Raw genomic sequence first — 72,089 nt, 5'->3', positions numbered from 1 at the left:
CTCGAAGCAGGAAACAGATATGAAAATTTCTCATCTTGGCGTATTGGGTATTGCTATTTCTAGGACGAAACAAAATTGTTTTCCTTCGTCATTATTTATTTTTACGTTAAAATCTAAAATCGCTATGTTCCAGTGTAAATTAGTGAATATTGATTCCGAAACCGCAAGATGCGACCTACCTGTTGTAATTGTACTATCATTAATATATCTCTGCCTTCTGACAAATCATTGACAAATACTATTTGGCATTGTGTCAAAAAATGAATGCAAATGCGGACGTGTTTATACAATGCAATACAAATGAAAATTAATTTTCTCATACTGTCAAAAACTATTGTTTTCTTTCTGATGAAGATATAATAGATAAGACCTTAAACTGGTTTTATGTCATTTTTACTTTTTTACTCTCTGGATATTGAGTGTAGTAATGTCGAAACTCCTTTGAAAATTCTGATTGTTTTTGATTGCAGTCAAGATTAGAAAAATCCTAGCCTTTACACTATCATATTACACTGTGTATAAAAAGACTGACATTTTATTAACTGAAGATCAAATATTTAGTGTAGCCATTTATATCTTAACGACATCCTTTTCATCTTCCTCTTCATACCCTACAAAGCAACATTGTTATCTTTATGGCAGGTTCAGGATATCTTCTTCGTCCAAGGGCCAAATTGGATATTCGGAATTTTCATCGATTTTCACTTTCTTTTATTTCGGTTAACACAACAAAATCAGACATAAACTTCTGATTCCAAATGACTGTGACATTTGTATCAAATTATTTATGGGAAATCGGATTTTTTTTCTCTTTCATTCTTTCTTTTTTCCTTTCCTTTTTTGACTTAATCTGGCTGGCCTCAAGCTTGCAATATTTTCCATAACTCAGAATTGCCATGCACTTGTTTTGGTTTACGGATACGAGTTTGATACTATCTTTTATATAACTGATCACAATTTATAGTCGTGTTTGATTTAATATAGATGTCTTTTTACTTCGCAATATCTAGTATAAGTACTCTGAAATATATTGCAAATCAATATGTCCTTTGAAATAAATCGTAAACCAATTTGTATTCCCTATAATCCCGTAAAACAATCCAAATTTCTTATATAACGTTCTCTTATCATTGTTGTAAATAGAATTTGAAATGATGTTTTGAGCCAAACCTATACGCAGTTATCTTTAAATAGGGGACTCTGCTAGCTGTATCTGTAATTAGCATTTTTTGCAATCGAGGTGATTACGAGTATGCATTTACTTCATAAATGTTTTATCACATTCGGTTATCTAATACTTTCAATAACAATAGCAGAAACATCCTTTACATTCTCAGTATCCTTTACAAGTTCTATATATACATAAATTGCTTACATAATCTGTCTATTATCTAAAGAATTATTACATTTATTGTAAACGTCATCTGCATCAGTCTTAAACATCACAACATATGTTTTACGGCAATTGTTTATTTGAAACATGACAAACAAGAAAAGGATAGTTCCAACGGATGGTATTTGATAATTATAATGTCTAGTGCGTTTGGAAACCTTTTTACTTCATTGAGCTGGTTGAAGCATTTTGACTTCCCGAAAAGGCACGAGGCTACAAAATGTTATATAAGAAATGTATGTTTTTACAACTAACTTTCAGGAATTCTATTATTGGAGAGGGAGATCACAAGATTCTTCAGAGGTCTCTTGCCATCAGTGCCGATAACTGTAGCCATCATTGCTGTTGTTCACTATAAAAGGTGAATATAGACCAAAAACCGATACGTTTTGTGTCAACAAATAAAAATAAGTATTTACATTTAAATTCTTATATCATTAGGAAATGACAACAATTCCATGCTATGTTTGTTTGTTTGATTTTTTTTTTATTTATTTATTTTTACTAGAATTACTGAAGGACATCAGCAAACAAGCTGCAGGCTCTGACCAGGGTCAGGCTGACATCAAATACATTATAATCATATGATACAGAGAACGTTTTATCAGTAAAATATATAACAGAAACAGATATCAAATGCGCTGTTTATTAGCAATACAAATGATATAGGTTGAGAGGGACCGAAGAAAGCAAGCTAAAGTTATTTGAAATTCTAACGAAAAATAAACAGAAAAACAGACAGCTCGTCTTTAAAATTATACCGGAAACATAGATTATCATCTTATTTTCTTCTCTGCTACTGATCAAAACCAAAAACATATATACACATTTTATCTTTTTAGTGTTTAAATGGAACCATTAGTACTAATTTATAAGTATAATTGCTAACCAAACAACTTGTTTCTATCGATGGTTCAAATTTTAACGTGTTCAGCAAATATTAGACCATAAAGAGGTGTGTTAATCATGGTTACTGGGAGACGGGCTACGTGTGTCTCTTTTAATTCTAGATAAGTTATCGAAAATTAAACTCGTCAAAAATAGACGTTATTACAGTAACACAACTGAAACTGGTCTCTCATTATGAAATGGACTTGTTTTATCATTGAATCTAAAAAAAAAGATGCTTAATCATTCGTAAGTATGCAACAGAAGACGCCATCTGATCTTGTCTGAGTTTATATCAGTCATGGACTAAGTTCAATGGTACTATTTTTGTCCTTTGTGATAATGTTTTCGATCTACTGGAAAAAGTTCAAAGAAATACCTCTGCTGTTTGCTAGTACATCCCCAACTGGTTTTCATGGATGGTTTTGGAAACTAATCAATCTCTTTGCGTGCTTTGTTCCTACTTTTGTCGTCATCCCATTGGAGCTATCGGGCGCTTGGTTCGTCACGAACATGGGTAAACAGGTATTATCATCGAAGTCTTCGCCAACCATTCCTAATACAATATATATACGCAATGGCAACACGTATTCAGGATTTGAAATGATAATGCATTACATGGTAAACTTTCAGGTGGATTTGCGTTTACCAACGTCACTTACAATGTGACTAAGGACAGGGTATTGAGCATAGAATATCGTTGTAGCACTTTTAAATATATATAGGATCGCGTTATCTATTTTTACTGAAATTTCCTAACGGATAACATCTCAGGAAATAAGTTGAATATTAGGAATTTCGTATAATCTGGGTTTCCATGATTTCAGAGGTATATACTACAGTGTTTTATGGGAATATGCTGTGGACGATTGATAGGAAATGATGCATTTTTTTTCTGTCCTTATTTTTAAGTGTGCAATATCTTACCTTTCCTAAAGTAGAATGATAAAACAAATACCATTGAAAAATCGGGTAACATGTATCAGGCTAGGTATTGTTAGAACCAGTGTGTTTGGCCTTACGGTACTCCAAAACACTATTTGTTTTTTTCGAATAACATTTATTTATAGGGCTCATACTTAACACAGGAAATAGTTCTCGAGATTTTTATGGCTATTGTTATGTACGTTGTGTGTACATAATAGATATGAAAACCAGGTTAACACCACCGTCTCACAGGACAGCGGACGTGGAAACGCATACAGATGAGCACAAAGACTAGTCGGATTTCGGGTTCCTTTCAGCCTGGCCGAAAACTGGCATGTAACGGCGGAGGTCTTAGTCCAAGATGTGAAGAATATTACAGAACACCGAATTTGCATTTCATGAAATGACAAGAGAGTATAGCAGAGTCAGGCATTGACATAGTAAATTGGTAAACAAACGGCACTACCGACTGGAATCGTATTCTCGACAGCTGTCGTTAGAGTCAGTGATCGTCTGCTCTCTGGCACGCAAGGGTAGCCCCAGAGATGCTGCGCATGAATACATTTTGTTCACTTTGCACGCAAACCCTAATATGCGTATAATAACTTGTAACAAAGTATCATGACAAGCTACGTCGAGGGAATGAGCGAGAAATGGAGGTGAAAATCGTGGTAAATGAGAAGTGAATAGACTTATTAAAGAAGAACATTACTGAAGATCGCGGACGAAGAAGAGATTCTCTCCCAACAATACTTATAACATTTATTTTACAAAATTAACAATAACCCGGGCTATCCAGGGTGCACTTTGCGACTGCTTTGTGCATTCAAGAAATTGCGGAATACAAAAATTGGAACAGTAATGTAATTATCTGTTTTTTATGGAACATTCTGGGTTCGTCACAAGGTCCCCATTGATGATGGATGTTTGAAATGACGTTATGTCAAAATCGGTTTGTCAGACAGACTTTCCCGCCATTTCCATTGCTACATTATTACTAATGAGTTTGACCGGGGCCAGCGTCTCGGCACTGAAACACAAGGGACACAATCTTAATCCACCATTTCTCAACATCTTTGTCTGAGTTATTACAGATAAAACAATTGTCGTCGCCATTGCAAAATGAATGTGTACCTTCAGGTGTCATACTGAGAAATAACGGCATACCATCCCTTTGAAGTTTAACATTACAGTCATGTATTTGTTTTATTTCTTCTCCTCTTTTCCAAAATATTTTATACTAAAAAGTCAATGTCTTAATTTTGTTTAAATCTATGGCTCTTTTCATACCTCTTTTGTTTCCTTCTATTGCTTCAGAAATATGCACTTGTTAAAATTGGGAGTACAAATATATCTTGTTCTTTTATTCGTTTGTTTTGTATGAAGTAGTTTGTGCTTCTAATAACATTTGAACACATTTTATATATGAATTTAATTTACAAACATTAAGAAAAAACATACTTTTTGAAATACATCCAACCACAATTGATATGTCTCTAACATCATGTTCCTGTTCATAACACTTGATCATGAATTTCACCTGGTGTTGACATTTTGAGACAAAAGTATCCATTTCAAATGTACACGTTTAAATTTTCAGGATATAAAAATATTCGAATTAAATTGTAAAAGCAAATAACATCATGAAAATTAAGCTGTTTATGATATTTTTAATATTTTCATAAAATATTTAGTTACAGTTTCAATTAGATCGGATACTTTTATCGTCAGCGCATGTGCTGTTGTGGTTCAGACAAACGTTGACAGTAAGTAACAGTGGTGTCAGATTAGGAGCATTACTAGTAGGGTAAGGCCCCGCGTCACCTTCAGTTTGATATGCTTTCTTGTTAAAATAAAACGCGTCGGATGTGCGTGGATAGAGAAATAAAAAGTTGATACCTGTCAAAATACTCATATATCATGTTCGCGTAAAATCACGAATTTGTAAACTTAATACCTAGCGTGCCCTAGCGTTATGGTGAGATCTCGTAAGTTTGTCAGACGTGAGGAGGTGTTCATGTAGTCATCTAACCTACAACCAGCAGCAAAACACTTTTTAAGATATTGAATTTTTATATAAAAGTACAAGTGAGTCAAATATCAATTTTATTCCCAATAGAGTATGCCCCCAAACAGCGACAAGGTCAGCTAGCTACACTCTGCTAAGACATAATACCTAGTTGAATGTTCTCAGAATTCAAAGTATTTGTCACATATCAGATAGGATGAAGAAATAGACACCAGGGTTGGTATTTTTTATGCATTTTTGGTGAACTTATGGTCTGGTACGCACTCTTTAGTTTCTCAGAACTGATGCTTTCTTACATATGGAACTGATATCGAAATGAATGGAGCTTGCTGTGTGACTTTGGCATGGTGGTATATATCGATAAATTGAGATACAATCATTTAAAACCTTTTCAAATTTAGAAATTTGAGGATATTCTTGATAAATCTAAATATATAAATTGTACAAATAAATTTCTGAAATTGCTTGGTAGATATAAATAAATGTTTCTTCTTAGTAAACGGAGACAAAGCACAAGCAGAATTCATTATGCAAAGGTATGATTCCAGTGTAAGTAAACAAATATCAAAACACGGAAGTTCAATATTGGTTAACCAATGTTTAAAATGACTGAAAAACGAAAACATGAAAAGACATTAAACATTATTGTGTAAAACACTTAACCTATCAACATCATTTTCAGAGTTCTCTATAACCGGATGCGAAACAAGATATTCAAGTATATTGCTTACCATAAATTATAACAATTGCAATTCTAGTCAAATTGAAACCGTACTAAAATTATAATGATTGTCATTAAACGTGATTTATGTATACTACTCTTTAAATTCATAGAATATAAAACATGATTTAATCAGTGTCTCTTAACTACATTTTTATTCCAGGTAAAGAAGGACAAAAGATTACTGCTTTGTAAGTAAATAAGACAAATGCCGAAATATTTGACAGTCTTGCATAGCAAGATATATATATTGCGAGGAACAGAATATAGGTCACACAACAAACTCCGACAGGTAGGAATTATAATGCAGATCCTGAATGTATTGAGCGCTAATTAATTACAAAGAACGACAACTCCATAACATACTAGCAGGAATAATGATAACCAAGGGATATGTACATCTCTAGGAATCAGACTTACATTTGTAAATTATAAATACAATAATGTTTGAAGCAAATAAAACAGGTAAAGTGATAGTTATACATTGGCTTAATCTAATGGCATTTTGGCAACTATTTACTGCACACATAATCAGCAATATTATGTAACAAATGTGCAAGATTTAGAATTGTAAAGAATAATATAATTTTTTTTAAAAAGCTTACTGCAATATACAATGCGTTCATTCTTTTTTTTTTAATTTTTATTATTATTTGTTCCTTCCAGAATGTTTACTTATAACAAGGATGTTATATCACGTTGATATCAGGCCCCTGTTTCCATTTCACAGCGTTTTCATTGAATGACTTGTAAAATTAGATTATTTTAATCGCACCAAACTGCACTGACAAATTAACAGCAAACTAGTTGTAAATCAATCATGCCAAAATTTTTACTATTTTATCTTTAAATGATACTATTGTGTACAATAAATGCAGAACACAGGAAATGCAGTTTTAATCACCAAGGACTATTGATAAACATTAATGCCAAGAAAAATAAATAAGCGGCACATTTATTTTGATCATTATCAGTTTTCAAATAAAATTTAAATTACATGCAGCACGTGATATTCTAAATTTAATTGACAGAAATATAATGATATCCAATTTTAATACATGTTCGTTTTTATACACCGTGACACAACTAATTATAAATTAGATCAAAAGATACGCAAAATGTGTTTTGCAGAATCTTTGGAACTGGCGTCAATTATCTATATAAGTGAAATGATTAAACACACATTGTAAACATGAATAACGTATATATATATCAAAATGGTGTTACAAATAGAAACTCAGAATCATTTCTATTGAAAAAAAAGACATTTGTCTTTCCTTGTTTCTTATCGAGAATGCAAACATGCATTTGTGGTCGGTGATGTGTATAAAAGGTTAAATAATGGGTAGGTATAGATCCGCAACCTATTCACGATGTTTCCACACTTTTTTTATTTATTTCTCATTTATGAAGCCTCTAAGTGTTACAATCGTCCAGATTGATCCGAACATTCTTTGTCTCGGTACAGATTTACCAATTATTTAGAAATGAATGCTGTGACAATTATCCGATAGATATCTAATATATCAAAAACTAACAGAATAGTTGACCGATCATTGTGTCTAAAACACTGGCGTTCATTGTAAGGTATTGACTTTTTGCTCACCAAACAATGTAACACGATTCTATATCGCGCGACATTCAGGAAATGGATTGTGTCATGAACATTGCCGTTACATATGGCTGCCAATCCGTAATTATTCTATAGTTCATACAAGTGCGTTGTTCAAGCGAATGACAGAATTTATACATTATGTTATCCAAGGATTTCTTGGCTCTGTTGGCGATGCTGTAATTTTCATTTCGTTGGCGACCCATTGTCTTTACAAACCCTCCCGGTATTTGCAGGATGCTCATTCCAGGACGAGATAACCTTAACGACCTGCTGTTGAGCTTGCTAATAATATGCCAAGCATGAATTCAAGTAGATTCGGCACGATTTTTTTTTTTTTTTTTTCATTTCTGTTTTGAATTGAAATTACGTGTCACTTGGCAGATACTAGGATAAATTTACTTCTAATTAAACATTGTTTAGCATAAAGAAACTATCGTGGCATTTGATTGTTTACTCCTACCAGGGCTTCTCTCACTAAATACAAACGTTCGGTGGGTAAAATGGTCTGTTATCATGCACGCAATATCACGCATATTACCGACACGCACTTGTGTCGTCGCGCCCGAGTCTTGTCACTTCCAGTGTCCGGGCTCTCATGTCGTGAATGCAGAACAGTATCATGATTAAAATTATGCACTGACGATTCAGAACGTAGCACGCAAATATTGAATGCGTGTACCTCTTTTCTTACTGATATGGCCAATTAATCTATATTTCATCAAATGTATAAACACACGAATGTGGAAAATTTGCATGTGACATGCAAAAATAGTGAATAAAACTCCGGGCATTCTACACGATGTGCCGAGTAGTTGGTTGGAGAAATAGCGCAGCTGACGGCTGGTAAAGTCTTCAGTACTAGAGACTTCTACAATCAAACCACCCACTGTTTCTTAAATGTATCTTAACCAGCAAACAACTGTACCTTGCTGAATGTATGTTCGGAAGTAGTGTTCTGTTTCTAGTTTTTATCTTTTGACCAAAATGTGTTTTGGCGTTGGAAATAACACTGCAAATATGATAAAGGAAATATATCGTTTTATTGTTGTTTCGAACAATGTCTCGGAGTTTTGGAAAATATCATTTGTTATAAACATGATGAATCTATGTGCTTAACCAAGAAGAAGTGAAACTGTTGATTCTGAATGGATTTTGTTTTATGTCAAGAGAAATAATTTCCAGGAAAGTAATGTGTCTGAATTTGAAAGTGTCTTATTGGCCATTGAAAAATGGAATTAATGTATCTTAGTTAATGTATTCTGGAAGAAATTACAGCAGTTCATAAAGTTGTATAAAGGGGTAGGGAAATTGTATTTCAACAATTCTGTATGACATTCACGTCATACTGGAGGTATGTTTATAGTAATGTGCCAAGACCGGTCTATATATACTGTATATATATCGAATATGACGTACATTTTTACACCTGCCAAAAGTGTTATCGACTTAACTGTGCAAGAAGCAGGCAAATCGAAAGGTCAACGCTCTTTCCTTATTGCAAGACTAAAGTCAAAACGAATACTTATAATTCCATTGGACGTAAGGACACATAACTGTCCTGCCATGTTTAACTTTCATTGGGTAACAAACCAACCCGTAGAAATTGATAAAGGGATTTTATATTTAAAAAGAATAGGTTCATGCCTGATTTCTTACCATTTATAATACTTGTTTTTACTAAATAGACAGAGATCAAATATACATCCTTCACAACATTAAAAGAAAATAAATTTCCAAAAGAGTTTGCTTAGAATACAGTCAGACATCATGATTAAGTTAAATATGATAATTAATTATGTTTTATTTAAATGCTTCTTGCCACATAAACATTGTTTTAACTGATAATGATAATGTTCGGTATTTTCACCAAATTATGCTGCGACTCGGAATTAATTTTTTTTTCTTGGTCTTTGTCGGTTTCAAATGATACGAGAAATTATTATATTTATTTCCAATTTGACGTTGACACGCAATCAAAAAATTATCATCTTCTATAATATGGAATCTACTTATGTGTAAATTGTTAAATCTTTAATATATACATTTTAAGATTGATTTTTAGTGATTTGTAAAAGGTTTTCGTCTGATAATATCAGAAAATAAAAAAATCAAATTAGTTTCATATAGTTTTAGAAAATTTCATATTATTCTTTAAATATTAATGGTATATCATGTTATAAAGGAAGATATGCATTTAGGATTAACCATTTCATATAATATTGACATACATTTTATAAACTGACGTGTGTTACACGGTGCTGTTGTTAGGACCGTTTCATCGACATCTACAGATAACAAGTCTATAGAAAGATTACGCGGGTGAATTGATGCCGAATTCCTTCGAATACAATAGGGTTTTTCTTTCACACTCGATGATACGGGCAATGCCGGTATGGTAAACATGTACTGTCAAACAGCTCGTGTAAAATCCTTACAAATACCACTTGGTCTCCGATACCTTATCGTAACTAGTAATTACTTTCTTTGTGAGTTATGTGATGTCATATTTTCATATATAACGAGCCGTTGAGAATACAATTTTGCAGATATGTTCTTTCTTTACATTTTCAAAACATGATTATCATTATCATAATTTTTTCGCAAATCTGACAATGTATTTAAAGTACTCTATGAATTGTACATGATTTGACCATGGTAAATAAAATATTAAATAAAATTAAAAAAAAAAAAAAAAGAAATCTTGATCAGTCCTAATTACTCGATACCTGTTGTTAAAAGCCTCGCCATTTTGTGAAATACTTGGTGCTTCACCTGCAGATAAATCAGAAAAAAAGACGGACAACTTTATTCATTGTAAATTATTTGTTTATTAATAAAAGTTGTCATGCACAAGACAATTAAGGCAAGTTTATTTATTTATTCATTCATAGTGATATAAAGATTGTACACAAACTTTCAGCAGTGCTGTCGGTACTACAGGGTTTGTAATTACAATACTATAACGAAACCTAATTCTCCGTTAAATGAAAAAAAAAATGTCATTAGCTTTAAATCATAACAGTAATTGCATTCATGTGATTATAAATGCATAAACTCCATATCAGTATTTGTTGCATAAGACGGACTCCTGTGTGTTCATGTTACAATAACACTTTGTAAAAGACAATATCATGAACGTTTAAAAACACATGAGGAATGGCATTCATGGAAATATGAATACTGATGGCAGATATTTAGAATTATAACAATTATGTAGTGTATATATCATTGTTTGATTAATCAAAATATAAATCGACTGATACAAAGTATTTATTTCTGTGTGTTGTTGTTGGATTCATATGGCTAAATGAGAAGACGAACTATCTTAATTTCTGATTTGTACTGGTCGATATAAAAATGTTGTAAAAATTGATAACTACTAGTATAATTTATGAGTAAAATATAAAATTCTAGTTTTAAACGCGGATCGTTGTGTAGCATCAATGCATTACTACATTCATACGAACAGAAGAATTTGTCGGTATTATTTAGAAATAATTCTGCTGTCAGACTTCATACACAATGCTGTACTGACATCGATCCACACGTCTTATACTACAAGTATCTGTCACGCCCGGTGGATGAGAGACTTCTACTTCTGTGATGTCCGTGTACAGCAACGTCTCTCTCTCTGTCTCTCTCTTTCTCTCTATGAATACAGCATTCCATTGATAACTGATAATAGTATCCTCTATATTATTTTTGTCTTACAGTTTTGTAAAGAAATATATTCTATGCTGTAATGATGAGAATTTCATTTGAAATATTTTCCTGTTCAGCAGGACCGTTAACAAATCTCTATATAAAAGCCAACGTAGAGAAATTTACAATTGAGTATCTATATATATATGTCTCCTACATATCAAGATAATGACATATCGCTTACAGAAAAAATAAGAACTTGGGGCAAAAGGATATTTGTTTTTAGAGACACAAAGGAATTTAAAGGCCGGTATTTCCACGCTGTGTGAAATAGAAAAACATAGTAAGGTTTGTTGAAACTGGAAAACATTGTTCAAAAGACAAAATTTGATGCAAATAGACCCTGTCAAAAAGAAATAATTTCAGCTGATGTGATGGAAAGCCAAATTAGACATTTTTATTAATAGGCTGTATTGATAGAATAAAATCGAGATATCATGATGGCGCGTTAATTGAACATTTAGTCATTCATTTTCTTCTCTTTTCCAGGTTTTTTTTTTGTAACCTTGCCATCTTGATCAAAAGTTTTGTACCTTCCTCTGTTTTTTCCCAACATTTTGTGGTATAAATAGAGAGTGCAGTAGACACACATATATGTAGTGTTCCTACATAGGTCATATCTACCATCTATAATATTTCAAATTAAAAAAACCAAGTTTGAGATTTTGATGTTATAAAACAGGAAATATTCCTTATGTGTGTGAAAACAAAATCGTGATTCTGATAGATTGTCTGGACTAACAGATATCAATTCCTCGAATTTTATTATCATTTCGCTCCCTCAGAGCTGGTGTACATCTATATGAAAATGTTTCCACATACAAATTTAAATAGTTTCGCATGACTAAAGCCCGCGAATATTTTATGATAAGCATCATGATGACTAACAGTGGAATCAAATTTTGGTATATTTTAGCTGAAGGGCGTTTGAAATATATTTATTATTGAAAATAAACTGTGCAACTATATGTTATGGCATATAAATTTGAATGACAAATCAAGATAAATTACATTTGATAAAGAGTCACATTCTAAAAATATTGTGTTCGTCTCAGAAATATCGTCATGCAGATATCATGATAACGGTTGTATTAGGTAACATATTGTTTTCCATAAACACACAAAAAGAGAACAAATTTTGAGAAGCTCAAATCTTTAACTCGTTTTCTAGTTTAAACACATTTTGGAACAATTTAACTTTGATACAACAATGTAAATATGATCACAAAATTCATTTATTTATTTATTCTATTAATTTTTTTATTTAACTGATAGTTACAAAGGTCAGATGTAATGTTTAATGAACAGTTAATAATAGTCAAGGATGGAGTGTGGGGTGGGGGGTGATGGCGGGGATTTCCGAGAAATATTATTTGCCTCTAAAGTCAACTCAAGTCAGGAAAAACGTTCCAAATTGCGGTTGAAACATCTTTGAAAATCTCTTTAAGATGACCAGACACACAAAAAACAAAAATATTTTTTTCAAAATCCCTTGTATATTTGTAATGATGTAATATTCAATTTATATACGAGATGGAAAGGATGAATTTTAAAGCGCTGCCATGGTCACCTTACAAACTAATTTAACGCTAAACTATCAGTTTTCGTCTCTTGATTATTTTAAAACCCATTACAAGGTGTAATGTTCGCATCAGCCCATACTGAAACCTTTAAGAAAAGGCTGCATGTTCCAGTGTGAATGAAATGCATCACTAACGCCGTGTACGAAAGTCTGAGTATCGTTTGCAGACATTGCATGCGACTCAGTAATTAGCAAAGATATTCGCACATTTTAAAGTTTCATCCCTAAAAACCATCATCCCACCTTTCTCTAGCACACACCTGATGTGAAAAAGCTGTTTATGGCTGTTTTTCGTGCATCTGAAATTAGAAAGAAGAAAGGAGCTTCGATGATCTACTACTTTTTCGTCCTCCAACTAATCTACTCTTGTTTAAAAAATTCATATCACCACGCCAGATAAATGGGTGAGTGTTTGGCCTGAGTGTTAGAGGAGCGGGATTTGACCGTATGTAGGCCAGTGGCAGGTATATTTAGTACGAACTAATCAGTATACCTCCTGCATCATTAGATATTCAACAGACAATCAATCTTTCATCGATCTTGCACCTTGTCTTTCAAAACACCTTTTGATTTAATAATTGACTTAGTACGTTTATTGTGATTTTTTATTTATTTATTTATTTATTTATTTAATGTGTTTGTTTATTTTGTTAATTACATGCATATATTTTTTATTGATTTTTCCTGATATTAATGTTGATTGGAATATTTGAAAATAAAAAAAAAATATTTTCACTGAAGTTTTAATCGATTTATTTGCATGTAATGTATCGTGTTTTGTCATATTGGAATTACCAAGTGACGTTATGAAATTTCACTATAATATGTAGAACATTGATAGTTGTACTTTCATATAATTTACCTTTTGCATAATTAAAATACTAACATAAATATACATAAATTACAGAACATATCAATGATTAATTTATAATGTCTATCTAATACCTATTACTACCATACATTAAAAAAAAAACAATTTACAAAGATCCTATACAGCCGCTGATATGTAAAGTACATGTATATATTTAATGGTATTTAATGGTATACATCGTGATCCTAATCATCTCTGGGTAATAGATCTACAGACGTTTATCTCATCAGTCTAGCAGTTCGAATTGTTTTTTTCCATTTGAGTGATAAATAATAAATTTTACTTCTCTGCACAGTTTACGCACCAATGAACGAATCTATTATTTAAAAAAAAACTTAAAAACAATGCATACTTTTCACAATAACACATTGGAACATGTTTTGATTTAAACATATTTTATTTGTACAAAGTATACAAGCAGATTGGGCACAAGTTTTCTAACTTATATAAAGCCCTTTCCTATAAAATTTAACATGTTTGTTTCAAAGAAACATATTTTGTTTATTCAATAAACACAAATATACTAATTCTGGTGTTAAAGCACAACAATAAAGTTTATTTAATTAAATGCTTCTGCGTGTCTTTTTATCACCTTTGGTCAGTTGTTTGCAGCCCACGAAATAATGAATGGGACATTTCAACCATGGGTGAAGGACGAGGTGCGTGGTTCGATTCCTACCCGTCTAGTGATGTTGAGGGTGTCTCTTAGGACAGTACTCTTACACTAATTGATTTAAGAAGCATGCGTTGGACCTTCCGCATGTTATTCAGTGTGGTACCCACCAAGTAATGAAAGGAGAACCCGCCTCAAATTTATCTTGGTTGTTGACAGGTAATAAACCCGACATCAACAAACTAACGAATATAAACATAGTTTGGGGGCGGGGCTGACTTCATTCTCTCATCATCTGATGAAATCGGGCTTATAAAGAGAAATTACAAACAAGAGAAAAACAAGATGGAAGAGGTTGAGTAAACGGGATATCACTCTCTGTTCTTAAAGTGCAGAATTCATTTCGCTCATTAAGTACTTCACAATTAATCCAAGCGGTATGTGTAACAAACATGATACGATTTAACAGAATCTGTTTGTTAAAACAGAATATGTTGATAGAGATAATAGATAACACTAATTGATGTTTTTTATCTTATTTATTCTTAGTTTTGTTTGTTTAACCTTTTGATAATTCTATTTATTTTGTATTGACACTGCACTCAAAATTGCCCTTGTTTCATTGTAATGGTAACAAAAACAAATATTTCGTTCCGTATGATAAATATTGTATCTACATATTGATCTATTCTATTTTTAGTTCTTAACGCTAATATGAATATTGGTCCTTTCATTTTTATGCTGTTTGGCGTCGCTACTAATGACCTCCATTTTTTCTAATTTGACGTACGTACGGTACAGATGAGACGATAGAGTAGAAGTGATCTGATGGATACAATCTGTTGATCAACGTCCCCTTCGCGCGAAAAGCATTCTTCCAACATACATGATTTGATAAAGCAATCAATTTATAAAAAAGATCTCTAAATATACATCACCGTGTTTACTCGAGGGTAGGACAGAGAGTATGACTGCACGTGCTGACAAGGTTATATGAAGGTGTAGTTTAAATTATATTTCGGAAGCTAATTAAGAACGTAAAATATTCGGTATTTTTATTGAACATTTTGTTATATTGACATGATAAAATCATGATTATATTCATTGATACGTCTTTTAACTATCATATCAATGTTTGAAAAGGAAATTAATGTTTTATATGACAAAAGAAATCCTTAATCTTATTTAGGTTATTCCAAAACAGGAACTGATATCGACAGGAAAGCTAATTTATTTCCGGAATTTCACTTTCAAGCAGACAATCTTCCTATTGCACAACGTTTATTTGATATAGTCCTGTGGCTTAAATCCAAACTACGATAGAGTTGAAATATAGGGCGGAGCAATATTAGTTAGAGTCGTATTTCATTTTTTTAATTGAATAACCCATATACATAACCATTACAAGCACAGTATAGGGAGATGTGTTTGGAGAAGTTGTTGATTAACTATTTCCCTCAAGCAACGTGTTCAATGTCGTGGGCGAATATTTATGAAAAGTATCAATTCATTCCCTAAAAACCACAGAAGATAAACACGGTATTCCCTAAAACCACAGAAGATAAACACGGTATTCCCTAAAACCACAGAAGATAAACACGGTATTCCCTAAAACCACAGAAGATAAACACGGTATTCCCTAAAACCACAGAAGATAAACACGGTATTCCCTAAAACCACAGAAGATAAACAAGGCATTCCCTAAAACCAAAGAAGGTGAATAATCACAGAAAAAAAATAATAAAAATCGTTTAAGTTATTGATATTTCTCTGTGTGTTTCTAAAGTGAGGATATTCCTAAAATTGACACCGTGGTTCTGTCTATACTAAATCAGAATGTGTTGTTCTTGTCGCATACCCGCGTTAAACTGACGAAAGTATTTAATGTTTTCTGATATTGTGTTAACACTTGTAAAGCGGAAGACCTCAAGCGCACATCTATGTAAACGAGATAGCATACGGCATGGTATGAGTGATACGTGGAATGGTGAACGTTTTAAGAAATGAAACTTAATATATTTTTCTTTCCGTCGACATTCTAGAATCATTGCGCAATTTGTTATGAAATTTATCAGACATAAAGCCCTTTTTACCAAAAACCTTTTAAAAAACAAATGTTTGACTTAAATTGTAACTTTTTGTTGGTTTGTCTTTGTTTTTCTCGGCTGTTCAATTGTTATAATTTGTTTTTATTTTACGGTCAAGCCGCGGTGTTACGGAGTTCCTAGGTGGTGAACGGGAGATAACTCGTATTTATTTATTTACACAAAGCAAGTAAATAATCTGAACGCTTCTATTTACGTGGGGACAGTGGCGTCAACAGCGCAACTAATAGGCACATTGCACAAAACATCTTCTAGCTTCCATTTTTTGTATTTCTTTTATTTTTGAAAAAAATCATAATTTTTACAGATACTGACATCATCATTTAACCACAACATCCCCATTATCAACCACCATCATCATCATCATCATCATCATCATCATCATCATCATCATCATCATCATCATCATCATCATCATCATCATCACCATCAACATCCTCATCATCATCAACCATCAACATCATCATCAGTAGAAGTCATTATCTTCACGGTATATTTATCAACACACTCGTCATTTATCATCCTACCGTCACACATCTTCCACACCCTCACACACGATTATCATTACCATAATAAACGCAATAGCAATTATATAATTATAATGATATCATCACCAGCATTTTCATCAGCATCAGCTATTTCTACCAACATATGGACATCTAGCTTCCATTTTTATCTATCGAGTGACTGAAGAATCTGGAAACGGACGATGAACACGTTTCCATGACAAACAGATACAATTTAACAATATGATAGAAATACACGTTCATTTACATTACAGTTCACACATCTGCGATATAAGCTTTACTATTTCCAGTTATTTCCTCCAGAAAAATAATTCACTTATCAAAGATTACGCAAACTATGACGTCATGATCACCACTTTGTACGTGTTTTACTGGTCAAGCATTTACACCACCATGATTGAGAAAACATTAACAAAAAAATAATCGTATATTATATTGCAGAGTTTTTCAAGCGTTTCAGTGACAGTCGTGTCTAGAGTGCACATGCACGTGTTTCGGGATATATGAGATGGACTGCAGGGACTTTGCTGTATTTTCAGTTTTATAACATTTTTAAAGATATTCTTTTGGATAACTGAGAAGTACTGATCGTCTTCACGCAACTTCAAAGTCCTCAGGTGAGTGCATTCTTTTCGGGTCACATTACATACATGATACAGGTGAGTCTCACTTCGGGCTGAAATGAAAAGTGGTTTGACAGGTTGCAAGCATTTTTATACTCCGGGATGTCCGTTATTGTTTCCAAGCAAGACTTGTACTAAAATGTCGACAACAGCCTTAGCTTTGCTGACCAGAAGACATCGTTATCAAAAAGGGCATCTCCAAGGCATTTGGGAAAGGTGATTTTTTTCATTATTATTTCAAATGGAATTTTTAAACTTGCATTGTCATAAGTCTTCCGATACAACCTCACTAGCCAGGACAATTATCCGAATCGGACATTCTTTATTTGAACATTTTCTCCCGAGTAAAATCTGTATTGTAAGCAATTTTCAAATGCCCACTTACCAGTACAGAGCATATAACACGTGTAGAACGTGAAGATATGCGCGTGCCGTCCGATCTCGGTAGTGTTACAACTGCAAATACAACACATGCTTTTCATAGCTTTGGTTTAGCACAATTATGAGTATTTTTCTATGGGAAACATTTTACTATATTGGTGTACTGTGAAATAATGTATTTTTACTGGACAATGGATTGTTCTGGAAGTACTCTGTAAGTATAATCTTTCAACTGTACAAGACCTGTTTGAATAAACATAGTGTTATTCAGTATTTTTTCTTTACTTTGAAAGATAGTATTGAAAATACAGGTAAACAATGTTATCACTGGCTTCCTCAATTTAAAAAAAAACTTGAAGATATCAGCCAATAAGAAAATTCCCGACCTGTAGCTCTCAACTTCTACACCTCGTGATACAAATTTGGAATCAGAGTAGTGATTAAAAAATATTGCTAAAGGGCCAGATTTGTCAAAATCTTGATGGCGAAAAGAAACAAATATTTGTCAGGTATAGCACTAAATCCGTGTAGTCATAGTAAAAATTGAAAACGATTCACACAGTTGTTACAACGGCAAATCCGTATGGTCCTTTTTTAATTCGAAATTGTCACATAATTCAACGAAATTGACATAAAACGTAAGATATCAAAATAAAAAAGGAAAGTTCGATCTGATTTGTTTTTCTAAACTATCCTTTTAATTATAACGTAACATTTGGACATACTGACGTTTCAGAACGTCCTTATTAAGTGTTATAACTCCAACCGTCCGACCATTTTACTCTGTTTTCTTTATAAAATCTTTGAAATCGAAAACGAGGGTAAAGGTCATTTGCATATTTGTTACCTTGTGTGACGCACAATTTCATGAATATAAAACTAATTAAATGAACAAATGTAGACATGACACAGTCTACAAAGTACACGCTGCTCTGCTGGCACGATTTTTGGCTTAAAATCTGACAAATTTTGAATAAAATTAAGATTTAGTTAAACAGGTTTTCTGTATGTACTGTGGGCGTTGTTATTGCTATTTGACGGATGATACTATATATAAAAAAATATTGAAAATTTAGAAGACACAAACAAGTGATTTTCGAATTTACAATTAATCTTTGCTACCTGATATCATATGTTCTGAATACTGCAAAAAAAAAAAAAATAGTATTTTAATCAATTTTAATCACACGATTCATTTCACCAAATCACTGAAATGACTGCGAGACAATGGCTCAGATAAAAAGAAGCCAAATGGATTAACCTGGCTAGTCTGGGTCACCAAATAAATACAATTCTTTCAAAAGTTTTCTTTTTACAAACAACACGCATGTATCGTATTTTCATAAGAACGAATCCTCGCTAAGATACGTTCACGTTTGACATAAACATCGACAGTTCAAATTTATAATTTCCATTACAAAACTGGTCCTATGAATTAAAGCCCAGTGATATCAAAGACTAAACTACATTGTCATGGGCCGAGATAATGTATAGTGTGAAAGCCTCCACCGTGCCAGACTGTAATCCAAACAAAATTGAACGATCGTGTTACCTACTGGAAATTAAAGATACATCTCTGATTTCCACGTCGTGCTGTATGTAATGTCTATGAAATATTTAAGTCTCAAAATAAAAGTATTAAGAAGATGTCGTCATTACACACTGATTTTTTTCACTGATATTCTTACTAAATGCTGTGAAAGACTGTAGAAATTTCCACAGAAATGTTCCCCAAATACATTCTAGTCCTGCATACCATAAAACCTCAGAGGGAAATCCTGATTTCTACTACTCTTTGTATGAAAGTGAAAGTGCTATAGGCTAGTGTTATTTAGCATTGTCCTTCACTGTCCTCTAAGAAACCGAGCAATTCAACTTAACTATGATCTATTTTTAGCCAACCCAACTGATTCAACAGTGTTGATGTGGTCGACGCTGTGAATATATTTATCATTTTAGTTATCTAGATATCAGAACATGCGTACAATATTATACACAGAACGTTGTTTAAAATGTAAATGTGGTGACGCGAGTATTTCTTTAGATGATAATCTAAAACTTGTAAAAGCGTTTCAAAAATTTCTAGGTAGGTCAAGCAGATCTGATTAGCTCCATCCTCCCCTCCTCTCTCTCTTCCTCCCTCTCCCCCCCCCCCCCTCTCTCTCTCTCTCTCTCTCTCTCTCCTCTCCTCTCTCTCTCCTCTCTCTCTCTCTCTCTCTCTCTCTCTCTCTCTCTCTCTCTCTCTCGCAGCTGGGTCTCTCTTATAGGTCTCTCTCTCTCTCTCTCTCTCTCTCTCTCTCTCTCTCTCTCTCACTCTCTCCCTCACTCACTCACTCACTCACTCACTCAATCTCTCCTCCCTTCCTCAACCCTGTGATGTGTTTCATCACTGTGGTTGTTGATTAATGTTAATCCTTCATTCAATCACTGACCCTAGTTATTAAGAATTTGGAGGAGTAATTTATCAGTTTGATCAAATTTACTGACTAAATACTTTCGTCATATTATGTGTCAATAAAATATATTTAAACTAAAGCTAGGGAATATAGGTAGATTTTTGTTTTGATGTAATTTAGGACTTTCGGACCGTACTCCATATATCACTGAAGCTTGAAACCCACTTACCTAACTCATAACCATGGGGGCGTGCACAGAAATAAGCCGGGAAACCAGAGGAAAACTAAATACATGTTTTACAATAATTTTTTTATCTTGGCCATAATATTTGAAACCGATACAAATATCATAATGGAACTCAATTTTAATTAGATCAGAGGTCAAGGCCAAATTTCATTTTTTAACTGGTTGACCTATATAAAATCTCATTTTAATTTCATTAAGTAAAGTTGACCAAAGCAATGGGCAAGTAACTCGACAAATAGATAACAAAATCACTCGAGGAATGGCCAAAGTTACTGTGTCAAATGTCAGAGGTCAAACGAAAATTCATGATCCAAATAATAGAGGTCAAGGTCAATAACATTCGTTTTTTTCTGTCTCTTATCTTGTTCACGGTTTGTTACCATACCATGAATCAAGAAGACAATGGAATAGCAAATGGAGTCACATTCATTTCACGTCAGATATCAAAGTCTCTGTTTATTTTTCTCTTTATTGGTAAATAGTTCGTGATGGAGAAAAATATGTCCTTGTCAGAAAGTATTACCACAAGATTGGGTCGATAAACACAGCTTTTGTGTTGTTTAGGGATTACAACGTTTAGTAGATACAGATTACGTCCGTATTGGCCAATCCAAGGCTTTACAAATAACTAATGTGAAATTATACATAGAAACCTGTCTGGTAAAACACACATCTAATGATAAACTAAGATACACATCCATACAGAATCGACATTCTGCCTGGACACACGACAAACCACGACACTACCACAAGACATGTCACTACACATATACACTCACACAAACGTTTAAAGAAAGACACTGACAAAACACATGAAAAACATGTTTATACCTATAAAATATCTTGATAACACGTGGGGTATTTTATGTAGATTGAAGATGTCTCAATCCTATTGATTTGATTATTACAGCTGTCTCCATTCCGAAACAAGTCCAGTTTTGTTTCTTGTTCTATATAAGTCATAATTTTCATTTCAGCATACATCTGACTGAATAAAACATGAATTAACAATAATTGTATTTTTATGCTTTAAAATGTGTTTATTTCATAGCTCATTGAAAATTAAAAAAAAAATATTTCAAATGCTTAATGTGTCACGGTTTTATACAGAAGTTAGTCGGGTAGAAACGAAAGCCAACACCCACAAACCCACCCACCCACCCTCCAAAAAGTGGTCGATGTAATCACTTATTGAAATCAAATCCAAGAAAAGTTTGCAATACGAAAACGAATAATGCTTAATGTCCATAAAATAGTCTTATCTCTCCCTGTAATTGAGGCATATTAGGAATACAATTCTTTTCAGGTGGTCATTACCACTTCTACCTTAAATATGTTTTACATATATATTTATTATACTTTGTTATGGTCTCTATTGTACTGGTCTAACGAGCTATTTCAAGTTAAATTTTGTAACAATGACCGCGTTTTTATCCCATCAAAGTAAACCTCATGTCAAGTGTTTGTGTATATTGTATTACTAAACTGAAGATAACACTATAGATAAGACACATTTACTCTCAGCTGATTGACCCCAATACGTGATTGACAGGATGTTTACATGTTTACGCTTTTCCAACATGTTAAAGAACGCTTTCAGTATTATCCTTGGTAAGTAGATAGCTTTATACAGCATTTTTACTTTGAAAGATGATTTTCGCTTGGCCTAAATTTTTACCTTCAAATTAATTTAGGTAATTTAAATCCGTGTTTTTTTATCAGTTGTATTGCTAGAAGCAAGACAATAGTTTATCAGATGCAAAATTTTCCCTTAACAAAGATACAGTTTAGCACACTCACACTCTGAAATTCCCACACAAAGCAAAAGTCCGAAAACTTTACCATTTGTGCTATCTTTATTTGAACCTAGAGATAACTGACACGGCCATTTCCTGTTTTGAACGAGGCTGAATTGTGACCTCATCCGAAAAATTGGTTAAATTGTTTCATATCTATTACTTAACACAAAGATATTTCTAAGGTATTTCAAACCCAACAAATATTTTAATTAATTTCTTTTTTGATAACTTTCGCCTTTTTTTATCAGTTTTGAAGGTACTAACAATTTCCAGTTCATCACAGGATTGTGAAGATGTGAATACAGATGTGTGTCACTTGATGGCCGCAAAGGACCCTTCTTTGTGTTCTAATTCTTGTTTACTGCCGCTATGTAAACGATTTTGTGGAACCTGTCGTTAGTATTCTACTCTTGTTTGTTTATCTAGGAAAAGCAAAGTTGGGGATCAATAATTGATTATTGATTATAAAATAATTGATAATTTGAACAAACATCTTTAATGATGTCTCAAATCATATTCAAATCAAGGCCGAACTCAATCACTGTCAAGTGCACAAAGTCGGAACCGGGGAAACGATGCCGAAACCATTAAACACTCTTGAACAAGTATTAACAAATATATAGTTATTAGAAAATATTATGTTTGCATACACATATTTCAATACACTTTGAAACGGTATAAGAAGTCTTTCCGAGAGTTGTATAAGTTATTGGGGAAAATACGAAACAAACATCTATATCTTTAACTCTGTCACACCAGTTATACAAGAGCATAATGTCATGGGCATTAGATTTTGAAGACAGACACTGCCTTGACGAAAGTATGTCTATTACAAATGTACCTATCAATTGATCCATATCAAATTTTGTTTTGGCATATCAGTTCTACTATTATTTGTCAAAACTTTTTTTATAAAACATTGAAGAGTTCCAGGTGGGCATCACTACAGTTATCTGTATCATTATTATTTTTTAGCTCCTCGTATTGAATGTTACCAGTGCAATGAGGTCAAAAACCCTAATGACTGCAACACGACAGTGATATGTGCCAATCAGGACGAAGTAAGAACCACGTACTATGGTCATATTTTATTATCAAACAAATTAGCAATCAGAAAGGTTCGACTAGGCGGTTCCTAAACACTTACGTCTTGTTACCTGAAGCATGATAGGTTTTCCATGAGACAATGCAACTTCGTCACAAGATGATAAATACACATATATTTAAGTATGCATTTATCATGGATATTTCACTATCATGATCTTTCATTCATAGTTCCATTAAATAATGTGGTACATTTGGTCAAACACACTGTTCGACAAAAATAGATGTATTAATTTAAGCATGTGTAACGGATCAAAGAGAAAACCATACGTTATATAAGTTATAGTAAGAAAAAGAAATGAACACCATTTTTATCTTCATTTTCCAAATATTTTTGCTTTTAACTTCAAAACTTTCGATTCTAAATCGATCTTATATTAAATGTAATGCATTGCAACGTTATCAATAAGCCCGTCCTTTAAATATAACTTTTCCTCTTTCATTTTTCCAGTTAAATCTTCGTTTCTGTCTGTTCTCTAATCGAGATTTCTGAGTAGAAAAAATAACATGGCAACATAATCATGATCCAAACTCAAATTCCATAAAACTAAAATAAAATATTAATCAAATAAAGACTTACACAGAGACGTCTGAAAAGGTACAAAGATAATAAGACCAGGTGCTCTGGAAGAGCAAGTGTCTTCTGCTTAGTCGATAACACCCGCCCTGTAATCTTGGTCAGTCATGTTCTCAAATGAGAGCAAGTATACAACAACAGAACCAACATACAAACTGACGAGCATCAAATACATCAAGCTTCATGTCACAGAAAGAAATAGAATATTTCTCAATAAGATCACCATGACGACCACAAAAAAATATTGTTCTCATTAAACCAATACCATTTTTCCTTACTAATGTTTCATTGTGACATCCCTTTATCTTGATTTCATTGTCGTAATCTGAGAACTTGCTCCAATGACAGTTTCTATTCCATACTGTTCACGTTGTATTGTAGATATGTGTTGTCAGTGAATATACAGACTGGCTTTCAAATGTATTATACAGAATGGGATGTGCACCTAAACAGGTGAGTGTGTATTTAAGATTTAGAAATGAAAGTTAGGTATCTATTACCTGTTTTAGAATAAGGATTTTTTAACTCGATAAACGTATGTGGTGCAATTCTGATCATAGGAACATCATCTTCAAACGGTCTTTACTTTTGTTGTTTAAAGAAATCTATTTTGGGACACTAAGATCATCCCCCATAAATTAGCTTTTATCAAAAAGTAAAAAAGCTTAATAGGCAATTAGTTCATAAAGAGAAGACTTTCGTTTTATAAAAGTCAATGTTAGAAAACATGTCAAAAATAAATAAAATAACCTGAAAACACTTTGCCCTTTTTATCACAAGTATCATAACATGAGCTTTTGGTTGGTAAAAAGAAGTTAAAGGAAGTCGTTTGAGGATTTTAACACATTTGACCTCTATGACATTGAAACCATGTCCAGACCATTTATTTGAACCAGTAGGATAGCCATGCGGTACCGCCATCATGTTACTGACCAAACTTCAATGCCTTAAGCTCTTTGATGTTTGGTTAGATATTGTTGGAATATTTCACCAAATTTTACTGAAGTGACCTTGAACTTCAGACAGACTCTTTCATTTGAACATACTTGATAGCCCTTGACGCCTGCATACTGCTGACCAAAAATGACTCTTGACCACCTGTATATTGAAAATTCATCTTACCGCGACTTTATTCAATTGAACAAACCAGATAATCAAGCATGGTATCAACTAAATGTCATGACCTTAAGCCATTTAACATCAACTACACAAGTATTGCCTAGTCAATGTTTGAAAAGGCAAAAGGCATAGATTTGTGTGAAATTGTTTCATAATTGTTGACTCTAAAGAAAATCTTTGATATTGTCTCCTTTAATTAATATTATTCTTTTCGACCATCATTGTTCAAATTGTTTCCTTTTTTGCTTTCCTATTAGTTTTGTTGTCTTTCCATTTCTAGATATGTGTAGATCATTTCAATTACAACTTGACCTCTGGGATGACAGACATAAATAGTTCAGATGACCAGGTCAGCGGGGCATGCTGCAGCACTAATCTCTGTAACAACCAGACCCACAGAGTTCTGATCAATGTTAACAGTACGGGCTTGCTTCTACACAGGAGTGTTAGAAATTTGAACATTAGAGGTCGGTATCTTCATCAGTAAGTTGTAAGATATTATCGTCTGATGTTTAATCAAACAAATGGGAAAGCATGCATCAGTTTCACAAATTGTCAAATACTTTGAGTATCCTTCAGAGCGCAAACATCAATATCGTTTTGTTTTTTTGTTTTGTTTTTTTTTTTTTTTTAATTTTTGTTTTTTTTTTTTTTTTTTTTTTTTTTTTTTTTGTTTTTTTTTTTTTTTTTTTTAATTTTTGTTTTTTTTTTTTTTTTTTTTTTTTTTTTTGGAGGGGGGTTTGAATTTTTTCGTCAAAATTGACATGTTTTGACCCCCTCCCCCCGGTTTCATTTTTTTATGAAAGCGAAAGCAACACAAGCGGCAATTTTACCTACAGAACTTCCAACCGGAAATCTCCGGAGTTTGTACTCCAGATCCGAGTCGGAATGCTCCGATATGGGGACATCTATATGTAGTCTTCTGTCCCAGACTCTTCCCGATATGTGTCAGAACCAATGTATAACAGCTGTCGTGTGTCCTCGAACCTGTCGAAGATGTTGTAAGTATCAAATAATTTCAAACATAATAAAATCTACTTTGTAAAAGTCAAAAATTTCAATACCATAGATAAGTTCTGTGATAATATGTGTCTGCCGTTAGATTTGGTTACTTTTCCGATTCTAATAATTCTTACTTTCATTTATTGTACATTTCATAATATTATTTGTAAATCTTCAGAAATATTTTTCGTATTTATGTATTGATCTATTTATCTATGTATCTATTTCTGTGTTTTATCTGTTATGGGTTTTGTTTATGCTATTTAATTTATTGATTTATTCACAAAAAGATCGATAGAGTTTAACTGAACGCAAGAATTCTGTGTATCAATGGTTATATTTCAGTGTCCTGTCATTCTTGTGAACATGCTAGCAGACCGTCTGGTTGTAACCACACAAAGATATGTGAAGGAGGACAGGTACTTCGTTCGATCTTCAGACAAACTTAACAACTAAACATTAACTGCATCTTATGCGTCTTTGTATTCTGTCGATACAAATTATCGATGTAAATTGTAGATCTATTGATCTCAATGACTTTAACAAATACTTATCGTTCTAATGGTAGGGCCTTTAGACATAGGAGTATGCACGTATTAATTGTACTAGTTTGGACTAGTTTTAAAGGATTCCGGAAGAATAAGGTTTTTTCTCCTGCACTTCTTACCATCATACAACAATCCATCGAAACAATGTAATCATTGGTGTAGTTAAGGGTTAAAGACGACTGAGGAAAACCAAATGTCGTCGAAACAGATGTCAAAAACTAGCTTGGAAGTGCGATAATTTCAGAATACAATAAGTTTCGTAATTTCCTATCATAATTGAATGATTTTCAAAGAAGTGAATGTGTCTGATTTTTAATGGCAAATGTTCTTCATACGGTACTCCGGTACTCTAAAGGGCTCATCTGTGCTCTTCACCTGGGAAAGAATTTGTGACTTAGTTTTATCAGTGTATATTTGAAATTCTTCACTGTTAATGTTTTGATTGATATTGATGTTGATTGTAAACGTTTTGTCGTTTTAGCTTTGTTTCTCCTTGAAGACGATCAGTATGATGCTTGAACATGGATACCGACTGGGCTGTATGGATAAATATGTACGAATCTTTATTGGTGTCAAGGCCAAGCTTTTAAATTGCATTTGTTTCTCATCCCAATGCATTTGGCAAGTCTTGAAAACTTTCTATACAATTTATGTTACATGTAATAACACCCCAACTTCCATCACACACACACACACACACACACACACACACACACACACACACACACACACACACACACACACACACACACACACACATCTTGCTAATGTGAAATTTTAGAAATGTATGTTTTTCTACCAAAATGGATGTTTGTAACGTCATTTTCCAGATATGTGACAGTTTCCATAAAGAGGCTCCGATGGCATTCGGTCGTCGAGGACAGACGATAGAATTATCTCTAAACGGTGGCTGTTGTTCCACCGATCTATGTAACAACAGGGAGATGAATGGTGTTGTAATGCCACTTCCAGTGTCGACACAATCTATTACGTCAACGATGACGACACCATCTGTCTCGAGAACATCAGCAACAACAAGGTGTAGTGTATAATCTCCTCCCTCCCAAACTAAGAAAAATCAACTTTCCCGAAAAACAATTCCACGTTTGCATTGATAATAAGTACGTTTCCTCTGAAATACATCTAGAATATTGTCACCAAATCGATGCAAAAAGACAAATGTTGGAATAGCGATGATGGATCTTAGGTCAAAATCACTGTTATTAGCTCAGGTCTATATCAGGTTTATCAGAATAGATATCTATTTGTGTGTGTCATTGTAGAAAGTGTTGTTATTCAAATATTGATTTCATTTTAAATCAACTCTTTCCAGTATCTAGTTTTGGTGAGATTGTCATTGAAAACTTTAGTTTTATAGAACGAAAATTCGCGATTGTAAAATTTGAATTTTAAACATATGAAGCTTGGCGAGAATAACCCACAATCATACTAACCTTTCTGTATAGAATGAATTTTTTTTCTCGTCAATTACGAGAACTGAAATTTGGGCAATAGAGTTTGAAATAAAGTGTTACCTGGAGTATCCTATTACAGTATGTCCAGCCAGCACTGATTGTGCCGAGGGCTTCACACGTCATGGAACTGATTGTTACTACGCGAGTAGACAAAGCATGGCATGGATAGACGCTAAGGTAAATGCAATCACAGCTGATTTGGAATCTGTTCTTACAAGATGTTCATAGTAATGAAATAAGTTCTGACAAGAAGTACAAAGCATAATATGTCTTTTTCCCCAGAGATACTGCAATGAAAAATGTGCCGAACTTGTAAAATTTTCGACAACAGATTTTGCCCTTGAGATTTTACAACAGCTATATCGCATTGGACGACGTGAGTATAATTTGTATTACTTTGTTTGATATTTACATTCCTGGTATGGTGTTGATTTTGTTAATTTGATACTAAATTGAACAGAAGTTCTTGAGCATTGTAAGATGTGGAATTAAAATTGTCTGCCGATGTGGTATTTAAATATTGAACTGGTTTAGTTGCTATTCACGAGCATATAAATGCCAACAGGACAAGGAATAAATCATTGAAGCGTGAATGCATTTCATAGTTTGCCTATATTCATTTGAAAACAGTTCACTGCTTATATTTATCACTGTGATTTTTTCTCTTGATGTAATAAAGCAAGGTAACCTCATGTTTATTAACATAACTGACTATAGTAAGATTACATTGTGACTTTTTGATCCTACATAAAGATATTGAATATTCTTTACAGTTTTTACAGGCTTCTTTTCAAATGCATGGCTAGGTAAAGAAACAAGTTATCGGACGGACGACGAATGTCCGTAAGTCGTGTACACCATTTGTTGTTCGTCCGGATACTTTTTTCTTTGAATATTAGTTCACAACTGCTGTTTAAATAAACTTGGTCTTGAACAATTTTTAATGATATAAAGGTTTCGTTTCATATCAACTGTGCAATGCTAGCTTCTTACGATTAACTGATAATTTTTTTTATACATTTGTGTTCAGATCTACTATCACGTTCTCTAAAAGGACACACTCTTTCCACTTTCACGTTTGGTAGTCACGTCTCTTTAAGTTTCCGATTTTTTTCATGGTGTTTGTAATGTGTTTTGCCATTCTTTCAGTCGCAAACATGTATTATATTGACGCTCAGTACATTGCCAGTTCGGACAGTTGGAAATGGAGCAGTACTGGTGAATCTGTGCAGTTACCTCTGCTTTCGCCTTCTGACAATTCCACTGACGGTTTTTGTGGTGCAGTCGGGATTCAGCGATATTTTAACGGATTAGGTGTATTTTTCAGATCAACTACATGCTCAACAAAGCTCTCCCCAATTTGTCAAATATCCATCGAGAAATAATGAGGAAAATGATCTTTACCAATAAAATGTTTCTATATATATATATTTGTTTTGTTTACACTGTTAATGCTGTTATAAAAGAACTACAAATTATGGCAGTAGATACCTGCAAATTTTGAGGTCCCGTTCCCTTGAAATACGTACAATTTGTCGAACAAATATACAGGGGAAAAACCCTTTCACAAACTATAGTTACAGTTTACTGTCCACGGCCGTCAGCATGCCTTGGGAGCTGTGTGGGAAACCTGACGAATTATGAAATTTCCCTAACTTTTCTACTAACCAAAACCAGACCATCAGTTGACTTTATCAGCACTGACACTCGTTCATAGATATCGTTCTCCAAGTTACAGAGTCACAGCTGTCACTCGTGTGCTTATGTATGATTTGGTCCATATATCGCGTCACCACAATTTTCAATAACATGTTGTGTAATGATTGTGCAAAGATTGTGCTGACGTCACGATTTGAGTGATATAATTGGTATTGCGAAACATTAATTTCACATTTTGATTTGAATAAAAAATAATTTCATCAGGAAAATATATATATTACAGATATTATTCTTGGTATTGTGTCATGACGTCAGTATTATTTTATATGTATGACGTTATAATGATTATTTATGACGTCATAATGATTATTGATCTCGTCAAGTAAACAGTAATGAAAAATAAGCATTCCGCCAGCCATTTTTTATTGCATTGTTCATCGAAAAGGAATTTCAATTATTTAATATCTATACGCTGGATCTGACATATAAGAAAGTTTCCATTGCGTTTGTGATTTCATGAAACGAATCTTAGAAGTGTTTGCTAAACTTGGCGATCAAATGATAAAGCGTCGAGACGAGTTTCATAAATATCATATGAAATGAAAACAGATCAAAGATACTTTTTTTGTCTCATAACTGGAAAATGTTATATTTAAACAGATTATAAGGTCAAAATGGGAAGGACTAAATAAACCAGAGGGAGTTATTTTTTTTTTTTTTTTTTGCGCCATTTTCAATTAATGACGTAGTGTCATTATTACGACAGCATAATCGAATTCTGATTCGTGCAGACAATTAAACACATACAAAACAAGTACTTAACCATTACAAGTGCTAATTCACTAAAGCAGTTATGTCCTAAAATAGTATTTCGAAACGTGAACATTAATTCTATTTATACACGAACTGTCATGTCAACATGATTATATATTCTCTAACCTTGGATAGGTGGAACAATGGAGGAACAATTCATTGACGTCACACCAACAATTTAAAGCGTTGATATGACAACGATGTTACACATACAGAAACCCAAAAAGAGAAAAAAAAACTGATAATTAAACCCTTTGAGGGTTATATAGGATTATCTCAACCCCCGAGGAAAAATTATTAAATGGTAATTACTGGCCGACATGCCTCGTGTTTGCCCACTGAAAAAAATCTTCAGCAACAGTACTAATACATTAAGTAGTTAGATTACTTTTATGTTATATTAAATAATGACGTTACTGATGGAGTGAGCTGTTAGTTTATGTAATTATGACAATCGTCTCTTGGAACATTTATCTAGAATTCGCGCGTGATTTGATAATGACACTTATGAAATTGTAATACATTGATAGAACTATCGGTTTATTTGGAAGTAAGACGAAGGTCAAAATGCGTGCCAGCGAGAATTGGAGATAAGGTTGTGCCACCAGATAATAATCTCTTGATGATCTCGGGCAAGTTCAGTCTACTCTCAGCAGTGCAGCCCGATCAAAATGCTTGTCGTGCTCACAGGTAAATGTCGTTATATCTTTATTATTTGTATCATATATGTTAATATCTTTTAACGAATGTTAGTGATAACGAATTCGTTTCGAAAAAGAAGATAATATAGATAAAAATGAATCCTGTCTAATTATAGCGGAAGATAATCTTGATTAAGATAACGTTTTTGAACTTATTTGTGATGTAAAATCATTAATTTTCATGGGATGTTTGTTTATTGATGAATTCATGTTTGGTTACTAATGATTTAAAAAAAAAATGTAAGGAGATAAAAATTGACATAGACTTATGTACATTTGGACAATGTGATATATCCAAGAAATTAAGCGCCAATGAAAACAAAAGTTTTATAAAACCACGAAATTTGGGCCTCATAAAAATGAAATTCTATTGTATTCAAATTGATTGGAAATTCCGATCATTCTATTAATTTAAGTATTGTCTTCGGGTAATATGGCTGTAAATATGATGTTGTCTTTCCTTTTGTTTCGTTGATTTCTGAACCTTTTCCAAAACGATTGTACAGTTTTTTAACTAAAATTTTCGTTTTGATGAAAGTGACTACTGTAGACTTTCGGTTTCTAGTGTTGTCGTTAGCCGTCAGTCTGACCAATGGTCAAGGAACATGCACAGATGCTGTAGACTCAAGCATCTGTCGACTGTTGGCTTCAGAGTCGTTCGGACTTAAAACTGTCTGCACGGACCCTTGTCTTGCAAAGACATGCCAGAAAACATGCGGAAAGTGTCGTAAGTAAATTAGCAAAACTCAATTTGGTAAGCAAATGCAGGAATCACTTAGAAATATGTGCAGTGAATGCTACACTGGTGTAAATTATAACATTTCAAATATAAAATCGCTCTCCTCATGGACTCACAGAAATAAGAGCCACTGAAGAGGAAAATGAGTTTTTAGTGGACATATGTTGGTTTACTGTAACCTCTAATGCGTTCGCTATTTCATGGTCAGGTGCATATAAAGTTTCCCGTTCTTCCGTCATAATTCCGTTTCCTCTCATTTACTCTTTAACTGATACAGCTATAGAAGTGTGGTCTGTTGTATAAAGATCATTTGAAGGTCAGGTTTTGTTTTGTTTTGTTTATGGTCAAGAATCATTTCAAGAGTTACGGCCAAATATCATTACGATAACAGCAACAAACCCTGTACGAACAATATTAGAGAATCTTGCTCAAGTTATGATTAAAGAAATCTGGAGGCAGAACTTCATTTCTGAAAGACCGGACTTCAAAACAAACATCGCCTAACTTCTCATTCATTGACATCGTATTCCTCAGGCACGCCTAGTTTCAAAAATACAAACTAATTTACTTATTTTAGCACTAATTTTGAAACTAAAAACGTAGTCGTGCACATGTTAAAATATCTTTTATATCATTAAAGACGTTTTCCATACATTTTGCAATGTTTAAAAAAAATGGTATCAAATTATAAATCAAGACGCCATTTTCTCTTGACAGCACTACAGTGTTACTCTTGTCACAGTGTGACGTCACCAAGTGACTGTACCACCCTTACCACTTGTCCGTCAGGGGATCACGTAAGAAAAGATATATTCGTATTTGAACTCATAATAACACTTATTATTTACGTTTTCGACTAAACTATGTAATTATTCGTGGTTTGAAATATTGGTAAATAATAAAATCGATTCTCGAAAAGAAAAAAACTATTTTTTTTAAAAAATCCCCACCTATTCCGACTTACAATTATCCATGGTGTTAAAATATGACATGGTATGAACTGATAATTTCTTAAACTGGTTGTTGGAACATCCAACAAAAGCAGTAATTAAATTTACACTACCATACAATTACTTAATTTGATCATGACTTCTTTTCAGAAATGCATTGTGACTGAATCTTATAATGACGATTTTGTGAAGACGTACGCTCTTGGTTGTGCCCTTGAAAACGTAAGTAATTCAATTAGAATCAAAATAATGTGTATTCATTTGGGAAAGCTCCAGTATGATAAAAAAATTCCTAAATCAGAGTCGTCAAACTTATTTCAGTGTGCTGTGTTTTAATTGCTCAAGTGCAAACGTGAAAAGACAATATGATTAAAACAATATATAATATAGTTAATATAAGTTAATTAATAATAATGATAAGTTATTTTGAAGTAATCCGAAGATATTTTATGACCAAGATATCATTTTGCTAATTGTGACAAGTGTTATAATGTCCTCAGGTTTGTCAGAACAACTTTGGAGGAACCACAGGTAAACGATCTGTATTGGACGGTAGCTGCTGTAGTACTGACCTCTGTAATTACAACATATCCAGCATAACACCGCCTCTTGCTGGTAAGACTTTATACCTTGTTCTCATTTGAAAGCGTGATATTGCTAACTTGTATTGACCAAGGTTTATATAATAATAAACTTTATTTATTTTACAACAATTGCGAAACGAGTTATGTCAATTTATACTAATCACTCTTGTTGGCCCGGATGTAGGCGCGCGAGGGGTCTTATTGTGGGAGGAAACCGGGAAAACCCACGTGATCGGGCAGGTGACCTCTTACCTTTTCGCGTTCGTTCCGGGAATCGAACCCCGGTCGGCTAGGTGAAAGGCGAGTGCGTTACCACTGCGCCACCCGACCACAAAGGTTTACATGGTGGATGTCGTCGATGAAGCAGAAGACGCTTACTCTTCAGGAACACCTGTTCTTAATCTTATTGTACATTTTGAGGAGTCTTCGTGTAAATTATTCTTTTGTTCATATATTTCCCTATTGTTATTGAATCAGGATTATGAATATGTTGACAAGTTTGCACTAACTTGATTTTTTAACTGGCCCAGAACTGCAATGTACAAAATACAAAAACAATCGCTCCTATTCATATAGTTAACAACTGGCAAATTGAACTGTCGTAATGCACACTTTGTTTGTATACATTCCATTTTATTATGTGCGATATTTTTTACATTTTTAAAAACATTTTTTCATTAAGTTCAAATTAGGAATTCAATTTAGGTACGGTTAATTATATAATTCCATGGAAGTACTCTTGTAGGAATTATCTTAACAACACCTGCTGCGGTTGTCGCCCCAGACGCATCGATTGCACCTGCACCTGTGGCCACCACCAGAGGTCCCTGTGCCGATTTTAACAATGAACTTTGCACTCAACTTGCGTTTGCTATGCCTGATATTTGTACAAACGATTGCATCGCAACCAAGGTGTGCCCATCCATGTGTGGAAAATGTCGTAAGTAATCTGTCATTAATCTTAAAAATCATTATGTAATACATTCATTCTTCAGCAAGAAACATATCATTATTTTGATAGTAACTGGTGAAATTAAGTTAAATGAACTCTCTACATCAACCTGCTGGTAGAATGATAGGTCGATGGCCAACATGAAGTTATATAAACCCACTTTCAGTTTGAAATACCTATCAAATATAAGTAAAAGGAATTAGGACATGCTGATTTGTGAATTTACTAATTAACTTTTAATATTGGACTCATAGACGTCTCCTAGTCGACATCTATTTAAGATACATACTTATTTGTACTACTATCAAAACAACATCAATTGCTTCGTGTTACGCGTGTATGTTTTCTCTTTGAAAGTGTCGTGTTTCAACTGTGACAATGTTAATGATCCCTCTGCCTGCACATCCACTGTTACCTGTAACCCTGGCCAGGTAAGTTAGTTACGACGATAAAAAAATCTATATCTATTGTAAATCAAACCTTTGACGATTTTATTTTTATTCTTAGAATACATCGTTGTTTTTATTTCGTCGCAAAATGGCAAGGAGGAATCAATAAAAATAGTTGTGAATTGTAAAGATAGGCTTACCTTGTTCTCATTTTGGAACATGAAATTATCTACTTGGATTGATCAGATTTATATGGTGGTTGTCGTCAATGAATCGGATGATACTTGTCCTTTCGGGATAACTGATCTTATCGAACTTTACATCTTATTTTGTGTTTTTAGTTTGCCCTAGCTTCATCAAATTTGAGTGTAAAGTAAGATTTTGTCGATCAGTCTTTTTTCATTGTTATTTTTTGGTAAAAGATGTTCAGGACTATATTTTTACTTCTGACAGCGAACAACTGACACTTAGTTCATATACTTCATAAGTATTTCTCTTTTACCTATCAAGAACAACTTGAATACATTCTTGTAAATAAATAAGTATGGACGTCAAAAGAATAAAAAGTACCAGAAACAGTAAGAGTAATATTGCGTTTGATTTTTTTTTACTACACAGAGATGCTACATCACGGAAACTTACAACTCTTTGACATTTGAACATGGATTCCGAACGGGCTGCATTGACGATAAAGTAATTAGCTACAAGAAAATAATTCACTTTCATGGAAGATTTTTTTTTCATTTAGTTTGATACTCTTATTACAAGAATTCATATGTCAAAGAATTCTCAAGATAAGTATAAGTAAATTCAATGAGCAATATTTATCCTCAAGATCAAGTACCCTTAAAATAGTCAGTTTTGACAGGAACCCCGAAAATTGAACCTCGCGAAAAAAACATAAATTTCGCAATGTATAATTTCATCAAAAACTATAATTATTTACAACGTACATAACTTTGGGAGATGATTGATATAACAATTATAATGGTTTTAATGACAGTTTCTTTTCTTCGAATTACAAATATTATCTCAACAAGGTCGTTCACAGCAAATATACATTTGTGACGTATGTACAATAAGCATGTCAAATTATGTTTCAGTTTAGAATTAATTTTCAAAAATCGTTGAAAAATTTGAAAACTTCGCTTAATACAACTCCGTTCTATATTTTGTGAAGCATTTTCGTTTTTCCTACTTCTACACACACCATTCAAGAATTTTGTGAAATGATATAACAAAAAAATCCAAGCAGCACAAAGCTGTCTTATGATGCAATTTTATTTATTTTCGTTTGTATACTGTACCAAAATTAACATAACATTTCATAACAGTCTTTTCTCCGAATGAATTAGAATGTGTGGAAAATATTTCTAAAGATTAATCTAAGATGTCACTATTACCTTTGTGTATATACAGCTCTGCTCTAACCTGACCGTCGGAGGCCCAGTTGATACAGTTGGTCCTGCACTGATTGGACGAAGATCTCATTTCCACTTCTCTCTGGACGGAGATTGCTGCGCATCTGATTTTTGTAACGACAGGATCCAGACGACAGTGGCGCCTGTAGTAACTACACCCGCACCAGTAGGCACCATGCAGCCAAGTGGACCTTCAGTCACCAATTCACCAGGTGGACCCATGGTTACCAGCCAGCCAGGAGGAACAAACGTAACCCCAAATCCTCAGGGTAACAATAGCAGTCCTTCTTCAACTTTAACAATACCCCATTTACTGTCATCGCTAGACTTGATATGTTTTATTGCATTCTATTTAAAACTGATGACCAACGTTTGCTGACACTTGTCACGTGACCGTCGATGTGACAAAATATCTTCACATAGATCTTTGTTTCGTATTCTGTCTCCTATGATCGCCCATGTAACTTTCCTAACAACGTTTTGAAACGTGTATTTATCATTTACATTTAATTTAATTAAATTCTAATTTCAATCTAATTTATTACATTTTTGGTAAGTGGTTTTGTTTTACAAAGTTAAGTTTTCCGGTCTATTTATCCTTTGTATTCGTTTACTTTTTTTAGTCCATTATTTCAAAGAACCCTGATAAATGATTGATGCTTTTAGCAGTAGAGCCTTTGATTTAAATGAAAATCAGATTAATAGCGTCTATCCTCGGATAACATGATGACGGGATGTAATTGTTCTAGGGGGATATTTCCTTGTCCAAAAATTGGTCGTTAGCGTTTGTTAAATATATAGCTTATGGGCTCGAGCCAAATTGACACTGACTTATAGGGAAATAAACAATGTTGCTAACAGATGGCTATGTATTTTGATTTTAACTGTTTAACTTGGATTTACTATGTCCTTAAAACCATTAGATGAATATCAAATTTTATTTGAAGGTATCCCTTAGTTGCAATTTTGGATCAGTCGAAAGCAAATAACTGACGATATCCTTCTTGGATATTTACATCAGAAGATTTCATTGATGAATACACATTGAAGTATCGATCTCAGATAGCATATGCTAGAATGGGTTACCAGTTTTGATGATGTTCCCTCTTGGTTTATTTAGCTGGCTGTACAACAAATATTAGGAAAGATGACAAAAGATAAGATAATTTTATACTTAAATAGCCTATTAGCATTGTAATCTAAATGAAGGAGTGAGTTGTCAGTTTGGTGACCTGGAAATACCACGTGTCAAAAGCTAAGAATGAAGACCATGCGATGCCAGGCACTAGAATATCCACTGTTTGATCTCTGGCATAAACCACATCCTCAGACATCCTCAAGGGTTATGATATTGTCATTTTTTCTCTTAAGCCTTGAAGCAGATTGATTACAGAGTTTAAAAAATGTTAGGAAATGTTTACAAATGTACCAGAGAATACTTCTGTCTCTTCAGAGCGTAGTTAAATTTGTAAATGTTCTTGAACAGGCTGCAGCTGGAGCGGAGATTGTCCACCAGGGTTCCACCCCTACCAAGGCAAATGTTACAACTTTGGTGATGTGGAGATGGAATGGGATGATGCTCTGGTAAATATTAAATCAGCTGGCTGGCGTGCTCATGGGTATATAGCTTATGCGATATTACATGAAATAGTTGTTGTAATATGAATAGTATGATATTTTAGTACGAAAACAAGTTTTGTTTTTTTAGTTCAACTGATTGCTGGGAGTAATGCTACTTACTCTCTGTGTATATTTTTTGTAAATTTTTCTTTGCATTTAATGGGATGTAAAAATGCAACTGGACAGTAAATATTTGTGATATTACTTGAGTACCTACAGGTATGATCAATAGTACCTGATCACATACACATGGATACCAGCCCACTTATACCCCCGTATACATCAATACCTATAACACCTGATGACATCTTCGCCCCACTGAAGCAATTCAATCTTGTAATACTTCGATTTTAATGTTGTACCAAGCTGTAAGACTGCCTTAGCCATATGGATTGTTTCCTCAGAAAGTCAGTCATGCTATGGTGAGCCTGTCAACTTTGTTCCTCTGTCACAGAGGCTCTAGATACTATATTGTTGAATAGAAGCCCTCTGTGGCATCTGAAATTGTTAATTAATAAAAACATTTTATAATTTATTCTTTTGTTTGTTTTTAGGGCTATTGCAAGCAAAGGTGTTCCTATCTCGCTGAACTGAAAACTGAAGACCAACTAGAGGCAGTCATGAACCATTTCCGTAAAAATCCCAATACAGGTATTTTGAGTTTAGTTCGGTTATCTCCCCAACATGCAGTTTTTGAACATGGTCTTAATATCTGTTCCCTTGAATACTATTGCGTATGCCGGCGAAATACAAATGCAAATGCAAAATACTTTTCTTCGGACGGTTAACCATGAAGACTACACCCTGCCTTCTAAAAGGTCAAAATGTAAATATTTTCTATATTTACTATGTATTTTATTATGATATTGCGAATAGACAATGACAACTGTCTTCCAATTTCTCAAAATGGCCGCCATTGACTCCTTTTGCAACAGCAGAGGTAGTGTGAGGGACATATATAACGTACCAATTAAAGATACATGCAAGTTGTAGTTGTCCTACATCTAGTGACCTTCGATTCAATTGGTATGTTCCTGATGGGAAGGGGGACACAGAGTGTCATCTGTTTTCAGTTCCATTCCGTTGCGTTTCACTGAGTCGGTCCCATATTCATAACACTACTCTAATAACTTACTTACCTTTGGGTATTTGATGACAATCTATACAAAAGTAAATAATAATAATACCTCTCAAGAGTACGTATATCAGGTTTCTATGGTTAAGGTCAAGTGGTCACTATCCAGTAAAGAGGCCCAGTCAGTAACATAAAACAAAAAAAAACTTTCCCTTTTTTTATCAAATTTATGAAAAGTGGGTTGAGGAGAAAAACGAAAAGACTTGTGTTTCAAGGTTCAAAAGTCAAGGCCAATGCTACTATTCAGCGTAAAATATATAAAAGAGTCACAAGATCTAGGTCACCATTGCTATTAATAGATATTTGTCAAACCATGATACTGGTGCTGGTGCAAAGGCATATATATTTCTTAAGTGGACATAATTTAATCTTTATTTTGAAAGTGTATTCTGTATTGATAATTGATTTCGCAGTCAGCTTTTAAGGGTCATGAAGAAAAGGTCACACATACACGTACAAAAATATTTATTTTGATAACACTCTCGTCCAGAAGGTGGATTTGACTTTTAATCAGTGGAGACTTAACTCTATATATGGCAATGTAATGCATATATCCAATCAAACGCTCGACTGTTCGAGCGTCCTGGACTTATAATCTTTTGTATGTAACCATACTTGAAAACAATGTTTGTTTATGAACATGATATCGTACTGGCGATGTTTACTTTCAATTTTACCCTATTTGGGAACATGTGAAGTTATCTACATTTATATGATTTTGTTCGTGCAGACTATCAACCATTAAACCGTAACTTAAAGAAATGGGCGATAGCAATATTGGATGATATACGCGACTGTGCAGTTGTACAACGCGAACAGTGTCCGACATCTACACTGGGTTATATTTAGTTAGAATCTGCATCAATATGCTTATAATAACGCAAATTTCGTGATGTCATTCTATGATAATTTAAATATCATTATGATTCTCTGATTCATGACATTTTAGACAATTCTATGTGGACTGCATATTCAACAAAAAAGATACTGTAAGTTCAACCACATTAATTTTCCACGGTAGCATTTTGATTAAACAATTTAGCGAGATGCAACGCTTAACGCAAATTCAGAAGGGTAAAGCAATTGCGTATTGGTGGATGTTTATAGCCTAACTGCTGTCGCACGGCAGTTTGGCGTTGCCCGTGTAAAATTAACCGTGCCTATACACGTTTCCATGCCACTGAGTAAGTTTCCGATCGTCCGAGGAGTGATCGTCCGTGTGTAACGACCACACGACAAGACATGGCGATTCGATTGTCACACTTGCGCAACAGATTCAAGACTGCTGTAGAGACTGCGTCGCATACTTTCGGTACTCATGGCAGACCCATTAGTGCTCAAACTGCCAGGTACCGCTTGCGTGCCGAGAGAATCATTGCGCGCCGACCTTATTTCACCTCTGACACCACGGAGGCGGCAAGTGCGTCTTGACTGGATGCGCAGACATGGCCAAAATAGGTTTGGGATGCGTCGGTGGAGGCGTATGATGTTCATCAACGAGTCTAGAGTCTGTCTGTATCAATAGACGGAAGAAAAGGGTATATCGCAGACGCGGTGAGCGTTTCATCGACGCATGCGTGTTTGAACGAGATAAATTCGATGGGGCTTCTGGAATTGTTTGGGGAGGCATCTTCCATGGAGTAAAATCACCCTAAGTTGTCCTGGATCCAAATTCGATGCCGTTCGATACAGAGACCAGATCGTCCAACCACATGTTCTTCCACATCTAAGACGTCATAACCTAATTTTCCATCAAGGCAATGCTCGACCGCATGTAGCCAGAGTCTGTCGTGATTTTCCCACAGCGAACAACATGCAGCCTCTGGAATGGCCCCCATATAGCCCCTACATATCTCCTAAAGAGCATCTGTGGTATGAGCTTGACAGGCGTATTAGGAAAGGTCAACAACTCCCCCCACCCCCTTCACCACCCCCCATCTCCCCAGTTGATCGCAGCATTAACACAAGAATGTAACAACATTACCTGAAGGCAAATTAATGTTCTCAAGAACAGTACAGGGAGTATTTCAAGAGGTACCCGCACCAGGTACTGAAGTGTCATTTTGTTTTTCGCGGGTATCCCACTTTGAGTAACTACTGACGACACGAGTGACGTTACACAGACGTTGTAAAGAGTAGATTTGTTCCTTAACATTGATATGAAGTTTTGTACAACTTTCCCGAAATATCATAGGCTCTTGACTGCAAAATTTAATTGTGCGTTTTTGTTTTTGTTTTTTTTTTTAGTATCTATACATAAACAAATTACCCCGATACAGGTAAATCCTTTGTATACAAATTAATTTCCAAACCACCTATCAATACTGCTACTATTATGGTCTGCATTATGTCATTACATTATACTTTATTTATACATGTATTTTATTTGTTGCTGCTTTTGAAATTGGTCTGTTGCTTAGATAGTACGTGTCGCTTCTTGCATTAAGATAGAAATTTTATTTTTTTCATGAAAATCACGCGAAATATCCATGCTATATGCTTCTGTTACATGAAGATTTTTGAGTAAATGAGTGTTAATGTAGATTTTCGAAACGTATCTTTAGGTGATTTATCTACACTAGAAAGAAAATTATAGAAACACTCATGAAACAAGATAAAAAGTAGTTTTATTGTTCCTAAATAATAAATTATAAAAATGAATATACATACAGGCTTATTACCAGCTTCCTTTTCAGGGTACACTACATCTAAGGATTATTTCACTGGGGCGCTGGAAGTTGGATCCAGCGGGGTATATAGGTGGATTTGGTTTCACAGTCAAGATTCCGTTAGTCCCACGTTAGTTGTATCTTATCTAAACAGTGGTAATCACTGTAGTGTCGTCAGGCATTTCGGAGGGCTGACCTTTATGTTAGGGCACACACATTGTAAACAATTATTTCCACCCATGTGTGAAGTTATGATGTCCCTTTAATCGAGGTTTGTATATCGAATGCACGTGAACCTATATAAACATACTTCTGAATATACAAATGTTTGTGTGTCGTATTTTCAAGAGTTTTTTTTCCGACGAACAATTTTACTGGTTCTCGATGTCTGCTACCACTTTTGGGTGCTATGATTAGGTATTGTATCAATTAAATAACGAAAGCCGGTTCAGATGTTGCAGATTTGATATTGGTCTTGATCTTGAACTAGGGAAATGATGGCTTCTTTCCAGGCTTTGATTCCGATGAAGAATATTTTGTTGGGGCGGTAGACAGGGGCGTAGGGAGATGGACCTGGTTCCATAGTGGTGATGAGGTCGATCATGTCCTAATGACTCCAAGCTACCACGCGCACAAATACGACCATTGTGCTACTGTCTACTTTGAAGACGACGACGATGATGTTGATTATGACTACTTTGGAATTGACAACGTCTTTTGTGATGAAGTGTTCCGACCTATGTGTGAAGTTGATCGAGTGTAGAAATAGCAATGCAAACGATGTCATTAAAATATGCGTACATGGATTTTGTTGATGCTTATGCTTTGCTTTTTTGTAGACATTTCAGAAGCAATGACACCCAATACTGATTCTTGAAAATTGTTCAAATGCTTTTATGCCATAGGAAGGAACTATAGTTGTGAAGATCCATGAACAGCACAGAAATAAAAGCATTAAAGCAAAAACTGAAATTACAACGGAAAACGAAATATATTTTTTAATAAGATGATCAATATCTGCAATTATCTGGCAATACAAGGTGTATAAAGTTCATTATGGTAGAAAATGTACCATGCATGACGTCCAGCTTGACTCCATTGAGCCATCAATATAATTGTAGTAGTAGCCGTCAAAATTGCAGCTCCACTTGACAATTCATAATTTTACTTTAATGAACAACATCAAGGTAAAACATTTCAGCGTCAAGTTGCCTTGTTATGTCGTTTATGGTCGTTGTAAATGACAGTGATTTACAGACAAATATGTCAAGACAATTTAGTTAACCCCACCGTACATAATAAAAGACAACTTTAAGACAATCTAAGTGAAATTATCGTTATAGATAGTAAACATTCATCATGATAAATATCATACATGTAGAATATCTATTAGTTTACATCAGTTTATTGTTAGCGTGACCATGTTAGCGATTTACATATATCAACATTAGTAAATACAGGTTTGTTTAATGTATTTCATTACTTCACATTGACATTGAAAGTTTTATTGTTTTACTTCGAAACCGGCTCAGTTGCTTTTTTTCGTCTTCGTTTTCATGTTGGGTGTGTTTGTGATCCGTCAAGACTTACTCTTCCTTCTTTTCTCTTTAGGGCTGAAATCTTGCTGTCGGATGAATGTCCCATTTCCACTTTCTTAGTGTATTATAATTGTCTTGACTAGGGATATAAGAGCTTGTATCTGTTTTCTCTTAGAAAAACAAAACAAATATATATCATTATCTAAAACGATGGAAACAAGAGGAAAATAAGAAGATTGATACCGTTCGTTTCAGGGTATGACCACATCGCTGACTATTACATAGGGGCTTTTGACAAAGGCATAGGCATATGGACATGGTTTAACAGCGGTGAAATGGTCTCTACAGATATAGTCGACCCAGATTATCATGAGCACACCATAGACCAATGTGCTGTGGCCATGGAAGTTAGCGTCGGGGCTCCGCTTGATCGTGACTTTGCCTATGTTGCTGCGCCATGTACGGAGTTGTACCGTCCGATGTGTGAAGTTTTGCGTCAGTGAAGATGACGTCAATTTAAATAACTGCGCTTGTCTGGTCTTGTGAAAAGATGTTTCCACGATTAAAAGAAAAGTTTTGATCAGATAATGAGTTTAAAGTTTACGACAGGATAGAATAAATGTTTAACTTTAACACATACGAATATGCGTAAAACCTTCACTAAAAGCCAAGGTTCAAACAAAAGATGTCAACATGCAAAGGTTGTAATGTTCAATCCATACGCAAACCAAACATCTTCAAGCTCTTGAAACATTTACAATCAAGAAGATTCGTACGTTTTGATATTTTTCAAGTATGTCTAATTATACTCTTATTTCATTTTAGCGTTTTGAAATTTCATCCAGTCTAAGGTTGAATTCCAGCCTCAGTTTCTTCCAGTATTCCAGGTTTAAGATTATAAATATTATAAATATCAGTATATATGAAGACATACATGGAATAGAAATTATGAGCACATTACAAACCTGACTGGGTCGGAAAAAAACGCGACTGACTTGTGCCGGAGTAGGAAGTTATAGACATCACACTTTAAAGAATTTAATTTTTACTACATGAAGTACAAGTGTGATGATCAACGTACATCAAAATGTCGTTATACGCAAAAAAAAAAAAAAAAAAAAAATACCAAGACGTCAATAAAATCATAATACAAAAACAAATAAATAAATTAAACAAAAATTAGGACAGAAAGGGAATTAAAGATTTGCAGAGAGACTCATGAGAAGGACAAGGAGAATAAGACAAGGTGCTCCAGAAGGATAATCGTTTTCTGTTTCATCAATGACGAGATGTAAATTGTGGTCAAAGGGCAAATCAAGAAGGTAATGTCGCGATACCAAATGAGAACAAGGGAACCAACATCAAACACATCCAATATTTCTCATGAAGATCAATATGATACCCGAAAAATTTTCACATCTTTTTCACCAATTTAAACACATGTTAACGCTATATGCTCTTCAGTATATTTAGTACAGTTATGAAAAATGGGCATCAAAGCGTCGTAATACAAAGATGGCACTAAGTACAAAAAAGATCTTCAACAATATCAATACATTAGTAAGAGGATATATAATAGTGTCACGTAAAAACACAACTAAAGGACATCATAACATTGCATTACAATGTCAACATATTTTCACGGAAGACAATCGACTTTTAGATCAATTACTTCTCTGTAAATGAGTTTGATATGATACTTTTAACAGATGAAATAGTTTCGATAAATTTGTTATCATACACCTGATGTTGTAAACAAACATTTTACAAAATATCTGAAACAAAAATACTCATCAATGCAATAAGAATATAAATACATTAATATAGCGACATAACTTAAGATGACATATGAATGATAACATATTTGACTATATGCTTTAACAAACGGAAGTATAACGCTTCGATGAATCTAGAGTACCTATGTCCGTACTTCACCGATTCATTGCATCATTTATCGATCTAAAAACAGACGACTGCTTTTGGGGTTACCGTGTCTAATTATAGAACATATTGTACATATGGATAATCCAATAAATCACTTGCTGCAAGACCTGCTTTATCAAAAAATGTGTTATGAATACATATAATACATAATAGAATCATGTCAGAACAAGCATGTAACGGTTTTTGAGATAGGATTCATTGCATTATGCCCAGTTTCCGAAAAGTTGTTATATGTATTCATTGTGTGCATAATTAGCATTAGACGCAGGGGAAAGTATAAAAAGATTATTAAGAAATCACGATCCAAGCGCTGTATTGACGTATGTCTGTCCAGTAGAAGTATCGGCGTAAATATTGGGAGGTGCTACAAGGGAAAGGTCAAGGCTGGCGTAGTTCTCTGGTTTTGACGTCACGGCTTCCGTATTCTGTGGCTGTTTCACTAGGGCAAGACGTCTGAAATACATCATTACAACATTCAAGCATCATGCACGTGCTGACTATTCCTTCTGACCGATTCGCAAATGCCGATTGAAATTTGCGACCATATTTCAAAAAGCTTTTTTACTTATTAGTTAGTTAATTTACAATATTTTTTCAAAAACTTTAAACAAAATTAACCCATATGTTTGCGTATAATATGCCACTAGTGTAACAAAACCTTGGCTGTTTTTCATTTGCTCCGGCAGTCAAGTTTCTTTTGTGATTAAATAAAATTGACAACTACATAATGACATGAATTAAAGATCTGAATCGGTCCTATATAGTAGCACGTTACTGGAACCAAGAGGATAACATTAAGATTATGTGTTTCCTTAAAAACAAAAATCTGACCAATATTGTCATGAAAGATTACCTGTGAAATGTCATGATATTAGATATACACGTTTTTTTCTATAAATGATTACCTGTACATGTGTAAGGAAATTAGATTTAAACGTGACCTTCTATAAAGTGTTACCTGTACAGGTGTAAGGGTATTAGATATATGCGTTACCTTCTATAAAAGGATTACCTGTACAGGTGTAAGGATATTAGATATATGCGTTACCTTCTATAAAGGATTACCTGTACAGGTGTAAGGATATTAGATATATACGTTACCTTCTATAAAGGATTACCTGTACAGGTGTAAGGATATTAGATATGTATGTTATCTTATATAAACGATTACCTGTACAGATGTAAGGGTATTAGATATATACATTACCTTATATAAAAGATTACCTGTACAGGTGAAGGGATATTATATCTATACGTTACTTTCTATAAAGGATTACCTGTACAGGTATAAGAACATTAGATATATACGTTACCTTCTAAAAGGATTTCCTGTACAGGTGTAAGGATATTGGATATATACGATACCTTCTAAAGATGAATACCGGTACAGGTGTAAAGATTTAAGATATATACGTTACCTTTTATAAAGGATTACATGAGCTACAACGGAAACACCAATCAGCAGCGTTGTTACTATTAATGGGGCGACCACAGCACCTGTATACCACAAATGGATTATGATATGTCAGGTCTTTTAGGTACAAGATTGCTATTAATATTGCAATTTCTGATGCTAACATTTTCATATCCAGGCGTTCCACTTTGAGCCTAGCATAGCTCCTTATTTTGCTTAACACTATAGTCTGGGATGAATACCGCCAAAAACTGATAAAATCATACTGTAAAGTGTGAAATCAAACAGATCAGTATTTCTTTTTATCTCGTTTACGTATCAGTAGATACATTGTATGGATACATATCCAAGCCGCAGGGGGTTGCTACGAAATATGTCAAATCTGTCTTTCAGATTCATGATCTGGCAAAACAGAAGCTATCAAAATGGAAATGGACTAGAACGTTTACAACGATAAAAATATGATACATACTCAATGGATAACCGTGTTCCTGATGTAGTTGAACACATTCTTCCAGGCATGATTTGTTAGATGCAGCTTTAAATGTAGTAGTTTCCCTTGTGTAAGAAGTTGTCTTCCTTGACTGATTAATTGTTGTTTCACTTGATGGACGGGTTGTCGTCCTCTCCCCTGACCGAGTACTTGTGATTAATTTCATCATGGTTGTGTGGGTGGCTGGAACGGTGCTAGTTGTTGTACGCAGAGAATTTGTTGTTGATTGGCTTGATAGGGTATTTTGTTTGTAACAAGTAAAATGCATGTCAAGAGGATTTGCGTTATCTGTGAAAAAGATTTTTTCTTTGTTTTAAAATCACTTTCGACAAAAAAACCAAACACTTAAAAATCAAACAACAACAAACTTTAAATTTAAGAATAAGTATTAAACATTTTCTTACGATGTTTGATCTTAACTGATAATTAAGAATCACCTCAAGTACTTACCTGATTTTATATAGATACAGTGCCCAGACTGCCAATGTGTACTGTTGTCTGCCCTTGTTAGCGTCAGATGCAACATGTCTGTCGTCCCAAAGTTGTTGAAAGGAGTAGCAGGGATTGGGACACAACCAAACCGAGAAAATCCACTAGATGTAGTAGATGTAATACGAAGACGACTACCACAATAAGACAAAGGTGCTATTCTCGGGTACTCCTCTACTCTTATTGTTGTTGTTGATGTAGATGGTTGTGATGTTGTATCCAGGGTAACAGTACAAGTACAGCTGTATATATCCGGGTTTCCTGTATCCCAGGTGTCTATCACCACACGTGTATTAGTTAATGATCCACCGCCACACATCCTCATTACTGTAAGGACAATAGTAATAACATGATCAGCATGTAAACATGCAGATTGCTCTATATAATGACATCTTAAAACTTTTCCCATGTGTATTTTTAACTAAGGAGTCGTTTTCAAAAGCCCTCCCCTCCCAGATACAACAAATCAATCAAAATATGGGTTCCTTTCTGCCGTCACTCTACATTACATTACATTACATGAAGACCGGAAATAATACAATGTTTCAACACTTACAGATACTGCTGTTAAAAGGGGGAAACGCATATTTATTTTAAAGTTCCACTGTGGTAGCGTTAATCAAGCTAAACCTTAATGTTATACGCTCTGGTCAATGATGCATTTTGTAAATTGCATTATTGTGTTAATATACTAACGGAAAAAAGAAACTGTGCATCACTAAAATTTAATTATCTCAGAAACTACAGAACGTTTCTCAATAAAATTTCATGGGCATATTTATCGTGTCATACCACACGCTATCACGTGATTAGGTCTCCTACCGCACGTGCATTTTGCGACCTACCCGGGCAATATGATCAACACCTAATTGGAAGGCAAACACGTGTAAGTGAATACCTATCGTTATTTTTGTGTCAATATCCCTCTGTGGGTACCATATGAACCAAAAAACATCCTAGTTTCAAGAAAAAGCGATTTCTGATAATGCCACGGTTGACGGAAAATGAGCGTTTGCGGATAATCGGCATGTTTGAGGCAGGAATGACCCAAAATGACATCGCACAGCGTTTCAATGCCCATAGGAATACCATACAGTTTCTAGCAAGACGTTATCGGCAATATGGAATCACTCGGGATAGACCTCGTTCAGGACATCCGCGTGTGACGTCACATCAACAGGACAATTACATACGGTTAACGCATCTAAGGGATCGTTTCCAAACGGCCAGTTTAACGTCTAGGAACATTCCTGGACTAAGAAATATCCACCCAAGAACCGTCCGTAACCGATTGAGAGAACACGGAATCCGGCCGCGACGCCCCGCCATACGTCCTGTATTGCAGCAACGTCATCGCCAAGCAAGATTAGCGTGGTGCTGTAGGCATATCCGATACACCCAACGTGAATGGACGGGTATTTTATTCACGGACGAGTCGAGATTTCACTTAGACAGCAGTGACGGCCGTAACAGAGTGTATCGCCGTGTTGGAGAACGATTCCAAGATGCCTGTGTCGTAGAATGACGTTCTTTTGGTGGTGGCAGTGTTATGGTCTGGGGAGGGATCACTACCCATCGCAGAACTCCTCTTGTGTTAGTCCAAGTTAATTTGACCGGGATTCAATCGAGCATGTGTGGGACGAAATGGAACGTCGTCTACGTCAGCTGACTAATCAGCCAATGACGTTAAATCAACTCGGCCAAGACTTGATCAGCGTGGAACAATATTCCCCAGCACTTCTTCGGCACATTAGTTCGCTCCATGAGACGTCGTTGCCAAGCTCGCATTGACGCAAACGGTGGACACACTCGATATTGACATTGAGAACTCGGTTTTGACCCCATAAGGATTTGAACCCCTGTGGAATGAATTGTTACTCAAATCAATTTAAAAAATCCATATTGATTTTGTTGTAATGAAATCAATAAAGCAACATGCAAACTTTTAACCTAATATTATAAGAATTATAGATTTTATAAACCTTTCTCCGGTTTCTTTTTTCCGTTAGTATATATTAGGCTTTATTGATGGTATTCATGGTTAGACTCAACTGACTATAATCTCAAATCACATTTTGAAAATTTTTGAAGCTGTATTGTTGAATGTCAGTACTAAATGCCAATGTGTACATATAAAGCATACAACATTTTGTACATGCTATTTATAGCCAATTCATTTCATATGAACTTTTGACGTCAGTATTTCAGTACTCTTAGTAATTTTAGTTTCTGTATCCTTTTATTCCTTATATTTCCAATGTAAAATACTATTGTCCTTCATACAATTATACAAGTATCAATTATTCAACTGTACTTTATACCATGGTAGAAATTGTCCATAGCAGTCTGGTCAGTACATGCCGTTGTGTTGATACCTGCAAGAGATACTCTATAAATAGATGCTGTATAACATTTACACTGATGGACGAATCAATACAAATGATCACGACACTAAATGTTCACATGATGTATTTATCAAATTGAATAGATGGTAGCATACGACAAGGACAAACAAATCAAATTTTGTCAAGTAGATTTCATTTAACGAAGAATAGAACGAAAGGACATTTTGAATCTGGTAAGATAACATATGATTCCAAAACATTAAACTATAACATCTAATCAATATGGGCAACGAAATCAATTTCAAAAAGAAATGTAAAACACATCAAAATGAACTTATTCATAAGGATTGGACTGATACTAATTATATACATAAAGCTAGTTGATTGTACCACTACGATGATGTTCAGTACCAAAGTATAGGTTAGTGTTTAACTTACTGGATATTTTTCATCTATGTTTCCTTTTATTGAAAACCACAGTAAATATCTTCTATGTTTTGATTTTATAATAGATACAGTATTTAAAAAACTGTCAATATTCACATTTTTTCCAAAACTAAATTGACCATTATTATTTTTGAAAGCAGTTAATCAAGATCTCGTAAAACTTTTAATAAAATTTACCAGTCTTCTACGTCTACTCTAAATATAGACACTGTTGAAAACTACCTCTCTGAAATTTACTTCCTCTTTGCTATTACCTGTGAAATGTGACATTACAACCACAATCATACATGCATATCCCAGAGAATTGGATCTGTTTCGTCTATCTGTCATTGTGAATGATACTCGAAAACGATACTATTGGTCCAGGAAATGATTTAACCCAAAATTCAACTATGACTACATCCAGACTTTGAAGAAGGAAGTAACTGTACTTCTGTTGAAAGCCTGTACCGGATCACGGCTAACTGAACATAGATACTTTGTGTTCCGTTTATAAGGTATGTGTGGTGGAGTGTGTGTATGTATAAATGATAAATGGGTAAACGGTCTTATCCGACCAGATCTAATATAGAAATGTCCTCGTATTCAAAAGGCTGACTTTTCACTTGAAAAATACAACTGACAATTGAGAAGCTTACAGTTGGTGTTGCAAGCAACAAAAGTCCCCTGACATGTTATTATTAGCATTTCTAAAGCAAGTTATCTGGAAACCAAAAATCTATTATTAACAAAAGTGACCTTTGTAGTTAACCATTTGACCCAAAAACAATCTAACATTATGTCTCCTACTAAACTAACATTGTATCAAGTTTCAAACTAATCGGTCATCTCTTACTCAAGTTATCACCTGGAAATCATCCGGACAGACAGATAAAATAGTTCCTTCCGGTTTAACCACTTAAGTGTGTTTCGCATAACGTATATAGTAATTGGAATGTTTCAATTCATTCGAATAGCGATTTGGTTCAGAAAATGGGTAGTTAAGGCACTCCCGATCTGTTTTTTCTGGGTTTCGGTTTTGACATTATTTCCACCAATGAAGTATTCTTACTTCTCTTGTTTAAAACCGTAGTACGTTAATATCACTAACAAGTCACAGAAGGAAGAAACAGCTGTAAAATGCAGTTATACTGAAAATTCACTACTTGTTGCTTCTCCATCTAATTATTTTGTATTAAAAGATGCAGTTCAAGTATTCACTACAAATATGTAGTCTCCGAAGTTTATAGTAATATCCCCTCGTAAGACGGCCCATGTGTGGCCATCCTACAGTGTGTTGGTGAGTTGCATATGTTTTGAAGTAACGTAACGTAATTCTCTTTTAAAATGTGACTTTAGATTAAATATAGTAAAATAAGTATTCGGCATTGTCAAAAAATAACGCGAAAAAATTCTATTCGGAATTGTATTAATACTTAATTCCCTAGTTACAGCGCAACACTCAATTTCATTTCAATTCGTAAAGCATAAATCATGCTAATGTACTATAATAAATCGACGACGGTTGAGACAAATTCACATTAAAGAAGAAAGGTAGCTCGAGTTTTGCAAGTATGTTATATCACAACTTTACATTTGTGCTCTGAAACTTCTTAAATGTCTCCAGTCACAAACTATTGCTTGTAGGAATCGGTGATATCACTTAAAGTGTACCCTGAGAGTAATTTTATATTTAGATATAATGTTAAGAATGCCGTAAAAAGGTCAAGGTCGCCTGGACCTGGTCAGTCGGAGTGCGTTTGGGCTCTGTGATTTCGTCCAATTTGGCTATATTTCCAAAAACAGGAGATGTTCATTTTTGGCATGCAGTAGTGTGAAGTATCGGTGAAGCCAATTTTTATTACCTTTTCTGTGAAAGTCTTTGGAAAAAGATGTTTTAGGAAAAGACATATAGAACAATGGACTGACAACTGGGAGTGACGACTGTTCGCGCGCACTAGTATTGTGTGTATATATTAGTACTGTACTTTACCTGCACGATTTAGGAATAAGATATTTAGATTTGATAACCATGCCGTGATCGAGGACCAGTGTGGGAAGCGGGAGGACGGGAAGTAAAGGCCGACCCGTGGATATTGTTAACGAACCAGTAGAGAAAGACAGGGTAAAGGAACTTTTTCACATGATATCAGCACTGGTGACCAAATCTGATATGGATAAGATAATGGACAGAAAGTTGGAAAGATTAAGAGAAGATATTAGGGAGGAGAACCGTGTGTTGGTGGATCAGTTAGAAGGACGAATTTTCGAACTTGAAAAGGAAAACGATGTTCTACGAGACAGGGTGGAGAAGCTGGAGGACCATGTGAGAGAGTCCGAGAAATTCAACGCCTCTCTTGACTATAAGTTGAACGACTTAGAACAGCACGGCAGAAAAAATTCCATCCGTATTGTTGGACTGGAGGATACTAATGAACGAGAATCGGTGGACGAATGTGTTGGAAAAATTGTGACTTTTGTGCGGAACTCCCTCGGAATCGACATAGAGCAGCAGGACATAGACATTGCCCATAGGGCGATACAACAGAGAGAAGCCGCGAACCATAATCTGTAAGTTAACACACAGGAGGAAAAAGACTGAGATTCTCAAAAACCGTCGGAAGCTAAAGGGGAAGAAACAACTGGTGTTTGAAGATCTGACAAGAAGAAACCAAGAGATATTGAAAGAAGTTTACAGACTTAAGAGTGTCAAACATACCTATAGTGTGGACGGAAAACTTTTTGTAGTTTTGTCAAATGACAAGAAACGTAGATTGCGTTATGACACAGAATTAACAGATCAATACTTGACGGAGGACAACAATTTCAGGACGGAACTTTTCGACTGAAATGTTAATATCTTGTGAATAGCAAGCGATGTGATCGATGGTGGATTTAGGTACGACTCAGTACCACCAGAGAGGGACTTTCTCTGGTTTTATCGATCAATCCTTGGTGATATTTTTTTCTTACTCTGGCTTGTGTTTGTGTGTGTTCTTTATGTGTGTTTTTTATTCTAAGTTAATTGTGGATGGTATACAGTGGGGAAAAAAACATATAGACCGGTAAGTCACTTATTTTATCAGTATTACTATTATTTTCAGCGTATCATATATTTTTCTATTTATTAATATTATTATGTGGTACTAGGTTTATCGTTTCTTCAGTTGCATGGATTGGTGGTTATTTTTCTCTGTTGTGTTGAAATTATTGAAGTTGCTAGTATCTGTGCGTTTGGAATTTTCCGCATTTTATTTTAACTATTATTATAGATCCGGAAAATAATAAACGCCGTTTTCCGTTGTTTAGAGTATAGTATACTACTTCCGGTGTATACAATATTTTTGTTCGCTTGCATGTACGGTACAGATTTTTGCATGAAATGTGAGTGCGTAAGTGGACAGTTGCACCTGTAGACCTTTTTATGGTATGTTTTTTATTTCTCATCTTTTCTCTTCTCCCCATCTTTACTTCTGTACTCTTTGGCTGGGCTAGAAAATGTATTTCAAAATGCTGTAAACGTAACATGATTGGGGATGTATCCATTTTGTCTGCGAATTGTCAAGGCCTAGGGGATAGAATTAAAAGGAAAGACCTCTTCTCGTACTTAAAAGCTAAGAATTATTGTATTTACTGTCTGCAAGACACCCACTTTACGGAAGAAAATAAAAATTTTATTAGAAATGAATGGGGGTTTGATTGTTATTTTAATTCCTTTAGATCAAATTCAAGAGGGGTAGCTCTTTTTATTAATAATATTTTTGAATTTAAGGTTAATAAAGAAAAGAAAGATAGCTCTGGGAATTTCTTGGCACCTGATATTGTATTGGAGGGTACAAAGACTACATTAATTACTTTATATGGCCCAAATATCGATTCGCCTATCTTTTATGATATTTTAGCTGATACCATTGAGGAATTTGGTAATGATAAGTTCATTATATGTGGTGACTTTAATTTAGTTATAGATCCTGGCCTAGATTATGACAGTAGCTACAAGACGATAAATAATAAGAGGGCAAGGGAGAAAGTTTTGGAAATTATTGAAAGTCACTCCTTAGTTGATATCTATAGGGAATTGCATTCAGAAAGAAGATATACATGGAGGAGGAAGAACCCACTGAAACAGGCTAGATTAGATTTTTTCCTTATTTCAGACAATTTACTATCGAGTGTCACTTATGCAACTATTGAACCGGGATACAGGTCAGATCACTCATTTCCTTTACTTAAATTAAAATTTAGTGAATTTAAACGAGGAAAGGGGTTATGGAAACTTAATTCATCTTTGCTCTATGACGAAGCATATCTTAACTTGGTTAAAAGTGTTATTTTACAGACAAAAACCCAGTATTGTCTTCCTGTTTACAACAGAAACAATATAATTAACATTCCAGATACTCAAATTGAATTTTTAATTGATGATCAACTTTTTCTTGAAACATTGTTAATGGAAATTAGGGGCAAGAGCATTTCTTATTCATCATTTAGGAAAAAACAGCAAAATAAAAGTGAAGATATTATTAATAAAGAGATACAGAGGTTGGAGGAACAAGAGCAAGTAGATACTGAAGAATTAGAAAATAAGAAGAAAGAATTAGAAAATATTAGACTTAAGAAGATTAGAGGTAGTATTGTAAGATCTAGGGCAAGATGGCAAGAAGAAGGTGAAAAGCCGACTAAATATTTTTTTAATTTAGAAAATAGAAATTTTATCTCTAAAATAGTACCAAAAATAGAGAAAGAAACTAATGTCATAATAACACAGCAGGAGGATATTCTTGAGGAGGTACGTTCTTTTTATGAAAAATTGTATGATGACAGTAGTGAAATAGAAGATGTTGATTTTACAGAATTTTTAGATGTATTTGATGTTCCAAAATTAGATAATGATGAAGCTAAAAATTTAGAAGGGTTAATTACTGTAGAAGAAGCAGCAAAAACTTTGAAAAACATGAAAAATAACAAAAGTCCAGGTACAGATGGTTTTACAGTTGAATTTTTCAAATGCTTTTGGAAACAGCTAGGAGTTTTTATTGTTAGATCAATTGATTTTGGATATGGTAAAGGTTTGCTTTCTGTAACACAGAGACAAGGTCTTATTACTTGTATTCCCAAGGGAGATAAGCCCAGACAGTTCTTGAAAAATTGGCGACCCATAACATTACTCAATATTGTTTGCAAAACAGCTTCAGGGTGTATAGCAGGTAGAATCAGAACAGTTTTAGATAAGTTAATTTGTGAGGATCAGACAGGTTTTCTTTCAGGTCGCTATATTGGAGTAAATACTAGATTAGTGTACGACATTATGCAATATGCAGAAGAAAGATATATTCCAGGAATGCTATTAATGTTGGATTTTGAGAAAGCTTTTGATTCAGTTTCATGGAAATTTGTTGACATAGTTTTAAATTATTTCAATTTTGGTCATGATATTCGAAACTGGGTCAGATTGTTTCACACTAATGTTACTGCGGCCGTAAATCAGGTGGGCAATCTATCTTCTTTTTTAAATATTAAAAGAGGCTGTTGTCAAGGTGACCCAATAGCTCCATACCTTTTCATACTATGTGTTGAAGTATTAGGCATCAGACTTAGAAATAATAGTAAGATTATAGGTATCAATGTGAATAACTGTCCCATTCTCCTTTCTCAATACGCAGATGACACCTCACTTATATTAGATGGTTCGAAAATGTCTTTAAAAGAATCTATTGTTGAATTGAAATACTTTGCAAAGATATCAGGTTTAAATCTTAATGTCGATAAAACCCAGGTAATTTGGGTAGGTAGCAAAAGTTACAGTGACGATACTTTTTTACCTGAATTAGGCTTGCAATGGGGAAGGATCAAATTTAATATGCTAGGAATAGACTTTAGTGTGAACTTACATGAGATCCCCAGATTAAATTTTGATAAAAAAAATAATTAAATTGAAAACACTCATTAAATCTTGGAGTAGAAGAACACTTACACCTATTGGTAGAACAGTCTTAATACAATCACTTCTTCTTTCACAGTTCAATCATTTATTTATAGCTTTACCTGATCCTGATGAGCAGTTTTTGAAAAATCTCAACTCAGTCTTATTTAACTTTTTGTGGAATAGTAAGGTGGATAAAATTAAGAGAGATATCATCACCCAGAATTATTATGATGGTGGTCTTAAAATGGTTAATGTTAGGTCATTTATAGATTCTTTAAAATTAGGATGGATAAGAAGGTTATATCAGAAAACATCTAAGTGGCAACATATTTTTGAAACATTTACAGACTTGCATAAGATATCTACATTTGGTAATGCCTATATTCAGGATTTCAAAATAAATGCAAAAATATGTTTTGGAAGGATGTGTACAAAGCTTGGGTTAGATTTAATGATTCAGATGCAGTAAAGGAAAATATGGAAAACTCAGTTTTAACATCACCATTATGGTATAACAGGAATTTAACTATTGCGAAAAGTACTATTTTTTACAAGGCTTGGTATCAGAAGGGAGTAACAATAATTCATGATTTAGTAAAAGATATAAACACTTTCTCTTTTTACACATTTCAAGAATTTACAGAAATTTATCAAGTTAAAACAAACTTTCTTCAATATAATGGTGTGATCTCTGCTATTAAATTATTTCTAGGAAAGGTAGGTTACAAAAAGCAATTAATTTGCTACCCAATTATCCCAAGTTACATATTTTTTTTCTTGAAAAAAGTTATGGGGACCAAGGATTTATATAACCTAATGGTAAAACACAGTCATGTTTCTACAGGTAGGAAGAAGTGGGAAGAAATATTTGAAGATATTGATTTGAACTGGACTGATATTTATAAAAATCCCTTTAGAGCTACAAAAAATACAAAGTTACAGTGGTTTCAGTATAGAATAGTGCAGCATATTCTAATAACAAATGTATACTTGTTTAAAATTGGGTTATCAAATAATCCTATTTGTCCTCTCTGTAACTTGGAGAGAGAAACAATTATTCACATTATGTGGGAATGTCGAGAAACTCAGAGATTTCTGTTTATAGTTGAAACAGTCTTTGATGCACTTTTGATACCATTTTCATTTAATAAGAAAAGTTTTCTTTTTGGAGTTACCTCGAGTCATGAGAATGTTTTAAGAAATAGGGTGGATAATGAAATTTTAATCATGATTAAGTCTTATATATATAAGACAAGATGTCTACATAAAATTCTAAATCCAAATGCTCTGATAAATTCAATTAAAGAGCATTACATTTGTCAAAAATATATTGCAAATAGTCAAGGTGACCATGCACGGCAGATTTTAGAAAATGAATGGAGGAAATGGAGAAGGTTATTAGAATTTGGGGAGAATTAAGTTGTAATTTGTACTGTTTTAATCAGTTTGGTTGTGATTATGAGGGCCTTTTACTTATCAAGTATCTATTAACATTTTACTCCTCCTTGCAGACTAATTTAAATTGTGTGTGAAAGCATCAGTGATAAGGTAATTATTTTACCATATGCATATATGATTTGATTTTCTTTTTAAATGCATACCTAACCCAACCACTCCTCTCTCTCCCCCCTCTCTCTCTCTCTCTCTCTCTCTCTCTCTCTCTCTCTCTCTCTCTCTCTCTCTCTCTCTCTCTCTCTCTCTCTCTCTTTCAGTATCTTAGTATTAATAAAGAATACCTCTTTCTGCAGTGTTTTTTTTTCACTTCTGTGGAAAGTATGAAGATGTGTGTGAGGATGTATGTACAATGTATGTTTGTTACAGTATTTTTGTTAATATGGTGATTGTGTTGATAATATTAATGCTGAGAAAGTGTATGAGGAAGTGAGGGTGTGAAAGATGTATGTGTGAGGATATGATTGATGAAAAATTATGATTATATTGATTGACAAGTATAAATTGAAGAGTATGATGATGTTGTTAATGATGACGCTATTGATAATGATGATGACGATAATGTTGATAATGAAGATGATGATGGAATGATGGATGACTACGATGTTGGTGTTGATGATGATGATGATGATGTTGATGATGACTGTTGAGGATTGTGGATGAAGATGTTTGAATGATTGATGATGATGAATGATGATTGATGATGATGATTGATGATATTGGATGATGATGATCAATTATTAACATGATGATGATGATTGTTGATGATATTGATGATGATGTTTGAATGGATGATGATGATGATGATGATGATGATGATGATGATGATGATGATGATGATGATGACTGTTGATTGTGGTTGATGATGATGTTTGAATATGGATGATGATGATGATGATGATGATGATGATGATGATGATGATGATGATGATGACTGATGATTGTGGTTGATGATGATGTTTGAATATGGATGATGATGATGATGATGATGATGATGATGATGATGATGATGATGATGATGATGATGATGATGATGATGATGATGATGATGATGATGATGATGATGATGATGATGATGATGATGATGATGATGGATGATGATGATGATGATGATGATGATGATGATGATGATGATGATGATGATGATGATGATGATGTCATGCTCTATATGATCTTTTTGAAAAATAAATGAAATATAAAAAAAGAATGCCGTAAAAATAATAATAACGAAAACCCCGTCAAAATCCGTCGCCCCAGTGTCGAGTTATTAAAGCTCAAAGTTGTCGATTTTCACCTGTCCGCCAAGACCTAATCAGCCGAATCGTCATTTCCGCGGAATCGAGGCTCTTCTACTCGTGACGTCATAAGTTCAACAGAAATGGCAGCCAACATGACCGACAGTGACAACGACACCGCATCTGATAGGGATTTAAATATGAGTTTTGAGGAGTCTGATTATGGTGTGGATGATATTACTGAAGACGGAATCCAGCCCTACCGATTTGAACTGGAATTACAAGACGATGTATCCAGTGAGGAGGAAAATGACCCTTCGAAAAGTGACGATCGCTTGGGCAACATAGATTGGCACGTACTTCACTGGGTCTTAAAAGTAGTCGTGAAAGTAGTCGAACAGTGAATCGTCGTTTCAAAGAAACAAAATAAAATTAGGTTTGATTTTGGACTAATTTTACTATCTTCAAGTCTCGATCAACAATTTCTGACGTCGGGAAATCGGGTTTGTGCAAGACTATGCATACATTCACGAGGTGTCGGGAATTTTCGTACCGAAGAAGTTTCGTCCGAGGGGAATTTTCTTTCCAGGGGATTTTCGTAGCACCATGGATAGATATAGATAGGGTGTCAACAACCAATTATAACACCCTCCGCTGTGTTGACAATAAAAATTTGATGTTTTAGAAGTTTATACAATTATTTGACTGGTTTTTACCCTAGCACTGGTACGCGTCTGTTGTTAGCCGACAGGCGTGTCGCCTCACAGGTGTCACAGTTGTTTTTTCCAGCCACAGAGGTGCTAATTACCTAACCTGGCACAGGTGTGATTATGAGTTTAGATGACATCTCTACACTGTGAACTGTGTTTACAAAGCAAGATTGGTGATCTTATTGTTATTTTTACGATCGCAAAATGGCTAACTAACTAAACAACATCGTCTGCTGGAAGATCTAAAAACCAAGTAAACCTTATACAAACAACATACACACATAACCTATTCTATAAATTCTAATAATTCTATACTATATAGTAGTAGTATGAAAATTCTCGGGATGAAAATTCCTGTGACCCATTCACGACTAGGCCTTCTCCGTGTATTAGGCATTCACGATTACGAAGGAATAATATTCCAACGACCGCCAAAGTCATAGGCTAGCCTATCAATTTAAAATGTTTAGTTGTAGAATTAATAACAAAATATCAACCTAACAAATATACTTTTATTTAATCAACAATCAGTTTTATTTATCGACGTCATGCATCGACACCCCATCTGTGTTAGTGTTAGAACAACCATACACACCGCTTCCCTCCTCGATAGGAAGCCATTTTAGCGGATTTAAGCGCTAATTCACCGACCCCTCGTTCACTACCTTAGATATTGCGAAGATGTGAAGTACTTTCACGTAAAATAAACAAAGAAATTACCACGGAAAATCCCAAATTAGATCACAATCGCATGTAGCACAGTAAAGACAATATGCCTGCATCAACAAAAGCGTTGAACTTATGACGTCACAGGTTTGGGTGCCCGAAAACGAGGTCAACGCCTTTCAGCCAAAGGTGTGTTTTTCAGAAAAGTCGCAATTTCTCAGTAACGGAACATTCCACGGCATTCGCGATTTCGGCATAGTGTATTTTATGTGAAGAACTATTTTGCAAGGTCAACATAGCTGACCTCTCAGGGTACACTTTAATAGATAAGTGAGAAGTTTTGAAGAGACGGCCATTTTATTTAAATTCACTCGAATAACTGCATTTCCAAATTATATCTGTTATATTATATCTAGAGTCGCGCCATTACAATGCAAATTGTAACCTTTGACAAGTTAAGTCCGACTACAGGAAGACGTTTCATAGATCTCTATCACTCAGACGCTTAATATTCATGGTGACAAACCAAGTACATTTCACGTGTACCAACACACTTTACAGTTCTTATAGTTCTTCATTTGACCTCGGCCTAGATTTGGTCTCACTCTGACATTTTGTTGTCGTTTTGGTTACTTTGAGGACAAAGGCAGAAAAAACCTTTTTTCACGCTGTCCCCTTTATATTTTCTTATCAACTCCACTTATCACAAAATCAGCTTCCGGTACAATATCCGGATTTAAGTATATCAACAATGAAGAAACCAATTCCGGATTGGAGTTATCTCCTCTTAGACCAGTATTTACACTGTATTGTATATATAACAATTTATAGCAGTTTGGTTATGAAAAATATATATGCTTACAGGTATATATATTCATAAACTACATAACAATCATATTAACAGTAGAGAAATAAAAATTGTGTAAATAAAAAAATTCCTCTGTGATTGTCATGGTTACCAACACAAGAAATGATTAAAATGCAACAAATACAACCAATTTAGACTTCACACTACAACTTTGTAGAAGAATTATTTTCTGACCACCTGTCTTAAAATCAACAACGCTGTCATGGTAACAAACTTCTTACATTTCCGCAAATTTCGAGACTGCCCAAACAGTAATCTCCAACACAATGCAAAAATATTCTGAAAAATATGACATCCCACATTGTCCACTTCAACGTGACAAAACCAATTTTAGCATGGATTTATTTTTTTAAATCTTAATTGAAAACCTTATGATGGGGTTATCTAATGAACAAAAATATCACCTATTTCCTGACCGAAATATTATGTACTGCTACCATAGCTTCGTGTATGTATATAATAAATTTCGCACGTCTCCAGAACTTAATTGCAGTTTTGCTCTCACAAATTAAATGACACATGGCACATTCAACTTCAGAGAATTCATACAGTATGAAATGCTCTTTATATGCCTGTGGTTGCTACGTTATTAACCAGTTCTCTCTAGGTCTATTCACTTGTGAGTCTTTTGTACAATCTTTGAAAACATGACGTTACTTGTAATGACCAATATCTATATGGCACGTGTCACCTATAAAGTATATGACGCTTATTCTTCCGGAACGCCTGGTCTTATTCAATGTTCTGCGTGTAACGTGTTCTTTTGATCACTTTCCTTTTGATAGATTTTGCTACTGAATTAAGGCTTGTCATATCACTTTTCTTCTTTTCTTCTGTGTTATATTCATTGTTCTTTACAATAAGGCAATTTACACACAGATTTACTGTCGAAAGTTTGAGTAAACTATACACCATTTAAAATGTCAAGGGCAGGTAGTACTGAAAAATCATGTAATTACGACGTGTTCATCGCCTCATTGACGTAAGTTTGTGTAGAAGATATTTCCTCGTACGTATTTGGAGGTTCAACACGTGACTGATCAATAATGTCGTAGTGGGCAGGAAGCGGGGCAGTCATTTCATGTTTCTCAGGTCCCGATTTACTCACCAGCGTACGTGGCCTGGAAAATTGTATAACAAATAGATACATATGTTCTACTGTTCGAGCGATAAATAAAAAAAAAAGTTTTTCGCGATGAATGTTAAATACAGTGAAAATATATGTGATATTTCCATTCAATGAAAATGCTAAGTTGTCTTATTTTCCTTCATTTTTGACAAATCAGGTCACGGTATTGGCAGTGATAACATTGTATTCTACCAGACTGTATTGCAGACTTCAGGAACAACTCTGATCACATAAAAAGGCAGGTAACTTGTTTTATTGTTGTATAGTGATACCGACCAATATTAATAAAATGATTAATTCATGTAATGCATTTACTAAGTTAAAGTTTACATAATTAAAGGTTTATATCTTTGGAAAATATGTTATCCATCGACGTAATAATAATGGAATGATCATAGAGACAGATCAGACCGAAACCAACATCAGTGACGGATTGGAACAATGCAAAAGATTGTTTCTTGCCGAAAATATTTACTTTTCAGTTGGAAACTGAAGGAAAACTTCCCAACCAAATCGGTCAAATATAACATAAACAAGGAAAATGTTAGTGTAAAGAGTGAGAATTCGAACTAAACTCGAAGACATTCATATCCTCTGCTTATATCTAATATGTGTATATTATTTTTCTATTGTAATAAGATAAGGATTAAGATGCTGAATTCCACAAACTATAAAAACATGTATTGAAAATGAGAAACAAATCCTGCATAGACAGGGGGCCTTCATAAAGATGTTCGATTACTATCCATTGAAATTACTTCGTAAACTGAAAGAAATGGTCTTAAGGTGAGGAATTTGCAATAACACATCAGTTTAAAGACAGGTTTGACTGCATTTCAAACACAAAACCACGGAAATATACACATACCGTTTATAAATGATGACATTTGCTACGGAAGCCAGAGTCATCAACAGCAACGTTATCACTATTGGCACGATAACAGCGACTGGAAAAGGTTAATATAGAACAAATAATCAAAAACACGTGTAATGCTTAATATACGTGCACCTTGTGCAAACTTCTTGGGTTCGATTTCTACCGTGTATACGTCATACTTTACTACTATTAGATATGTCTCTGTGTACCTGAACTGAAATTATTTAGATATGTGTCTAAATCACTATTAAAGATGTTCCGAATGTAACACGGGGATAACAAATTTGTTATACAAAATTCTTACAACCTATTGTTTATGTTTTACTAAACCGAGGATACAATAAAAACTGGACGAAATGACCTTATTAAAGCAGAAGATCTAACCACCTCGTAAACAAGTTTATCCTCATTATATAACAACAGAAGCTGGCACGATATTATTGATAATAAATTATTCATTTCAGCAGGAAACAAACATCTCTTTTTGATATGCAATGTCGTTGTTCGTAACATCGGTTTTGAGAGAGAGTAGCTGCCTGTTAAAGAAAATGCGGAAGGGGGGAGGAGGGGTGCCATATAAAAGGGGAAACCAAAACGTTATGGAGTGAACAGTGAAAAATTTTCGAAAACAGATTGATCTTTGTCTCTTTAAATATAATGAAAAAAAATCAACCAAACTGGTATGTGCTTTATTTTGAAAAAAAAGTATTTATATTACAGATAAATTACTACATGAATGGTAAGTACATTATTGCATTAAATCTATTTGTAATAGAAGAAATCTCACTGAATACGTAATCATGTATCTAACTATTCCTATTATGATGCAACGGTGACCGTTTCCAGTTAGATAATAGATCGTTAATGTAGAGTAAATAGAAGTACAGAACTGTACATACCTAATGGACAATCAAGTTGATGGTGGCATTTACAACGTCCTGACATGATATCAGTAGTTGTTGTTTCCGTTGATGATGGTAATTGTGTAGTTGTTGTTGTTGTTGGTACTCTTTTTGTCGTCGTCGTCGTCGAAGATAGTGTAGGCGATATCGCTGGTTTCTCACAAGTGACGGTGACCTTTACATCTGTCATGTCAAACTGTACATTAAAGCATGACGCAGTTCAATTCATTATTTCGCTACATTGTAATTCTGAACTTGTGTTCCATTCAACTGTCCGCTTTTAGTTAATCTTCAAAGTTTTATACTTAATGGCCCATTCCGAATATATGATTTCAATGTTTTGACCGTCTGATCAATTCTAATCTAAGCGTTTCGAGGAAAACATAAAGATAACAATTATGGTAGATATTACATTTTCAATTAGTGACCTTTCTGGGATACGACAAGTTTGATATTCAAAACTCGCCTATAGTATGCATTGCTCTATGGAATGTCAATCGTGATTTGTATAACTTTTTGATTCTACAACGATGAGATCGATTAAAGGGGTATACATTCCAACTGAAAGGTCTCCCAAACGGATAATGAATTAAACTACGATTAGAAAATTATTGAAAGAGAATATTCATTAATATCATTAACAAAGAAACTCTATCACATTTATTTACGCGATTTAAAAATCTGCTGATGAACTGTCAATCGAAACCGATCGCAGGATTTGGCACGAGGGACATGCACAGTCACACCAGTTGCAGCGCCAACTGCAGTAGAAAATGGTTGAACGCGAAAGTGAGAGTGAGGCTAGAAAACATTGAAACATGTGCTTTCATTATCTCAATGTGTATACAAAAGAGGGTTTACGTGCAAGTGGTTGGTATTACGCCTCTTGTATTGTATATATATTATTGATAGCCTACTAAGATTCCTCTGACGATCCGTCTCCAGTTTCCGTCGTTTCTTTGCTGATGCGGTTATAGATGGCCTTCCCCTCTTTCATTTTGCCGCGGAATCATCCATGTTTTCTTCTGTTTTTAGCACGTGCGCGATATGCGCATGTCCGAGATATGGTTGCTTCTTCGCCGCCAACAACTTTACAGAATATATCGCGTCCCGGCGTTTATTCTTAAATCAAACTAAACAAATTGATAGCGTAACTTGTACATTTTGGTTATTGCGGAAAGTTCCTGAATCCCGGGATACAGGGAAAATGAAATAATGCGCAAAGTTGTTTTAAAACGTAAATTAGAACCAAAAGTTCGTATGAATACCCGTTGAAGCAAAAGTTGGTAACCTTTCCGGAAACCCTACTGTGTTTGTCATCATTAATTCCAAGTACGGATCACTGTTGTTGACATTTCTCTTGTTATAGGTACACAGTGATACTAATTAGATTTTTGTTCTTTGGGTAGTAATATGTAAATTCAGTTTGCACTGTTATTATACCATATCAAAAACATTGTATTAGCTTATAATGTTTTATTGGTTTTTTACCTGACTTAATCAATATACAGTGCCCAGATTGCCACTGGTTGTCAGGGTTTGATCTGGATAACGTTATGGTCAAAATGTCGTTGTTGGTAAAATCATCGATGACATTGCCGGTGATCTGCTGGCATCCGTATACAGTATTACTATTAGTAGATTGTCTGGTAAATCTAAGTACACTTCCACATATAGACGCCGGTGCTGTTCCAGGATAAGCATTGATTTGGAGGTCGAAAGGGCCTGTAATGGCCAGTTTAACGGTACACTGACAGCTGTCATAGTCTAACACTCCAGTATTGTACGTGTCCACCACTACACGTCCAGCAGACATCGTCCCGCTACTACACATCAACAACACTGTACAAAACAAAATGTATCACGTTAAACACCTTTCAAACATCATTTCAAATAAATTCAAATCTAGCATAGCTCGAAACAAGTATACTGATCGGAACCATTTCCGTCAGAGAAATGAAAAAATATATTATGAACTGTTTTGATTGTTGAGTCGAATATTTTGCAATAATTTATCTATAAAACTTTCACCTTTCTCAATCTGAATATGAAGTTTCATGAAAGAGTAATGCGTTTCGTTTGACAAATGATACACAATGCACTTCCTTCATATAACTATGTTTTACAAACGCTTTTAAGTTTACCAGTGACATTTTGACATAGCGACTTTTACATATAAACTTGTTATTAAACTATAAACACATAGAAAGATGTAACTGTTGTATTAACAAACCATTTGTAAACCCATCTAAATCAGCTGCATCAGTGCAAATGGTGGCCCCAATACCTGCAACATACGTATAGATTATGAAATTGGTACTAAAATCATGCCCGTGAAAAATTGCATGAGAGAGTAACTTCAACCGAAATAATTCGTTATCAATAAATCCCTGTAAGCCTTACGTAAACGAAGGAAAGTAAAATGAACTTAAACAAATTGTCAAGTGTGGTTGATTACGAATCGTCGTGATGATAAATTTTGATTTTTTTTCTCAAGAAATCGTGGTACTTTGGGCATTGCTAACTGTAAAAGAGATGTTTTAGTGACGGGTTCCGTTTCAGAATATATCGAAGTAGAAGAGTTGAAATCCGTCATTTCGGCTAATTCTATCCTTTGATACATAAATATTTTATTTAAAATCAATTATATAAATTGGATTTGTGACCTAAGTAATTAAATACAGAATTAGTATACCTGATGCATCATGTGACAGTTGTAATAGAGTAATTCTAGTCACGTAGAAAAGGTCACAATAAAATTGTACGATACGCCACAGCGGAAGTGACGTTACACCCTTTTTAATTTTACTGCTTTTAATTTAGGGTGTATAACCGGCCTATATAAACGGGTGTATTGTTCAAGTGTGATAGTACTGAACATATTGCCTACAAAACAACAGTCTGCAGCTCTCTCCGATACCAAACACAATTATCGCTTTGCGATAATCCATGTTAAAAGAATCACTGTGTTAGTGCAGTGGCGGATGGAGTTATCTTCTTGAGGATAAAACTCAAACTTCACAGCAATAAAATTATTTTGGAAGTGATTCAAATAACTCTACTTGTTCACCTCGCTTAAATGCATATGCGCAGCCAGACAGATGTAATGAAATACAGAATACCACACAATTATTGGACCATGAATACCATAGCAGTAGCCTTGCCAAATATAGCGATATTCCATTTAAAAGAACATAATTTACTCCCGCGTTGATCCCACGGGTTATGAAATCCATTAGTAAAATGTACCGCCAAATACAGGTATTTCATCACACTGTGTCTGTATCTCATGATTCTGAGCATTGTTTACAAACAGAATGCATATCCATATATGATACAACAGGAGGATGTTATTAAGATGCCTGTTATATGTATATAGGTATTTCATGCTAAATATAGCGCAATGTAGTCAACACAAAAACGCTCCATATTAACACATATGATTCCTTTGTGCTTAAAGCATACGCGAGCGAAGTAACATATATATCCAAACCGATCAAATTCACAAAATATGAACTACATATAAGTATCACAATTGTTATAGAACAACATGAAAGAATAAGATACATTTGTCTGCTTTTTACAAACTAAAACTATATTGAAATAGTTATCGTATAAAATATACTCATCCTATTGTCTATTAATTAATTTAATATTCCATTACTTCATCCAATCATTTCACGTGTAACAAACACATATACTAGTCCTACATCTAGTTTTCTTTTAACGAGTTCAGTTTTATCTTTCAGCACGCAAGAAGAATTTAATAGAAAGTATTTATCTTGATAGTTTTGAGGAAGAGGGAAGCAGTCTCTCATTTTGAAGCCAACTGCTAGATAACAGCCTTCTTTATCTACTTTTTAATATACACACTGTTCAAAATAACACTGAAGTATTTACTTCCTCATTGCTATTACCTGTGAAATGTGACGTCACAACCACAATCATACATGTAAATCCCAGAGAATTGGATCTGTTTCGTCTATCTGTCATTGTAAATGATACCTGAAAACGATACTATTTGTCCAGGAAATTATCAAACCCAAAGTTAAACTATTACTACATCCAGACTTTGACGAAAGAAGTAACTGTTCTTCTGTTGAAAGCCTGTACCGGATCACGGCTTACTGAACATAGCTCCTTTGTGTTCCGTTTATAAGGTGTGTGTGCTGGAGTATGTATGTGTGTGTTTAGAATGAAGCGGTGAAAATTAAGCACGGGTGTACATACATTTCTTGAAATAGATATTATATGAGTAAACGGTCTAATCCGACCAGATCTAAAATAGAAATGTCGTCGTATTCAAAAGGCTGACTTTTTACTTGAAAAAGACAACTGGCAATTAACAAGCTTAAAATCAATATTGCAAGCAACATACGTTCGCTGCCGTGTTATAGTTAGCATTTCTAAAGCAAGTTATCATCTGGAAACCAAAAATCTATTATTAACAAAACTGACCTCTGTAGTTAATCGTTTGACCCAAAAACAATCTAACATTATGTCTCCTATAAAACTAACATTTTATCAAGTTCAAACTAATCGGTCATCCCTTACTCAAGTTATCACCTGGAAACCATCTGGACAGACAGACCGACGAAATAGTCCCTTCCGGTTTCACCGCTTACGTGTGGGTTTCCTTTTTGACATTATTTCGACCAATGAAGTATTCTTACGTCTCTTGTTTAAAAACGTAGTACGTTAATATCACTAACAAGTCACAGAAGGAAGAAACAGCTGTAAAATGCAGTTATACTGAAAATTCACTTGTTGCTCTCCATCTAATTATTTTGTATTAGAATGTGCAGTTCAAATATGTAGTCTCCGAAGTTTATAGTAATATCCTTTCGTAAGACGGCCTATGTGTGGACATCCTACAGTGTGTTGGTGAGCTGCATGTGTTTTGAACTAACGTACCGTAACTCTCTTTAAAAAAGATTTGAATTTAGATAAAATATAGTAAAATAAGTATTCGGCATTGTCAAAAAAATAACGCGAAAAAAATTCTATTCTTAATTTTATTAATACTTAATTCCCTGGTTTCAGCGCAACACTCAATTTCATATCAATAAACAATGAATCATACGAATGTACTATAATAAATCGACGACGGTAAAGACAAATTCACATTAAAAAGGAGAGGTACCTCGAGTTTTGTGAGTATGTTGTATCATTACTTAACATTTCTTTTCTGAAACTTCTTAAATGTCTCCAGTCACAAACTATTGCTTGTAGGAATCGATTATACCACTTAATAGATAAATAAGAAGCTTTTGAAGAGACGGTCATTTTATTTAACTTTACGGGAATAACTGCATTTCCAAATTATATCTGTCGCGCCATTACAATGGAAATTGTAACCTTTGACAAGTGAAGTCCGGGTACAGGAAGACGCTCACACGCTTAATATACATGGTGACAAATCAAGTACATTTCACGTGTACCCATAGACTGATGATACAACCTTATTAGTTCTTCATTTGATCTCGGCTTAAATTTGGTCTCACTCTGACATTTTGTTGTCGTTTTGGTTACTTTGAATACAAAGGTAGATAGACCTTCTTCCACTCTGTCCCCTTTATATTTTTCTTATCAACTGCGCTAATCACAAAGTCAACTTCCGGTACAATATCCGGATTTAAGTTATAACTATATCAACAATAACGAAACCAATTCCGGAATGGATTTATCTTCCCTTAGACCATGATATAACAAGATATCTCACTTGCCAGTACTTACACTGTACTGTATATATAACAATTTATAGCAGTTTGGCTATGAATAATATATACTTACAGGCATATATATTTATAAACAATATTACAATAACATTAATAGTAGAGAAATAAAAATTGTGTCAATAAAAACATTCCTCTGATTGTGATTGCCATGGTTACCAACACAAGAAATGGTTAAAATGCAACAAATACAACCAATTTAGACTTCACACTACAACTTTGTAGAAGAAATTTATTTCTGGACACTTGTCTTAAACTCAACAACACTGTCATGGTAACAAGCTTCTTACATTTCGGCAAATTGCAACTCAGAACGCTTTCACAGCATGACCACATGTAAACCATATGAAAATTTCATTTCCTTTAAAACTAGTTTTTGGTGTGCAGACAGAGATTCGAGAATGCCCTAACAGTACTCTCCAACACATTGGAAAACTATCATTCTGAAAAATATGACACCCCACATTGTCCACTTCAACATGACAAAACCAAATTTAGCAAGAATTTATCATTCTCTTTTTAATTTTAATTAAAATCCTTATAAAGGGGTTATTTATGAACAAAAATATCACATAATGAATTTAATTTTCACTACAAGTATGACGATCAACGCACATCAAAGTGTCGTTATATGAAAACGGCAAAGAAAATACGAACACGTCAATAAAATCATAATCCAAAGTCACATTCTATACAAATTATGACAAAAAAGAAATTAAAGAAACATTTGCATAGAGACTCATGAGAAGAAGAATAAGACCCGGTACTGAGGAAGGGTAATCGTTTTCTGTTTCAGCAAAGGCACCTAAAATGTAAACTGTGGCCAATGGCCAAATCAAGAAGGTAATGTCACGATACCAAATGAGAACAAGGTAGACAACAAAGGAAACAACAACAAGCACGTCCAATATTTCTCATTTGGATCAATATCATAACCGAAAAATTATCGCATCTTTTTCACCAACCTGTGTCTCTTCATCTTGTAAAAATAGTGATATTGGTAATAAGGCCTATAATTTCAAATCAATTGCGATATATTAACGCCATATGCTCTGCAGTATATTAATTACAATTATGAAGTTGTAATACAAAGATGGGGCTAAATACAAAAAAAAAAAGATCTTCAACAATATCAATACATTTTTAGTAAGAGGATAATGATAATGTCGAAAAAAAGTAATGGACATCACAACATTACAATACAACGCCACATTTTCATGGAAAACAATCGACTTTTAGATCAATTACTTTCTCTGTTAATGAGTTTCATATGGTACTTTTAGCAGGACAGATGCAATGCATTCGATAAATTTGTGATCATACACCTGATGTTGCAAACACACACATTTCACAAAATATCGGAAACAAAAATACTCATCAATGCAATAAGAATATAAATACATTAATATAGCGACATAACTTAAGATGACATACGAATGATAACATATTTGACTACATGTTTTAACAAACGAAGTATAACGCTTCGATGAATCTAGAGTACCTATGTGTGTACTTCACCGCTTCATTGCATCATTTATCCATCTAAAAATATACGACTGCTATTGGGGTAACCGTGTGTAATCATAGAACATATTGTACATGTGGATAATCCAATAAATCACTAGCTGCAAGACCTGCTTTATCAAAAAGGTGTTATGAATACATATAATACATAATAGAATCATGTCAGCACAAGCTTGTAACGGTTTTTGAGGATAGGATTAATTATTATTTTTTTTTTTTTTTTTTTTTCGATATTCAATCAAATTTATTTCCTTAAGTTATACAACTTATCGATAACATATAATAACACACATGATACTATACATAATACATAGTACAAACACTGGAAAAACATCATACAAACTATTTAGACACAAACAGTCATTTTCATTGTTACAATAATTTTCATTAATACCTGATGATGAGACGTACCGACGTACCCAACTGCATCTACATCATTATATCATCATCATCATCATCATCATCATCATCATCATCATCATCATCATCATCATCCAACTACATCTACAACATTCTATCATCGTCATCATAATAACGTCA

General features: G+C 34.2%; 2 protein-coding genes across 2 annotated transcripts; both read left to right on the top strand.

Moving 5' to 3' along the window:
• The first annotated feature begins 31,387 nt into the window (after positions 1 to 31,387).
• Positions 31,388 to 43,917, top strand: LOC132543812 (uncharacterized). The gene is made up of 12 exons (XM_060207330.1): positions 31,388 to 31,406; positions 31,956 to 32,144; positions 32,874 to 32,953; positions 33,257 to 33,328; positions 33,607 to 33,721; positions 34,436 to 34,630; positions 35,000 to 35,073; positions 35,650 to 35,724; positions 36,451 to 36,721; positions 37,939 to 38,036; positions 38,627 to 38,723; positions 43,670 to 43,917. Exons 1-12 carry the CDS (start codon positions 31,388 to 31,390, stop codon positions 43,915 to 43,917), a joined length of 1,533 nt encoding a protein of 510 aa, XP_060063313.1.
• An 8,781-nt stretch (positions 43,918 to 52,698) lies between these two features.
• On the top strand, positions 52,699 to 58,553 carry LOC132543810 (coiled-coil domain-containing protein 1-like). The gene is made up of 3 exons (XM_060207329.1): positions 52,699 to 53,096; positions 55,017 to 55,501; positions 58,414 to 58,553. The coding sequence occupies exons 1-3, from the start codon at positions 52,699 to 52,701 to the stop codon at positions 58,551 to 58,553; spliced, it is 1,023 nt and encodes a 340-aa protein (XP_060063312.1).
• The last annotated feature ends 13,536 nt before the right edge of the window (positions 58,554 to 72,089 follow it).

Source organism: Ylistrum balloti, unplaced genomic scaffold (assembly GCF_031769215.1).
Source record: "Ylistrum balloti isolate Yb309-2 unplaced genomic scaffold, AGI_CSIRO_Ybal_v1 Utg369766, whole genome shotgun sequence".
NCBI lineage: Eukaryota > Metazoa > Mollusca > Bivalvia > Pectinida > Pectinidae > Ylistrum > Ylistrum balloti.
This window is presented reverse-complemented; position numbering and strand designations above follow the sequence as displayed.

What these genes read in the sequence shown, in the direction of transcription:
- LOC132543810 (XM_060207329.1), top strand. Translation starts at nt 52,699, where the DNA reads ATGGATAAGATAATGGACAGAAAGTTGGAAAGATTAAGAGAAGATATT. An exon ending in GAAGCCGCGAACCATAATCT is followed by an intron (nt 53,097 to 55,016) that starts GTAAGTTAACAC and finishes TTCATCATTTAG; the next exon opens with GAAAAAACAGCAAAATAAAA. An exon ending in GAAAAATAACAAAAGTCCAG is followed by an intron (nt 55,502 to 58,413) that starts GTACAGATGGTT and finishes TATAAATTGAAG; the next exon opens with AGTATGATGATGTTGTTAAT.
- LOC132543812 (XM_060207330.1), top strand. An exon ending in TTGGTTGTGCCCTTGAAAAC is followed by an intron (nt 33,329 to 33,606) that starts GTAAGTAATTCA and finishes TAATGTCCTCAG; the next exon opens with GTTTGTCAGAACAACTTTGG. An exon ending in TTACCTGTAACCCTGGCCAG is followed by an intron (nt 35,074 to 35,649) that starts GTAAGTTAGTTA and finishes TTTACTACACAG; the next exon opens with AGATGCTACATCACGGAAAC.